We start from the raw sequence: 71,170 nt of genomic DNA on the forward strand, positions 1-71,170 counted from the left end.
CTAACTTTTAAAAAAGAAAAAACAGAAATCTCAGAAAACTAAGTAGCAATTGCCCTTTTGTGAAAGACATTTACAACAGAGAACTCTACATATTTAAGGGCTATTCGTCTTTGCACCAGAAGCAGATGACGAGTAACTCTCAAGTAATTCTTATCAGTGGAGAGGTCCTGACTTAAATCTGCAACAATCATACATTTCTTTACTATGTTTGCATGATAACCTGTCATAACAGGCTTCCCCCTTTCCCCAAGGTCTTCTATTTTTCTCTGAAGATCGTACTTGAGGTGATGGCTTTGGACATTTCAGGGAGTGACTCAGGTTTCCTGGATAGTTCCCCTATATACAGGAGGTATACAAGTTATTAAATGTCTTCTTTTCTCCTGGTGATGTCTCAAACTCCCTGCTTTTATACAGGAACTGGAGAATGAGGCTGGGCTCCTGAAGGCCATTCCTTCTCATTAAGTTGCTTCTATCAGTGTTGCAGTGAAAAGGAAAAGAGAGAAATGATTTTCTTTTCTTTCTTGAGAACAAAGAAGATAAAGAGCACAGTGAGCAGGCCGGGTCCCCCCAGGTCTCCCTTTCCTGCCCCTGCTCTGCGCTCTGTGACCAAGTCTGCTTTCCTGCTCCTGCTCTGCGCTCTGTGACAGAGTCTGCTTTCCTGCTCCTGCCCCTACTCTGCGCTCTGTGACCAAGTCTCCTTTCCTGTCCCTACTCTGCGCTCTGTGACCAAGTCTGCTTTCCTGTCCCTACTCTGCGCTCTGTGACCAAGTCTGCTTTCCTGCCCCTACTCTGCGCTCTGTGACCAAGTCTGCTTTCCTGCCCCTACTCTGCGCTCTGTGACCGAGTCTGCTTTCCTGCCCCTACTCTGCGCTCTGTGACCGAGTCTGCTTTCCTGTTCCTACTCTGCGCTCTGTGACCAAGTCTGCTTTCCTGCTCCTGCCCCTACTCTGCGCTCTGTGACCAAGTCTGCTTTCCTGCCCCTGCTCTTCGCTCTGTGGCCAAGTCTGCTTTCCTGCCCCTACTCTGCGCTCTGTGAGCAAGTCTGCTTTCCTGCCCCTACTCTGCGCTCTGTGAGCAAGTCTGCTTTCCTGCTCCTGCCCCTACTCTGCGCTCTGTGACCAAGTCTGCTTTCCTGCTCCTAACTCTGCTTGAGCTGCATCCTGCACCTATTCTCCTTCAACCCCATGCTACTTACTCCCTGGAGCTTGCCTTTACCACAGACCACCCCTTGTAGTTCTCCTTCTTTCTGCATTTCAGAAAGAAAGCAGCAGTGCAGTGAACCAGAGACAAACAGACCTAATTACCGGGCTACCTGATACCAGCTCTGATTTTTCTGGGGGTTTATTTCTGTTATTATTTTATAATTTTATTTATTTATTGTCTATTTTTGGCTGTACTGGGTCTTTGCTGCTGTGTGGACTTTCCTCTAGTTGAAGAGAGTGTAGGCTCCTCCTTGTTGCGTGTGAGGGCTTCACATTCAACTATTGAGCCTGTGCGCGAGAGTCTGGGAGCCACAACTGCTGAGCCCATGAGCTGCAACTACAGAAGCCCACACACCTCGGAGCCTGTGCTCCACAACCAGAGAAGACACTGCAGTGAGAAGCCCTCACATCACAAGGAAGAGTAGCCCCCACTCACTGAAACTAGAGAAAACCCACGCACAGCAACAAAGACAGTACAGCCAAAAATAGATAAATGAAATAAGTAAAATCAACATTTTAAAAAATTAAGGTAAAATAGATAATCAACAAGGACCTATTGTATAACACAGGCAACTAAACTCAACATTTTGTAATAACTTATAAGGGGAAAGATGGCAGAGTAGAAGGACATGTGGTCATCTTCTCCTGCGAGAACTCAAAAATTGCGACTCTCTGTGACACAACCATCAACAGGAGAATGTTGGATCCCACCAAAAAAAGATACCCCACATCCAAGGGCAAAGGAGATGCCCCAGTAAGATGGTAGGAGGGGCAAAATAGCATTTAGAATCAAACCCCATACCCGCCAGATACACTTGGAGGGCTCAAACAAAACCTTGTGTGCACCAAGACCCAGGGGCCCCACAGAGACTAACCAGACATGCCTTTGAGTGTTTGAGTGTCTCCTGCGGAGGCAAGGGTCAGGAGTGGGCTGCTGCATGGACAGGGGCTCTGGCTGCAGCAGACCTGGGTCCAGCAGCATGTGGCATAAGCCCTCTTGGAGGAAGTTGCCATTAGACCCATCACAGAGACACTGAGCAGATGATCTACAAACTGCAGAACAATTATACCAAAGAAATTCTCACACTGTTAGGTAAGTTCTAGGACCCACAACAGATTTCCCAACCTGGAAATCTGGCAAAGGGGCTGAGAACCTCTAGGGAATTAGACATTGGAGGCCAGTGGGATTTGATTACAGAACTTCCACAGGACTGGGAAACGGGCCCTTGGAGGGCACAAACAAAACCTTGTGTGCACCAGGAGGAAGGAGCAGGGTCCCCGCAAGTGACGGAGTCAGACTTCCCTGTGAGAGTCCAGGAGTCTCTGGTGGAAGCGTGGGTCAACACTGTGGCCTCAGGCCAAACAACAGGGAGGGAACACAGCCCCACTCATCAACAGAAAGTTGGATTAAAGATTACTGAGCATGGCCCCACCCATCAGAACAAGACCCAGTTTCCCCCACAGTTGTTGTCTCCCATCAGGAAGCTTCCCTAACTCTCTTATCCTTATTCATAAGAGGGCAGACAGAATGAAAACCACAATCACAGAAAACTAACCAAACTGATCACATGGACTACAGCCTTGTTGAACTCAATGAAACAATGAGCCATGCTGTGTAGGGCCTCCCAAGACGATCGGGTCATGGTGGAGAGTTCCAACATAACATGGTCCACTGAAGAAGGGACCACTTCAGTATTGGCAAACCACTTCAGTATTCTTGCCTTGAGAACCCCATAAACAGTATGAAAAGGCAAAAAGATATGACACTGAGAGATGAACTCCCCAGGTCAGTCAGTGCCCAATATGCTACTGGAGAAGCATGGAGAAATAACTCCAGAAAGAATGAAGAGACGGAGCAAAAGTGAAAATAGTGCCCAGATGTGTATGTGACTGGTGATGGAAGTAAAGTCCGATGCTGTAAAGAACAATATTGCATAGGAACCTGGAATGTTAGGTCCGTGATTACAGGATAATGGATGTGGTCAAATAGGAGATGGCAAGAGTGAACATTGACATTTTAGGAATCAGTGTACTAAAATGGACTGGAGTGGGCGAATTTAATTGAGATGATCATTACATCTACTGCTATGGACAAGAATCCCTTAGAAAAAATGGAGCAGCCCTCATAGTCAACAAGAGTCCAAAATGCAGTATTTGGGTGCAGTCTCAAAAATGACAGAATGATCTCTGTTCATCTCCAAGGCAAACCATTCAATATCACAGTAATCCAAGTCTACGCCCCAACCACTAATCCCAAAGAAGCTGAAGTTGAATGGTTCTATGAGGACCTACAAGACCTTCTAGAATTAATGCCAAAAAAAGATGTGCTTTTCATCATAGGGGACTGGAATGCAAAAGTAGGAAGTCAATCAGACTATACTACAAAGCTACAGTCATCAGGACAGTATGGTACTGGCCCAAAGACAGAAATATAGATCAACAGAACAAAATAGAAAGCTCAGAGATGAATCCACGCACCTATGGACACTATATCTTTGACAAAGGAGGCAAAAATACACAGTGGAGAAAAGACAATATCTCTTTAACAAGTGGTGCTGGGAAAACTGGTCAACTACCTGTAAAAGAATGAAACTAGAACACTTTCTAAGACCATACACAAAAGTAAACTCAAAATGGATTAAAGATCTAAATTTAAGACCAGAAACTCTAAAACTCCTAGAGGAAAACATAGGCAGAACACTCTCCGACATAAATCACAGCAAGATCCTCTATGACACACCTCCCAGAGTAATGGAAATAAAAGCAAAAATAAACAAACAGGACCTAATTAAATTTAAAAGCCTTTGCACAACGAAGGAAACTATAAGCAAGGTGAAAAGACAGAATGGGAGAAAATAATAGCAAATGAAACAACTGACAAAGAATCGATCTCCAAAATATACAAGCAGCTCATGCAGCTCAATACCAGAAAAATAAACGACCCAATCAAAAAATGGGCCAAAGAACTAAACAGACATTTCTCCAAAGAAGACATACAGATGGCTAACAAACACATGAAAAGGTGCTCAACATCACTCATTATCAGAGCAAGGCAAATCAAAACCACAATGAGGTACCATCTCATGCCAGTCAGAATTGTTGCCATCTAAAAGTCTACAAACAATAAATGCTGGATATGATGTGAAGTAAAGGGAACCTTCTTACACTGTTGATGGAAATGCAAACTAGTACAGCCACTATGGAGAACAGTGTGGAGATTCCTTAATAAACTAGAAATAGAACAGCCATATGACCCATCAATCCCACTGCTGGGCATACACACCAAGGAAACCAGAATTGAAAGAGACACCTGTACCCAATGTTCATTGCAACACTGTTTACAATAGCTAGGACATGGAAGCAACCTAGATGTCCATAGGCAGATGAATGGATAAGAAAGTTGTAGTACATATACACAATGGAATATTACTCAGCTATGAAAAAGACCACATTTGAGTCAGTTCCAATGAAGTGGATGAAACTGGAGCCTGTTGTGAAGTAAGTCAGAAAGAAAAACACCAATACAGTATATTAATGCACATATATGCAATTTAGAAAGATGGTAACGATGACCCTACACACAAGAGCAAAAGAGACACAGATGTAAAGAACAGACTTTTGGACTCTGTGGGAGAAGACGAGGGTGGAATGATATGACACAATAGCATTGAAACATGTGTATTACCATATGTGAAATAGATGACCAGTCCAAGCTCGATGCATGAAACAGGGCACTCAGAGCTGGTGTCCTGGGACAACCCAGAGGGGTGGGATGGGGAGGGAAGTGGGAGGGGTTTTGGGACAGGGGGACACAAGTACACGGTGTACACCCGTGGCTGACTCATGTCAGCATATGGCAAAAACCACCACAATATTTTAAAGTAATCCACCTCCAGTTACAATAAATTAATTATTTTTTTTAAAAAGTAGGAAGTCAAGAGATACGTGGAGTAACAGGCAAGTTTGGCCTTGGAGTACAAAATGAAGCAGGGCAAAGGTTAACAGAGTTTTGCAAAGAGAATGCACTGGTCATAGCAAACACCATTTTCCAACAACCCAAAAGAAGACTCTACACACGGACATCAAAAGATGGTCAATACCAAAATCAGACTGATTATGTTCTTTGTAGCCAAAGATAGAGAAGCTCTATACAGTCAGCAGAAACAAGACCAGGAGCTGACTGTGGCTCATATCGTGACATCCTTATTGCAAAGTTCAGACTTCAATTGCAGAAAGTAGGGAAATCCCCTAGGCCATTCAGGTATGACCTAAATCAAATCCCTTATGATTATACAGTGGAAGTGACAAATAGATTCAAGGGATTAGATCTGATAAACAGAGTCTCTGAAAAACTATGGACAGAGGTTCCTAACACTGTACAGGAGGCCATGATCAAAACCATTCACCAAAATGAAATGCAGAAAGGCAAAAAGGTTGTCTGAGGAGGCCTTACAAATAGCTGAGAAAAGAAAGGAAGCTAAAGGCAAAGGAGAAAAGGAAAAAGATATACCCATCTGAAAGAAAGGTTCCAAAGAATAGCAAAGAGATATAAGAAAAACCTCTTAAGTGAACAATGCAAAAAAAAAAAAAAAAAAGAAACAATAGAATGGGAATGAATAGAGATCTCTTTAAGAAAATTAGAGATACCAAGGGAATATTTCATGCAAAGATGGGCACAGTAAAGGACAGAAAAGGTATGGACCACTTCTGAAGCAATAGATATTAAGAAGAGGTGGCAAGAATACACAGAACTGTACAAAAGAGATCTTAATGACCCAGATAACCACGATGGTGTTATCACTCACCTAGAGCCAGACATCCTGGGATGTGATGTCAAATGGGCCTTAGGAAACATCACTACGAACAAAGCAAGTGGAGGTGATGGAATTCCAACTGAGCTATTTCAAGTCCTAAAGGATGATGCTCTTAAAATGCTGCACTCAATATGCTAGCAAATTTGGAAAACTCAGCAGTGGCCACAAGGACTGGAAAAGGTCAATTTTCATTCCAATCCCAAAGAAAGGCACTGCCAAAGAATGTTCAAACTATTGCACAATTGCGCTCATCTCACATGCTAGCAAAGTAATGCTCAAAATTCTCCAAGTGAGGTTTCAACATACATGAACCAAGAACTTCCAGATGTTCAAGCTGGATTTAGAAAAGGCAGAGGAACCAGAGATCAAATTGCCAACATCCACTGGATCATAGAAAAAGTAAGAGAGTCGAGAAAAACACCGACTTCAGCTTTATTGACCATGCCAAAGCCTTTGACTGTGTGGATCACAACAAACTGTTGGAAAATTCCCAAAAGATGGGAATACCAGACCACCTTACCTGCCTCCTGAGAAATCTGTATGAAGGTCAAGAAGCAACAGTTATAACCAGACATGGAACAACGGACTGGTTCTAAATTGAGAAAGGAGTACGTCAAGGCTATATATCATTGCCGTGTTTACATAACTTATGTGCAGAGTACATCATGCGAAATGCCAGGCTGAATGAAGCACAAACTGGAATCAAGATTGCCGGGAGAAAGATCAATAACCTCAGATTTGCAGATGACACCACCCTTATGGAAGAAAGTGAAGCAGAACTAAAGAGCCTCTTGATGAAAGTGAAAGAGGAGAGTTAAAAAGCCGACTTAAATCTCAACATTCAGAAAACGAAGATCATGGCATTCAATTCCATCACTTCATGGCAAATAGATGGGGAAACAATTGAAACAGTAACAGACTTTATTTTCTTGGGCTCCAAAATCACTGCACATGGTGACTGAAGCCATGAAATTCAAAGACTCTTGCTCCTTGAAAGAAAAGCTATGACCAACCTAGGCAGCATATTAAAAAGCAGGGACATTACTTTGCCAACGAAGGTCCATCTAGTCAAAGCTATGGTTTTTCCAGTAGTCATGTATGGGTGTGAGAGTTGGGCCATAAAGAAAGATGAGTGGCAAAGAATTGATGCTTTTGAACTGTGGTGTTGGAGAAGACTCTTGAGAGTCCCTTGGACCGCAAAGAGATCCAACCAGTCAATCCTAGAGGAAATCAGTCCTGAATATTCATTGGAAGGACTGATGCTGAAGCTGAAGCTCCAATACTTTGACCACCTGATGTGAAGAACTGACTTATTTGAAAAGACCCTTGATGCTGGGAAAGATTGAAGGTGGGAGGAGAAGAGGATGACAGAGGATGAGATGGTTGGATGGCATCACCGATTCAATGGACATGAGTAAGCTCTGGGAGTTAGTGATGAACAGGGAAGCCTGGGGTATTGCAGTCCATGGGATCACAAAGAGTCAGACACAACTGAGCGACTGAATTGAACTGATTAGTGGAAAGAATATGAAGAAGAATAGCTATCTATATCTATATCAAGAATAGATATCTATATCTATACCAGACCAGCTGGAATGTAAGGGATGCTGATGGTGACTAGTTCTAACTGTCAAGACTTCAATCAACTGAAGCCTGGAGTCTGCCACAGCCCAAGACCCTTAGTGAACACGCCTGTCAAGTTAACATGTTAGTCACTTACTCGTGTCTGACTCTTTGCAACCCCATGGACTACCAGGCTCCTCTGTCCATGGGATTCTCCAGGCAAGAATACTGGAGTGGACTGCCATGCCCTCCTCTGGCGATCTACCCCACTTAGGGATTGAACCCAGGTCTTCTGCTATGGGCAGATTGTTTACCGTCTGAGCCACCATGAAAGCCTGAACATGCCTGTACCCATAGATTAAAGCTTCCTCAAGTTTGCAGTTTAGAGAGACACTGCTCTGAAAAGATCCATGGTGTTCTCCATAGTTCTGCAAGTAATACACTTTTCCTTCCCATGAGCTTTGGCTGGGTTGTATCTTCTGGCTCAACACCCACCAAGAGGTAAACTCACTTTCCTGGTAACATTTCTCTGTCCAGACTCCAAACCACCACTTGATACTAATTCTACAGTCAGCTGTCTTGTTTCCAATACATGGAAATCACGTTGTTTTTCTGTGAGCAAAACTAGCTAAGGGCCAGAAACAGCGTCCCTGTTTTATCTTGTGAAGCCAGTAGGTGTCAAGCAAACTCAGCTCTATGGATCCTTTGTCCTCCAGTTCGATGCCCCGTTTTACAGAAAACACTTGCAAAGCTTTGAGTTTTTATTTATACCTCATTTCTGAAGGCTTTTAATATCTACATTAAATATACAGATGACTCATCAGTGCCACTTCTACTTTGAGGTTTAAAATCCTCCAAGTTTTTTCTAGCATACTTATTCCATGCCTTGCGTTTAAATCTTTGACCATATGTTGTTTATCCTGTGTCTCATCAGAATTTAGTTAATTGCACCCTTTTCCCCTGAATAATGCTGTACTCATCACATGGAGTTCTTGCCAAAACTGGATTTGACAAGGTAGGGCACAAGTGGGCCTAGAAGAAAGTCCGGGAGCATGACTACAGTCTGGGGGAGCCGAGATTCCAGTTGAGGGCACTGGAAGGAAACATCAAGCCTGAGGACAACCCGCCCACTTGAGGATCCAGGCGTAAGAGGCCTTGCCTGAAAACAAGCAAAGAAAACGACCAAGATGCGCCTGCGCGCTGGAGGCTTCTTGACAGACACGCCCCCAGAGTAGCCAATCCCCGAGCAGTTGGGTGGGGCCTCCATCGCGCTCCGCACCCTCCCGGCGCCTATTGGCCAGACTGCCTTGGTCGCAACGCAGATTGGTCGCTCGTGCCTGACAGGGTACAGGCCGGCTGCTCGCCCTTCACTTCGCCTCAGCGCGGGAGGACTGGACGTCGCCGAGCTACTAGCGCGCCCCAGTCCGGGTTGGGCAGCGCCTCAGGACAGCTGGTAGACTGTCGGGAACACACCCTGAACAAACCTCATAAACCTTTAGCCTGACGGCTTCAAATTCCAGGGTGGAAGGCCCCAAATCCCGTCAGCTTTGAGGAATTTGAGTCCTAATCTGAAGGAAGCTTGCATCTCATCAGGTTCAGGGACTACAAGTCCCTTCACCCGCAGAAACACCGAATCCCCTAGTGCTGCGACCCTCAAATACCTAGAGTAACCCCAGTTCCCCTCAGCCTGAGGCACCCTAAAAATAGCACTGCAGAGAGACCAAATTTCCTTAACCTCAGAGACCCTGAATACCTCAGCCTGGGAGCTCTTAAAACTCGTCCTCCTCAAGACCCCAACTGTCATGCCTGTTGGAGACCTAAAGTACCTTAATAAGAAACCCCCGATTTCCTCAGCCTCAGAGATCCCAAGTTCTCTCACCCTGCGCATTCTACATCAGCCAAAAGATCCCCAGTCCCCTCTGTCTGAAGAGCCCAGTTCCTTCAGCCCGTGTGACCCAGCTCTCCTCAAGCCAAGTAACCTGTCCCTTAGACGTAGAACCCACGTTATGCCCAGATTTTTCTGAGTCCCCAGGCGGAGGTCCTCAAAACCCTTCTTGGAGAAATATTCCCTCTCCTGCACTGAAACAGAGCCCTGATTTCAGCCTGACCCCAGTCCAGCAGTTAGGGGCTTCCAGGTCTCCTCAGGACCTCCTCCGTCACCCACAGACACGTCCCTCCCAGAGCCTTTCCTCGGAGGGGCTGAACTGTAGCAGAACCAAAGAAACCAAATCTAGTTCACATCAGGCTGGTCTGTCATAGCTGGTCAGGGTCCGTCCATCCCACCAATACCCTCACCCCGACTCTCCCCTCACCTTCCTGCCCTGGACACTCCACTCAAGGAAGACAGACCAGGCTCTGGACAGTGGTCTGGGCTATCTCAGCACCTTCTTCTTCCACAGGCACCTTGGCCTTGAGCACTCCAATGGCCATGAGGCCAAACAGGTCTCCAGAGGAGAGCACTGAGGGAGATGCCGGGAGAACAGAGTGGAAGCCCACGGTGAGAGGCGGAGGCGGCAAAGCTGGGCTCTAAGCCAGCTCTATAGGAAGGACACGGCGCTGGTCCCTGAAGGACCACAGACTGCTTGCCTGGGCAGCTGAGTGAACTTCTCTGTGACCATACACAGGATGGGAATGCCTGGTCTTGTCTGCGATGGTGGGGTGGAGTGGGACAAAACAGGACACTAGCATCATCAACTGCTCTGTGTCCAGGGAGAGTTAGGAAAACGCTCAGTGTTTGTTCAGTTAAGCAGGACACAGTTGGGAAGGAAAATCTTCATCCCTGCCTCACAGAGACCATCCAGTAGCTTCAGGCTACTCCCTGCACAAAAGGTGGAGGAAAAGGCCCAGCTCTAAGTTCTGACTTATATTAGTAAATTACTGATGAAATCTATTATTTTCCTTAGGCCAAAGATGCTTTCAAAGACATCTCTGTATACTTCTCCAAGGAAGAATGGGAAGAGATGGGAGAATGGGAAAAAATCTGATATATGAATGTGAAAAGGAACTACGAAGCACTGATTGCTATAGGTAACAGGAAGTGCTGGGTGCCTGTAAGCCTGGGAAACATGAAACAGGTCTTCACCCTCAGTGTTCACTTGGCCCTCTCTTAGGTGGCTTCATTTGCTCACAGTTGCCTTTTGTGTGGAGACTAACCTGGAGGAAATTTTTATTGTTCTGTACCAAAGGGAGGTTGACCCTGCAGCACAGAGCTCACCTCTTGCCTTGTTCTAGATTCTCCCAGCCCATCCTACTGATTTCCCTGACTTTGTGACACTTTCCATTGCTTCTGTGCTTTGTTCCTCCTTCTTAGAACAAATATTTTGCTTCTTTCCAGGTTTCAGAGCCACTCGACCAGCTTTCATGCATCACCGCAGGAAGGTCATGACACTGCCCCAGGTAGATGACACTGAGGATTCTGATGAAGAATGGACACCAAGGAAGCAAGGTGAGGGGCCAGGAGGATTTAGAGGTGTCTTCCTGAAAACTACATCTCAGCCGCTAGCACAGAAAACATAATTTTCAGCATTCCATAGTGGTTGTGGCTGAATATTGACATAAGCCTGAATGAAGATGAATGTATAGGTTTTCCAGTATAATTCTCAAAAGTTTTGTTTAAAATTTATCATCCTTTTTAAAAAGAATTGTTTTTGCTAAACATTCTTAATGAATGACAGTTAAAGAAACCTTAGAAATAAATTCACCAAAGAGATTTAATATTAACCTCATAATTGGTTATTGAATTAAATCTCTTAGAAGAGGAAATGATTAACATATTATGTCAAGATACATTATTTATGTATGTATATAACACAACACATGATCTTCTTAGCCTAAGGTGAAACTAATTCTTTGTTTTAATTCTGGGAAAGGGTTTGAGAGAACTATTTATTCTCCCTGATCTTTCCCACATTTCACTGACCAGAGACAGCATCAGGTAAATAAAATGAAGTGCACTCATTATACAATAGAAGTGAGCAGCTCACTTCCTCTTCTGATGCTCAGTTTAGAAGAGTTAATCTTGCTAGACTGGAGAAAACAATTTAGATAGTTCTATAATTCTCCATCTATGAATTTCTGTTCTCCCAGATTTTTAAAAATTATTTATTTAGTTTTGGCTGCACTGGATCTTCGTGGCTGTGCACGGGCTTTCTCTGGTTGCGGTGAGTGGCTTCTCATTGCAGAGCACATGCAGGATCAGTAGTTTGTGACACTGTGCCCTCTGCATCGGCAGGCAGATTCTCATCCACTGTGTCACCCGGGAAGTCCCTCTGTTCCCTTAGGTTATTAAAACTAGTGGAAGGGATATGAAAAACAAACATTTGGTTGTCTGCAAAGGTTTTGACATGAAGAGAGATTCTTCATAGGGAATACATATGCCCCGGTTCACCATACCTCTGCACATCTTTATTTACCTTCTTAACAATTTCTGAGTGTATGGTACACTCTTGCTAATTATGTACACATTAGTGTTAGTGGCCATAGTGTTAATCACTCCGTCGTGTCCAACTCTTTGCGTACCCATGGACTGTAGCCCGCTAGGCTCCTCTGTCCATGGGATTCTCCAGGCAAGAATACTGGAATGGGTTGCCATTTCCTACTCCGGGTGATCTTCCCAACCCAGGGATCGAACCGCGTCTGTTGCATCTCCTGCATTGCAGGCGGATTCTTTACCGCTGAGCCACCGGGGATATATATACACATTGCTACACAACAAATCTGTAGAACTTTTCCATCTTATGTGACTGAAGCCCTAACCCACTGAGGAACAATTCTCCAATCCTTCCTCCTCATAGCCCTTGGCAACCATGATTATATTTTCTGTTTCCATGGATTTGATTAATTTAGATACCTCATAGAAGTGGAATCAGGCAATATTTGTCTTTTTTGGATTGATTCATTTTACTTAGGATATCATCAAGACCCATCCCTGATGTAGCATATGACAGAATTCTTTTTTAAGGCTTAAAAACATCCCATTGTGTGCATGTGTATATAACAGATATAAGATATATCTTATATATAATCTTTGTTTATCCACCGGTGAACATTTAGATTGCTTCCACATCTCACCAACTGGGAATAATGCTGCAAAGACCATAGATGTGCACACTATTTATTGAAGATCTTGTTTTCAATTTTTTATGGAAATATACTCGAGTTCGAGTGCTAGATCATACAGCAGTTCTACTTTTCTGAGGAAACTCCATACTGTTTTCTATGAAGGTTGCAACATTTTACATTTCCAACAATAGTGTATAAGGGTTATAATTTCTCCATATCCTTACCAAACTTGCTATTGTCTTCTTATTCATATTGCCCATCACAGAAGGTTTCAATTTGTATTTCCCTATTGATTAGTAATATTGAGCATCTTTTCATATGTTTGTTGGCCATTTGTGTATCTTCTTTGAAGAAATGTCTATTTAATTCCATCTCCCACTGTATTAGTCAGCTCAGACTGCCATAACAAAACAGACTGCATGCCTTAAACAACAGAAATTTGTTTTCTTACAATGCTGGAGCATGGAAGTTTGATATCGGGGTTCCATCGTGGTCAATCAGGTTCTCTTTCTGACTTATAGGAAGGCTTCATATTGGTGTATGCTTATTAACCCCTTATCAGATACATATTTTACAAATATTTTCTACCATCCTGTAGGTGGCCTTTTCACTCTGTTCACTGTGTCCTTTGCTGCACAGAGGTTTTAAGATTAATGTAATCTCCTTTGTCTATTTTTACTTCATTACTAATACTTGTGCACTTGGTACCATATCTAAGAAATCATTGCTGATTCAGTGTCATGAAGCTTCACCCTTGTTTTCCTCTAAGAGTCTTATCAAGTCTTGCATTTAGGTCTTTAATCCATTCTGAGTTGATTTTTCTTCATGATGTAAGATCTTCGTTATTTTGCGTATGGATATTTTGTTTCCCCAGCACCATTCGTTATAGGGATTAAACTTTCCCCATTGTCTTGACACCCTTGATGAAGATCGTTAGACCATGTATCCAAGAGTGTCAGTCAGTTCAGTCTCTCAGTCATGTCCAACTCTTTGCGACCCCATGAATCACAGCACCCCAGGCCTCCCTGTCCATTACCAACTCCCGGAGTTTATCCAAACCCATGTCCTTCGAGTCGGTGATGCCATCCAACCATCTCATCCTCTGTCGTCCCCTTCTCCTCCTACCCTCAATCCTTCCCAGCATTAGGGTCTTTTCCAATGAGTCAACTCTTTGCATGAGGTGGCCAAAGTATTGGAGTTTCAGCTTCAACATCAGTCCTTCCAATGAACACCCAGGACTGATCTCCTTTAGGATGGACTGGTTGGATCTCCTTGCAGTCCAAGGGACTCTCAAGAGTCTTCTCCAACACCACAGTTCAAAAGCATCAATTCTGCGGTGCTCGGCTTTCTTTATAGTCCAACTCTCACATCCATACATGACCACTGGAAAAACCATAACCTTGACTAGACGGACCTTTGTTGGCAAAGTAATGTCTCTGCTTTTAAATATGCTATCTAGGTTGGTCATAACCTTCCTTCCAAGGAGTAAGCGTCTTTTAATTTCATGGCTGCAGTTACCATCAGCAGTGATTTTGGAGCCCCCCAAAATAAAGTCTGACACTGTTTCTACTGTTTCCTCATCTATTTCCCATGAAGTGATGGGACCAGATGCCATGATCTTAGTTTTCTGAACGTTGAGCTTTAAGCCAACTGTTTTACTCTCCTCTTTCACTTTCACCAAGAGGCTCTTTAGTTCTTCTTCGCTTTCTGCCATAAGGGTGGTGTCATCTGCATATCTGAGGTTATTGATATTTCTCCCAGCAATCTTGATTCCAGCTTGTTTTTCTTCCAGCCCAGCGTTTCTCATGATGTACTCTGCATATAAATTAAATAAGCACGGTGACAATATACAGCCTTGGCATACTCCTTTTCCTATTTGGAACCAGTCTGTTGTTCCATGTCCAGTTCTAACTGTTGCTTCCTGACCTGCATACAGGTTTCTCAAGAGGCAGGTCAGATATCTGGTATTCCCATCTCTTTCAGAATTTTCCACAGTTTATTGTGATCCACAGAGTCAAAAGCTTTGGCATAGTCAATAAAGCAGAAATAGAAGTTTTTCTGGAACTCTCTCGCTTTTTCAATGATCCAGCGGATGTTGGCAATTTGATCTCTGGTTCCTCTGCCTTTTCTAAATTAAAAGCTTTTGCACAACAAAGGAAACTATAAGCAAGGTGAAAAGACAGCCTTCAGAATGGGAGAAAATAATAGCAAATGAAGCAACAGACAAACAATTAATCTCAAAAATATACAAGCAACTTCTGCAGCTGAATTCCAGAAAAATAAACGACCCAATCAAAAAATGGGCCAAAGAGCTAAACAGACATTTCTCCAAAGAAGAAATACAGATGGCTAACAAACACATGAAAAGATGCTCAACATCACTCATTATTAGAGAAATGCAAATCAAAACCACAATGAGGTATCATTTCACACCAGTCAGAATGGCTGCTATCCAAAAGTCTACAAGCAATAAATGCTGGAGAGGGTGTGGAGAAAAGGGAACCCTCTTACACTGTTGGTAGGAATGCAAACTAGTACAGCCACTATGGAGAACAGTGTGGAGATTCCTTAAAAAACTGGGAATAAAAAAAAAAAAAAAAAAAAAAAAAAAAAAAAAAAAAAAAAAACTGGGAATAGAACTGCCATATGACCCAGCAATCCCACTGCTGGGCATATACACCGAGGAAACCAGAATTGAAAGAGACGCGTGTACCCCAATGTTCATCGCAGCACTGTTTACAATAGCCAGGACATGGAAGCAACCTAGATGTCCATCAGCAGACGAATGGATAAGGAAGCTGTGGTACATATACACAATGGAATATTACTCAGCCATTAAAAAAAAATACATTTGAATCGGTTCTACTGAGATGGATGAAACTGGAGCCCATTATACAGAGTGAAGTAAGCCAGAAAGAAAAACAACAATACAGTATACTAATGCATATATATGGAATTTGAAAGATGGTAACGATAACCCTATATGCGAGACAGAATAAGAGACACAGATGCATAGAACAATTTTATGGACTCTGAGGGAGAAGGTCAGGGTGGGACGTTCTGGGAGAATAGCATTGAAACATGTATATTATCATATGTGAAACAGAACACCATTCCATGTTCAATGCATGAGACAAGGGCTCAGGGCGGGGGCAATGGGATGACCCAGAGGGATGGGATGGGGAGGGAGGTGGGTGGGGGGTCCAGGAAGGGGAACACATGTAAACCCATGGCTGATTCATGTCAATGTATGGCAAAAACTATTACAATATTGTAAAGTAATTAGCCCCCAACTAAAATAAATAAATTTATAAAAAAAATAAAATAAAATAAAAAATAAATAAAACCAGCTTGAACATCTGGAAGTTCACGGTTCACGTATTGTTGAAGCCTGGCTTGATTTCTGTTTATTTCTGGCTGTCTATTCTGTTCCACTGATTGACATGTCTGTCTTTATGCCAACGGGCTTCCTCAGTGGCTCAGCAGGTGAAGAATCTGCCTTCAATGCAGGAGACACAGGAGATGCAGGTTCAATCCATGGGTTAAGAAGAGCCCCTGGAGACGGAAATGGCAACCCCGTCCAGTATTCTTGCCTGAGAAATCCCCTGGACAGAGGAGCCTGGTGGACTACAGTCCAAAAGGTCACAAAGAGTCACCATGACTGAGTGACTAAGCACACACTTTATGCCAAAACTACACTCTTTTGGTTCCTGTGCTTTTGTAATATGTTCTGAAATCAGAGACCTCCAGCTTTGCTGTTCTTTCTAAGATTGTTTTGCCTATTTGGGGTCCTCTGAGATTCGGTATTAACTGTAGGATAGATTTTCTGTATCAGAAAAAAATTCCATTGGGATTTTAATAGGAATTGCATTGAATCTTTAAATTGCTTTGGGTGGTATGAACAGCTTAATAATATTAAGTCTCCAAATCCATAAACATGAGATGCCTTTCTATTTACTTGTGTCAGATTCCTTTCAGCAATACTTTTGTAGTTTTCAATGTATAAGTCTCTCATCCCCTTAAGTTTACTCCCAATTATTTCATTCTTTTTGATGCTATTATAAATAAGATTATTGGAACTTCTCTGGTGGTCCAGAGGCTAAGACTCCACACTCCCAATGCAGAGAACTTGGGTTCAGTCCCTGGTCAGGGAACTAGATCCCACATGCTGCACGAAGACCTGGCACAAATAAATAAATAAAAATAAATATTTTTAAAAATTTAAACTTAGATCTTGAATATAGTTTTAAAAAAATAAAAAATAAATAGGATTGTTTTCTTATTTTCCTTTTTGGAATGGTCATTGTTCATGCATGGAAAGATATTTGAATGTTGATTTTGTACCGTGCAACTTTCTCTGCAGGTTTTTTTTGTGTGTGGAATTTTAAAGATTTTTCTATACATAAAATCATGTCCTCTGTGAACAGACATAATTTTACTTCTTTCTTTCCAAATTGAACCCTTTGGTTTCCTTTTCTAACCTAATGCCCTGGCTAGAACTTCTAACATTATGGTGAATAGAAATGCTGAAAATGGGCATCCTTGCCTTTTTTTCTGGATCTTAGAGAAGTTTTCAGCTTTTCACTGATGACTATGATGTTAGAGGTAGACTTTTCATATATGACCTTTATATTCCAGTCACTTCCTTCTATTTCTACTTTGTTGAGTATTTTTGTCATGAAAGGCTAGTAAATTTATTAGATACTTTATGGACATCAGATGAGGCACAATGAAGTTTCACATATTTTTTTTAATTTTAAGAAAATTATGTAATGCTCCCAGTGGAAGCATAGGAGTTGATGATACAGAAATCATTTTCCATTCCTCCTTTGGTAATCCTTGTCCTTGTCACTCTCTGGCTCAGAATTATGTGTCCTCAATTAGAATGCCCAGAGTTTGGAAATATTTACCAACCAAAACACTGATTCTCATCATTTTTTAGGTAAACCTTCTAGGATGGCCTTCAGAGTGGGGCACAGTAAACTCCAGAAGGTGAGTATTTCCCAAATCCTGTTGCCAAAATATCCTCCTCATGGATCCAGTCACAGGTGAGGACAGGAGAGAACACAGAGATCCTGGAACCTGCTGCCTTTCTGTCCTGAGTCTTTAGCACCGTGTCTGATATCATCACCATCTTTACAGTTAGTAAGAACAGCAACAATAGTAGGCTGTCCTATTGTTTCATTATGTTCACAATATTTAAGACTTTCAGCATTTTATGTGAATAAACTTACTTAAACCTTAAAACAATCCTACAGTACCTATAAGTAGGTATATAGCTATCACCATTATCGATCACAAAACTGAGGTAAAAAAAATGATTTATTATATGCCTGAGATCACAGTATCACTGGTAGTGCAATCTAATCCAAAGCACTTTTTCTAAACTCCTTACAAAATGATTAAAACTTACATAGTTTTATGAAGTTTATTCATACATCTTTATATCATTCATCTGAGAGATGTTTTCAACCTCAGTTCTTTTGTGCTGTGCTAGGGAGGGATATGCTAAGACATCTGACTAAGGGAAGCTTAAGGACATGCTGGGCAGCTTGTAGAGTGGACAGTCCAGGATGATGAAGGCGACAGGATCCCTACCTCAGAGCCTCCCACTCCAATAAGAGGAAACAACTCGCAACCCTGACAAGCCTCAGGTTTATGACTGAAAAGCAACAAATAAGAAAATAACTGAAGGACTTTCACATAGGTTACCCACTTTTGAGTAGAAACTCATCATCTGGGCATCACTTTAAATGCTCGTTCTTGCAGGAGGAAGTCACAAGTCCTGCCCCTGAGCTCTGATTAGGCAACTCTCTTGTTTGGGATCATTTGTTTAGCCTGCCCAGTGTTGTGAGCTGTGAGAGCCTGGCCCATACCCATTAATTCTCAGAAGACCAGGCCCAGCTCAAAGCCTCCAAGGGCCCCCTGAATGTTTTGTGAATGAGTGACTCCACATTTAAACATTCACCTACCAGTGAGAAGGTCAAAGAATGCTAAACATAGTATCTGTGAGCTAGACTTCAAATATAGAGGCAGTTGAAGGGATAAATTGATGGCAGGGATGTACGCTCACATTCATACTGTACTAAATAGCTCACACAACGATTTGTTGAAATGTTATTAAATTTCATGTCCACTGTAACATTAAGAATTAGCATGTATACCAATTTATGGATCAGGAAACTGAGGAGAACCAGCTAGTCATACAGCCTTGTTCAAGCAGAATTGATAAGGCCAGCTACTTTAATTCCAAACGTTGTCTCTAGGACATGGCAACCTGCAACTTTCAGCTCATTTTCTTTATTGTCTAAATGTGTTTCTGCCGATCATCTTTTCTCTTCTCAATCTCACTCCTTTGTCACCTTATTTTCCAGATGTGTTTTGTCCCCTCTGTAATTTTCCATACTTCCTCATCCATCAAAGGTCCACTAATTAATAGAAAACCCCTCGGATTTCTCTATGAGCACTTACCCTCTTCTTTCCCTGACCTCCAACTATTCTCCCTGCCTTGCTCTCACTTTTATGCAGAAAGTTGAAGGGAAAGAACCTTAAGATATGAATTCTAGTTTTGTTTCACTACCCACTTAGGTCCTTATTTTACACTCCTGTGTTCAGAAGCCCCCCTCCACCATGTATTTCCAAGAATTGTCAAAGTATTAACTAAAGTCATGCATGTGAAAGCACTTCATAAAGTCCTAAAGAACTAAAGAAATGCATGTTATCTTTTACTCAAGTGGAAGGGAATGTCCAAGGCACCATTAAGTAAGAAATCTAGTTTGAAGGAATTGCTGGGAGCAGCAAAATTGCTGAAGACAAGTGGCTCCAAGCAGGCTCAGAAACCTGTGCCCCCTCCCAGAAAAACAAGGACAGCTGGACAGCACCCCAGACAAAAAGTCGGTAAGAGAAAATTTGGGGAGTTTCTCTAATTAATTCCTCTAATCCCTGTAGAAAAGCTAATAAGTATGGCCTAGGTGTGTGGCGTGGACTTTGGGTAGGCTTGGGTTTAAGCTGGACTGATCTGAGACACGAAGTTAGCAATGGGGCCTTGGGAAAATCTTGTACAGTTTCTGAGGTCCTGATTGCTCCTCTGTAAAGTGAAGATAAGGATACATAACTCATACAGTGTTTGAAAGCATTACATTAAATGCAAAAGTGCTGACACTTTTTTGAACTAAAAGTAGTTCAGGAAATCCAGCTGTGATGATAGGGACCATGCTTTGTTAGTGTTTATGCCCAGACCTCTGCTCAATGCCTTACGTGTCATGTCAACGCCGTAACATATATTTTCTGAGTAGATGTGTCAGTGAACTATTTCCTAAGTAAGAAGGTTGGGAAGTTAAACCTACTAACGGGAAGTTCAGGAAGCTTACAGTGAACTGGGCCTCTGTGGTCAGTGTGGAGCCTCAGTCTCCTGAACCAGTAGTTAAAGGGAGAAGAAACAAAGTATGGAGAAGAGACTTCCTGGCGGTTAAGGGGTTCAGACTCCACGCTGCCACTGCAGGAGGCGGGGGTTCCGTTCCTGGTCGGGGAACTAAGATCCCACAAACCATGCAGCATGGCCAATAAATACATAATGTAACCTTAAAACATAAAATTACAAAAGTAAAAGTTTGAAAAATACATGTAAACAAGTTTTAACAAAGTATATAGATGGACAGGTAGGAGATCTCACACTTTCTGATAAAACAGGGACTAACTCTCCAGACTCCATCAGCCTTTCTTAGCTTCTGTTCTCCATCTTAGAACTCAGAAGAAAGGAGACTGGAGATTTACTCACACCTGCTCTAACCACCCCCTGTGCTGACTCCCATATGCAGAGGGCTCCAGGCCAGGCACCCCTTACTTAACAGACCCTTTCCCCTCACAGGGAGCTGCTCAGGAGATTCCACTTAAGTCATCAGTCTTATCTCTCAGTAGGGTAAAGTACCTGTGGCCACTGTAACATGACTTTTCAGATACTTACACGCAGGGAAATGTCCCTGCAGATCCACCTCTCTCAGGAGAGACGCTGCTTCTGATGCTGCTGGAAGGTCCCTAGTCTGGGTGATATGTAGAAAAGGCCCCTGACACAAGCTTCCTGGATTTCTCTAGATGTAGAGAATAAGAATGGAATGGAAAAGTGGACTGTAAAGACACACTTGATGGGAGACAAATCGTGCGCTGTCAACACTTAGATGATTAGTGGGCAGGCCTTACCATGGCAAACCAGCTACCTGACCAAAAGCTTCCTCTTTCAGGAGAACCGAAGCCCAAGATCCACCCACGTGCCTCCTGCTCTCTGGCCTTCTCCAGTCAGAAATTCCTCAGCCAACACGTCCAACGCAATCACTCCTCTCAGACACTCCTGAGACCATCTGCAAGAGACCACCTCCAAGGGAATTATGACACTGGTAGTCACAGGGATGGAGTTTGAAGGATCATACACTAAGGCAGAGGTAGAACATGGTGTATGAGGTAAGCTAAAAAAAAGATGTACGAGTCAACAAATTTCCAATTCTGAAAGAGACTCTGAGAATTCAAATCAAACAAGGGGTTCCAGAAAAAAATTGAAGTGAAGGGATGGGATGCATTAGGAGGTCCATACCTAAATTGACAAGAAATCAATATACGTAACAAGTAACCCACAAGGAAAATCCTCTGCCTTCCTTCCTTCATTCCTTCCTTCGACGTATGCACAGAAATCTTTGTCTCTAAGAGACAATCCATAAAATTTATCTCCTATCTTCCTGCTTATATTCACAGAAAAGTGTATCTGATATAAATAACTCACATGGACCTGATGCTCACCACTCTGCTCTACCTTCTAAGGCATAAAGTTGAGGGGGGGGGGGAAAGTAGAGATTTCATAGAAAACTTGCATTCCAGTCCCTATGATGAAAAGGACATCTTTTTTTGGTGTTAGTTCTGGGAGGTCTTGTAGGTCTTCATAGACTCGGTATTTCAGCTTCTTCAGTATTAGAGGTTGGGGCATAGACTTGGTTTACTTTGATATTGAATGAATTGCCTTGGAAATGAACAGAGATCATTCTGTTGTTTTTGAGACTGTAGCCAAGTACTGCATTTCACATTCTTTTGTTGACTATCAGGGCTACTCCATTTCTTCTAAGGGATTCTTGCCCACGGTAGTGGATATAATGGTCATCTTAATTAAATTCACTCATTCCCATCCATCTTAGTTCACTTATTCCTCAAATGTTAATGTTCACTCTTGCCATCTCTTTCTTGACCACATCTAATTTACCTGGATTCATACACCTAACATTCCAGGTTCCTATGCAATATTGCTCTTTACAGCATCAGACTTAACTTCCACCCCCAGACACACCCACAACTGTTTCTGTTTTGACTTAGCCTTTTCATTCCTTCTGGATTTATTTATTCACTCTTCTCCAGTAGCATATTGGGCACCTACCAACTAGGGGAGTTCATTTTTCAGTGTCATATCTTTTTGTCTTTTCATACTGTGCAGCTGAATATTAAATGCCAGCTGAATTGCTAAGCAGTTAATATTCAGGAAGATCCAGGTTTTTGTAGTTGTTCAGTTGCTAAGTCACGTCTGACTCTTTGTGACCCCGTGGACTGCAGCATGCTAGGCTTCCCTGTCCCTCACTGTCCCTGGGAGTTTGCTCAAACTCATGTCTGTCGAGTGGGTAAGGCCATCCAACCATCTCATCCTCTGCTGCCCCTTCTCCTCCCATCCTCAATCTTCTCTAGCATCAGGGTCTTTTCCAATGAGTCGACTCTTTGCCTCAGGTGGCCAAAAGATTGGAGCTTCGGCTTCAGTCCTTCCACTTCCAATGAATATTCAGGGTTGATTCCACAAGAACTTTCTCTCCAACACATACAAATTATTAGTACACCTCAGCTAAAGAAAAAAAAAAACTCAACAAAAATATCAGCCAAAGGTCTCAATGAATGTTTCTCTAAAGAAGTCATAGAGACGGTCATAAAGCACATGAAAAGATGCTCAGCATCACTAGTTCTTTGAGAAAGGCAAATCAAATGTAGAATGAGGCATCACCTCACATTGGTCAGAATAGCCACATCAAAGACCTACAACAATAATTTCTGCAGAGGGTGTGGAGAGAAAGAAACCCTTCTACACTGTTGATGGGAATGTAAATCGGTACACCAATTAGGGAGAACATTATGGCAGTTCTTTTAAAAAATAAACACAGAAGTACCCAGTGACCCAGAAATACAACATCTAGAAGGAGATCCAGAAAAAAAAAAGCAAAATTTTAAAAGACACCTGCACTCCACAGATCACGGCAGCGCCGGGTACCACAGTCAAGACAAGGGAGCGACTTCAGTGAGCAAGGACAGACAGACGCACACAGAGAATGAGGCACATATACACAATGCAATATTGCTCAGACATAAAGAAGGGTGAAATAATGCCATTTCAAGTTACAGGGAAGAAACTAGAGGAGATCAAACTAAGTGAAATAACTGAGAAAGGGAAAGTCAGATAATAGAGAGTATCACTTCTGTGGAATCTATAAATGGATACAAATGAACGTCATTACAAAAGGCAAACAGTTTCACAGACTCAGAAACGTATGGAAAGGTGGCCAAATGGAAAGGTGGCAGGGGGTGGGGGCGTAATTAACTGGTACAGACCAAGATTTACATGTCAAAACTGGTGCAGCTGTTGTTGTTTAGTTGCTCAGTCGTGTCCGACTCTTTGCAACCCCATGGACTGTAGCCGGCCAGGCTCCTTTGTCCATGGGAGTCTCTAGGCAAGAATACTGGAGTGGTTTGCCATTTTCTTCTCCAGGGGATCTTCCCAACCCAGGGATTGAGCGCAGGCCTCCTGAAAGTCTCCTGCATTGCAGGTGGATTCTTTTACCACTGAGCGAGCAGACAAGCCATAAAACAGGTGCTGAAGGGCTCTAAATAGTCACAAACTTGACAGGGCTTTATATGACATCTGCCCTCAAGAAATGTCCCAGGTATTTCATCAGAAAAGAATTCCAAAAGAAGCCATTTTCAAGAGGTAAATTGTACTCACAAAGTATAAAATAATAAAAGCACATGGAAGGATACTCCACACCAATCATTATTAAATCAATGCCAATCAAAACTACCATAAGGTATCACCTCACGCTGGTCACAGTGGCTATCATCAAAATGATCTACAAAAAATAAAGATAAAATAAATAAATAAAATAAAAGATCTGCAAAGAATATACAGAAAATGAAATCCTCCTACAAGCTTTTTGAGAATGTAAATGGTGAAGCCACTATGGAAAACAGTATGGAGCTTCCAAGAAACACAAGACATAGAGGTATCATATGACCCTGCAATCCCACTCGTGGGCTTAAGTCCAGAGAAAGTGAAGGGAAATTAGCTCCGTCGTGTCTGACCTTTTGCAACCCCATGGACTATACAGTCCATGGAATTCACTAGGCCAGAACACTGGAGTGGGCAGCCTTTCTCTTCTCCAGGGGATCTTCCGAACCCAGGGGTCAAACCCAAGTCTCCCTCACTGCAGGCGGATTCTTTACCAGCTGAGCCACAAGGGAAGCACAGATCCACAGAAAATCACCATCCAAAATGACACACGTCCCTTGATTTTCAGGGCAGCACTATTTCAATAGGCAAGACATGGAATCCACCAAAAGGTCCACTGACAGAATAATGAAGACTAGGGGGTACATCTATACCCTGGAATACTACTCAACAATAAAATAGAATGAAATAAGGATGCTGTCAGCAGCATGGATGGACTAAGAAATCATCACAGTAAGTGAGGGAACTCAGAGAGAAAGATAAATATGTGAGATATCACTTACAGGTGCAATCTATAAATTCATACCAATGACTTAATATACAAAACAGACTTCACAGCCTGAGAAAATCAAACTTGATTATCAAAAGAAAGTTAGAAAGAAGGGATAATTAAGAGTTTAGGATTAACTATACACACTAATATCTAACAAATTAATAATCAAATAGGACCTAGGGAATAGAACAGGGAACTCTATTGAACAGACTGTAATCATCTATAATACGAGGGAAAAAAATGGAAAAAGAATAGATATCCTTCTATGTAAAATCCAATTAAGCTCCTATACCGCTAAAACTAACAAAACAATGGAAGTCAACTTGACTCCAATAGAAAATAAAAATTAAATTACCTGAAATCCATCTGGGGAACCCCAGACAGTGGTGACCCTATAGATTAGATATGCGATATGCTATGACATTAATATGACACCACCAAAGGTTTTCACTCAGCAGAACACAGAGCAGCAACCCATTCAAAGGTTCCTGACCTCATGTGAATGTCCCAAGATGAAGAGAAGAAAAAGGACCACAGGTTAATCAGGGCAACACCCTCAATTCAGATGTTGGGAATCTCCGAGGGGCAGGAGCAGACACAGGGTCTCCAAGTACGGGATTCGGACCTACGGGGATGGGGTGAGACCCACACAATCCCCAGCCCCTGCATCTGGGGTCGCATGACTCTTGGTTAGGACACCAGGTCTCTGCTGGCTGGGCCCCTAAGGCGGAAACGAGTGGGTTCCTGGAACCTCCTGGGATGGTAGAAAGAAGCGTAGGGTCTCCTCTCCCCACACTTGTCCCAGGGAAGTCCTCCTCTCCCGCCCTTCTGTTTTGTCTGATACTGTTTTTACAGCTGTCACGATAATGTTGAACACACTACCTTGGTTCCAGCAGGCTCGGTCCTTCGTTTTCCCACTGAGGTGTTGAGAAAACACACCAGGCACGGGGCTAGGAGACGAGGGGCAGGACTGGTCTCTGCTGAGCAAGGACGGCCAACAGGAAGGCGATCACTGGAGGAACCTCACCTGCTGCCCGTTGGTTTTCTGCCTCATCCCAGTACCCTGGAATCAATTTACCAGGTGAACCTGCCTTCCTACTCAAACTGAATGTGCTGGAAAATGGGACTAATTACCAGGTAGCCCACCTGAGGTGTCTCCGTGAGCCCCAGGGCAGGGGAACCTGGCAGGAGGAAAGACTAAGAGCTCTACTGCAGCCCTGACCCCTGCGAGGGCCACGGAACCCCACTCAGAGGAGGGCACGTTACCCAGAGGAGCCCACCTCAGCTCCAGACCCCAGGCCTCTGAGCACTGACATTCAGACACAGGCACGGAGTTTTCCAGGACAGAGGTCAGGCCCAGTCTGCACCCAGGTCTCCACACCCTAGTGCACACAGAACACGGTCGGTGTCAATATTCTCACACTATTCCAACAGGCAAGACATGGAATCATTGTAGAAAGCACACAGTCTTGTCTAAACATAATCAGTGCAGACGGGATTGAAAAGTCAAGGTGTTCGTCATTCAGACATGTCTGACTGTTTGTGACCACATGGACGGTAGCCCTCCAGCCTCCTCTGTCCATGGGATTCTCCAGGCAAGAATACTGGAGTCGGTTGCCATTCCCTTCTCCAAGGGATCTTCCCGATCCAGAGATCAAACCCAGGTCTCCTGCACTGCATGCAGATTCTTTACTATCTCAGCCACCAGGGAAGCCCCTAGACAAGACTTAGGGAGGTCTAAATCTACCATGTAGACAGAACGTGGTCAGGTTTAAACTAGCATAAGGTTGCTCTCCCTGGAGGCAAAGATCACACACATGCAGGGTCTCTCATCGTTGGACAGGGGCCTCACCCTCATGTGGGAATTAGCAAGTAAGTTTCTTAAAGAAAAAACCATCACTGGGCTCCACATGTCACCCACATTAGGAAACTGAAAGAACCTTTGTCATTAAACACTTCAACAGGCAAAACCAAACCGTTACCAGTGTCTTTGGGCAAGTGGTGGTCAGGATCCAGGGGAGATCCAGGGATTTCTTAGAGTTGAGCCCAGGGTCCTGTACAGACAGACAGAAAGTGCCCTGATTCCATCACCCAAGGCTTCCAGGAGGAGGTAGCCACACTGGAAGCCTTCTAGAAAAGGGTATTCTTTATCAGAATAAAAATTGTTGAAATTGAAAGCATATTAGTTAGTATTTGCCAACCTAAAATATTCTTAAAAGCCTGGCCCCCAGATCTTTGCGGTTCCCACTGGTTCCTTTGTGTTCAGATTGTCAGGGTAGAAACAATCCATCCTTTCAAATTAGTTTCTTCTAATTCTGTTTATTTGTTATTATATGAAGGAAAGGTCACACTTGAAAAACTACATCAGAAAATTCCTGCAAAAAGATTGAGTCGAGGAGCCCATAAGCTGCATGAACCCTGCCTTCTAACAGTTTCCTTTTGAAAGACTGAGGGTGGAAGAAGAGGGGACGACAGAGGACGAGATGGTTGGATGGCATCACCGACCTAATGGACATGAGTTTGAGCAAACTCGGGGAGATGGTGAAGGACAGGGAAGCCCAGCGTGCTGAAATCTATGGGGTCGCAAAGAGTTGGACACGACTGAGTGACTGAACAGCAACAAGCTTCCATTTTCTGCCTGGAGAAATCTGATAAAATAGGCATCCTGATTTTGTCACTTCTCTGTTCAAAGGCTGCTAAAATGAAATTGATCTTCATATCAACATGTAAGAATTTCTGGGTTTGGAGATGTCACACCAAGGTAAGAGGTGCTGGTGAAAATAGAACGCTACTAGTAGGCAAAACATTCTTAAAGCTTTGTTTCAAATTGGATTTAAATACAACACTACATGGTTACATGAAGTATGAACCGAGAGTCTAAACATAGCAGGCAATATGTGAAAGCAAATTTGATGTCCCATATGTGAGAGTAAAAGCTGCTGGGTTTTGCAGGAGTCATGTACGGATGTGAGAGTTGGACCACAAAGAAGGCAGAGCACCGAAGAACTGATGCTTTCGAACTGTGGTGCTGGAGAAGACTCTTGAGAGTCCCTTGAACTGCAAGGAGATCAAACCAGTCCATCCTAAAGGAAATCAGTCCTGAATATTCATAGGAAGGACTGATGCTGAAACCACAGCTCCCATCCTTTGGCCACCTGATGTGCAAAGCCAACCCACTGGAAAAGACCATGATGCTGGGAAAGACTGAAGGCAAATGGAGAAGGGGATGACAGAGGAAGAGATGGTTCGATGGCATCACCAATTCAATGGACAGCAGTTTGAGCAATCTCCAGGAGATGGTGAAGGACCGGGATTCCTGGCGTGCTGCAGTCCATGGGGTCACAAAGAGTCAGACACAGCTTAGCAACTGAACAGCAACAACCACGTGAGAGTAACTGTTTCTTGTCAGATCTGCAGCTGGTATACACAAACTGGAGAGCACTCTCCAACACAGATTGTCTCTAAGTCTGATTAAGTGTGTCACAAGGGCCTGAATCAAAAGGTGATGTATTCATTCCAGGATGGAATAGAATGTTACTTTGAACAGCCTGTAAAACTTACACAGAGTCTGTAATCCACTCAAGATGTCAAATAATAAAACAGTTACATGAAATTTAAAGCCTCTTGGAAAGTTGTGTTCTAAACATTTCATAGATTTCTTTTTATAATCATTTTTCACAGTGATAACACTTTAACTCCTCAGTTGCTGATGTTATTACCAACATAAACTTGTCCTCATGAGTGTGGGAGATAAAGTTGATCCATTGTGATTGTTCTCTGGTCAAATGACTCCTGCAATTTCTAATTATGTTCTACATTCACAATAATTTTTTTCTATCCATCCAAATCTACTTCTCAGATCTTCATGTATACCAAATAATAGATACCTGGTGAGTTCAGATTATATTAAACACTCTTTCCATAGCTTTTCCCATGTCAACTGAATCAGAACAAGGTGAAGCTGGAAGAAGAGTTGAAATTTTCAATGATTCCTAAGGCCTCTAAAAAAACATTAGACAGAAATCCTAGCCTTTACTGGTCTATACGAAAGAATTACAATGTGCCTTTTTCGTGAAATTGCAACAATTGACTAGCTAGAGTTGCAATAAGTTGGAATTATGCTTGAAATGATTTGAGATGAAACAGTTTGGATGTGGGCATGTGAGGATATATATAGCATGATACATACTTAAGGAGGTATCAACAGGTATGAATCCATAAATTGATGAGGTATACTTTGTAAACAAAGATGACCCATTGAACTTGTTTTCACTATCTGACCCTTCCAGAATTTGCCATCATCTACTGACTCCCCTGTGGACTTGGTTTATTGCCACCAGATTAAAACTAGTTACAGGAAGCTTTGTTCTCTTTGTTTGAAATTGTTTATGTTTCTCTCTCCTAGGATGCTCTTATAAATGCCACTATCTGTATCACTTATTTTGTCTATAAGGTTGTCTCTTGCATTTTCCACTGTGTAACCATCTTCCATGTATACAGATATTTATATGTCTATGTATATAAATATCTATATGTATCTATAATAATTTATATCTGTATGTACATAGAGATTTATGTCTATGTATATAGATATTTATGTCTCTGTGTATCAAGGTATTTATATATCTATATATCTATGCATATAGACATTTATATATCTATGTGCCTAGACATTTATAATTATGTACACTTATGTACACACAACTAGATGTTTTACCAGTGTAACAGGGCCTGGCGAAAAGGGAACACTCCTACAAAAAGAGTCAGACATGACTTGGCGACTGAACAACAAAATAGAAAATGCACTCGGTTCACCTGCCACCAACAACACATAGTATATCAGTGTTACTACAATATAAAATAAAGGTTCATTTAAAAAAAGAATGCCCAGGGGGACTTCCTTGCAGTTTACTGGTTAAGATTCTGTTTACCAATGCAGAGGGCGAAGGTTCGATTCTTCGGCGGGGAACTAAAGATCCCACAAGCCGCATGGCATGGCCAATAAATAAAATTATTAAAATAAATAAATAAGAATGTTCAGGAAGAACACACAGGCTTTTGGGTGTTTCTTCAGGTACGTTCCGTATTAAATTACAGTCCTGAGTTAAAACTCGAAAGCTTTCATTTCCATGGAATCACAACAGGGCATGAAAGAATCCTGCCGCCTTGTGGCCATTCCCTGCAATAGCAACCTTAAGAGTTTTGCTTATGAGTACCTCTTTGTTCTTCAGTCCCCAGGTCGTGACCCACACTTTCCTCTCTAGGACGTGACGCCGCCTCTCACTGCTCCCTGACGTCTTTCCTCTCTAGGAAGTCACGCCGCCTCTCACTGGTCGGTGACGTCTTTCCTCTCTAGGACCTGACGCCGCCTCTCACTGATCCCTGAGGTCGTCCTCTCTAGGACCTCAAGCCACCTCTCACTGATCCGTGACGCCTTTCCTCTCTAGGACCTGACGCCGTCTCTCAATGATCCATGACGTCTTTTTGTGACGCCTTTCCTCTCTAGGACGTGACGCCGCCTCTCACTGATCCGTGACGCCTTTCCTCTCTAGGACCTGACGCCGTCTCTCAATGATCCATGACGTCTTTCTGCGACGTGTTTCCTCTCTAGGACGTGACGTCTTTCGTCTCTAGGACTGTACGTCACCTCTCACTGATCCCTCAGGTCGTCCTCTCTAGGACCTGATTGGGGGGGGGGGGGTTCTCTCACTGATCCCTGAGGTCGTCCTCTCTAGGACGTCACTCCACTTCTCACTTGTCCGTGACGTGTTTCCTCTCAAGGACCTGACGCCGCCTCTCTCTGGTCTCTGAGGTGTCCTCTCTAGGACTTGATTGGGGGGGGGGGTTCTCTCACTGATCCCTGACGTCTTTCCTCTCTAGGAAGTCACGCCACTTCTCACTGGTCCGTGACGTCTTTCCTCTCTAGGAGCTGACGCCACCTCGCACAGCTCCCTGACGTTTTTCCTCTCTAGGTGCTCACGCCACTTCACACTGGTCCGTGACGGCTTTCCTCTCTAGGACCTGACGCCTCCTCTCACTGGTCTCTGAGGTCGTCCTCTCTAGGACCTGATTGGGGGGCGGGGTTCTCTCACTGATCCCTGAGGTCATCCTCTCTAGGACATGACACCACCTCTCACTGATCCCTGACGTCTTTCCTCTCTAGGACGTCACGCCACTTCTCACTGGTCCGTGACGTCTTTCCTCTCTAGGACCTGACGCCGTCTCTCAATGATCTGTGACGTGTTTCCTCTCTAGGACGTGACGTCCTTCCTCTCTAGAACCGGACGACGCTTCTCACTGATCTCTGAGGTCGTCCTCTCTAGGACGTGACACGGCCTCTAACGGCTCCGTGATGTCTTTCCTCTCTAGGACCAGACGCCGCCTCTCACTGATCCCTGAGGTCGTCCTCTCTAGGAAGTGACACCGCCACTCACTGATCCCTGACGTCGTTCCTCTCTAGGACCTGACGCCACCTCTCACTGGTCCGTGACGCCTTTCCTCTCTAGGACGGGACGCCGCCTCTCACTGATCCCTGAGGTCTTTCCTCTCTAGGATCTGACGCCGCCTCTCACTGCTCCGTGACGTCTTTCCTCTCTAGGACGTGACGCCACTTCTCACGGCTCCGTGACGTCTTTCCTCTCTAGGACCAGACGCCGCCTCTCACTGATCCCTGAGGTCGTCCTCTCTAGGACCAGACGCCGCCTCTCACTGATCTCTGAGATCGTCCTCTCTAGGACCGGACGCTGCCTCTCACTGCTCCGTGATGTCTTTCCTCCCTAGGACCGGACGCCGCCTCTCACTGATCCCTGAGGTCCTCCTCTCTAGGACCGGACGACGCCTCTCACTGATCCCTGCGGTCTTTCTCTCTAGGACGTGACGCTGCCTCTCACTGATCCCTGACGTCTTTCCTCTCTAGGACCTGACGCTGCCTGTGACCGGCCGTGACTTCTTTCCTTTTTCTATGCCCTTTGACAGCCCCCTTAAGGTCCTCTCCGCAGACCCCGTGCACCGCCGCTCGTCCACTTACGACTCCCCACTCCAGGTCCGCTTGACTGCTCCCCTCAGGGTCCTCTCCGCGTACCACCCCCACCCCGCGCCCAGGTTCTCTCCGTGGGTCCCTCCAGGTCCTCTCATCGGCCAGAATCGGGTCGCCAGTTTCTCTCGACGGCCCGCCGCTGGTCCCCTCTCGTCGCCTGCCAATGGTCCTCTCATTGGCCCACTTCTGGTTCTCACTACTCCCTGACATCGGTCCTCACTATTTCACGTCTCTGGACCTCACTACGACCTGACTCTGGTCCTCGCTATGCCCTTACTCTGGACCTGACTACACTTTCAACCCTGTCTCTGGTCCTCACTTGGGCCTGACTCTAAAAGAACTGTTAAAATATGCCATACAATACCTACATAAACAGAGTGAAGTTATTTCAAACACAGATACAGATCACTTCAAAGCAAAGGAACTCAGAAGCACCTTCCAGATGAGATTTCCTGTAATGAACAAACACCAAAATGAGAGCCAAGATTATCCTAAGTCTACATAACCACAGAGTGCATGCCAGCGAGTTATCACACAGTCTGAGTTCTTGAAACACCCCGAGTGCTACTTTCCTAGTTTCCCAGATTAATTCCTTGGAGTAGGACATTTGGAACAGTCCAGACAGGATGGAGAGAGGATTGTCCTCAAGGCAGAGTTGGTCTTGGCAGCGGCTAAGGCAGTCCCTCTTCACTGTCTGCTCCTGCCCTGGAGTTCCAATTCCGAGATGGGGTATGACTCAGTCTCAGCCTTTCCAGTCAAGAATGCCAGGTGATCTGCCCTCTAATGGAATTCTCCAACCTTCCACTCTTGAAAGAGGCTGGCATGGAGAAAATCTTGGAGCATCTGATCAAGTCAGAGGACCCACAGGGGCCATCCCCAAGTCAGCCCGACAGTGAGCACCAAATCTGATCCCAAAACGCACCTCTGTACACCTGTGCTAAACCGAATCTCAGAGATAGTTCCAGGTGAAGTAGAAAAGCATAGCTATACTGCTTTGCTAGCAAAGAGGGACACAGAAAACTCATGCCCTCAAACACTGCCCCAAGGCAGGAGGACTTGCTTAGGAGTTTTATAGCTATGGGCTTCCCTGGTAGCTTAGCTGGTAAATAATCTGTGTGTAACGCAGGAGACCCTGGTGCAATTCTTGGGTTGGGAAGACTCCCTGGAGAAGGGATAGGCTACCCACTTTATTATTCTTGGGCTTCCCTGGTGGCTCAGCTGGTGCAGAATCCACCTGCAATGCGGGAGACCTGGATTTGATCTCTGGGTTGGGAAGATGCCCTGAAGAAGGGAACGGCTACCCACTCCACTATTCTGGTCTGGAGAATTCCATGGATTGTATAGTCCATGGGATCACAAAGAGTCAGACTGAGTGACTTTCACTTTATAGCAATGGTTGAAGGGCAGAGTTGTTGTAAGGATTAGGGTGTGTACAGGGCCTGAACTCCCTTCACCTGACCTCAGGTGGTCTCTTGGTGAGCTTCTCTGGAATGAAGAATGCTACAGTTTTCCATTTTGCTGGAGAGGATGTTTCAGCTCAGTTCAGTCGCTTAGCCGTGTCCGAGTCTTTGCGACCCCATGAATTGCAGCACGCCAGGCCTCTCTGTCCTGAGAGGATGTTTAGTTGGGTAAAAAGTTTAGAGATATTTTTGCGTGTATCCCTTTTGACAGAAACAGGACCCTGACCCAAGACAGAATACTCTTTCTTGAGTGCTCTTTCGTTCTCTCTGCATCCCCTCCCTTCCCTGATTAGCACCTCTTCCAGTCTGCCCTTTGGAGCTCAGGGTAGGTCATGGAGCCGGGAGTCTATTCCCAACAAAGAAACAGGGGACATGGGAAAGGCTTCTGGGCCCAGGAGCCCCACAGGGTCCTGCTCGATTTCACTCCCAGGCCCTGGCCCTACACTAACTATGGCCCTGAGCTGTCCATGATGGCCTGAGCTTTCCCAAACTGTCCTCTGAACTCTCTTCCTAACTAAGGCCCTGATGCTGGTTTTAACGAACACCCTGACAATATCCCTGGGACAAATGGTCTAAGGTGTCTTTTACTAAGGTCTTCAGTTTTCTCTGAGGCCCTGACACGCTCCCTAATTAAGCCCTTAACACTGTATTTAAGTGACGGCCTGATGCACTCCCTCCCTCAGGCACTGAAGATGCGCCCCTGATGCTCTCCCTCACTTCAGGGCACTAAGGCCTTGAAGGAGTCTCTACCTGAGGGGCTGGTACTGTCTGTAACCAATCTTCTGACTCTTTCGCTAACTAACATCCTCATTTTGCCTCTAAATAACACCCTCAGACTCATCCTAATGCCCTGATGGTGTCCCTAATAGCCTTCAGTATCCCTACTTTTGCCATGATCCTGTCCGTAACTAAGGCCCTGAATGTGTACTGAAGTAGGTCTCTGATGCTGTCCCTAACTAACACCCTGACACTGGTCACAACTATGAACCTGACGCTGGCCCTATTAAGGTCCTGAGGTGCTGCTAACTAACAGCCTGAACTTCTTTAAGGCCCTCAAGTTCTCTCTAACTGAAGCCTTGAAACTGTCTTTAAGCCCCAGACACTGTCCCTAGCTAAGGCCCGAACTATACTTTATGAAGGCCCTAAGCCTGTCCCTAACTCTGACACTGCCCCTAATTGAGGCCATGATACTGCCCCTTATAGCCTAAGCTGTCACAAAATAACACCCTGATCCTATTACTAAGGCCCTGACTATGTCCCTAAGAAAGTCACTGAAGTGCATCTAACAGCCTGAACTATCTCTTACTCAGGCCATGAAGTTATCTCTGAGGTCCTAACAAGGTCCCTAATTAAGGCCCTGTTGCTGGCCCTAACTAATGTCCTGCTGCTGAATCTGAGTCCCTGCTGCTCCACCTGTTATCCTTTGCCCTGCCAACAGAGTTTTGCCAAGAGAACACACTGGTCATAGCAAACACCCTCTTCCAACAACACAAGAGAAGACTCTATGGTCAATACTGAAATCAGATTGATTATATCCTTTGCAGCCAAAGATGGAGAAGCTCTATACAGTCAGCAAAAACAAGATTGGGAGCTCAGATCATAAACTGAGCCATAAAACTGTGGCTCAGATCATCAACTCCTTATTGCCAAATTCAGACTTAAATTTAAGAAAGTAAGGAAAACCACTAGACATTTAGGTCAGCAGTGACCACAGGACTAGGAAATGCCAAAGACTGTTCAAGTTCAGTTCAGTTCAGTTCAGTCGCTCAGTCATGTCTGACTCTTTGCGGTAGTTTGAGCATTCTTTGGCATTGCCTTTCTCTGTGATTGGAATGAAAACTGACCTTTTCCAGTCCTGTGGCCACTGTTGAGTTTTCCAAATTTGCTGACATATTGAGTGTAGCACTTTCACAGCATCATCTTTTAGGATTTGAAATAGCTCAAGTGGAATTCTATCACAATTGCACTCATCTCACATGCTAGCAAAGTAATGCTCAAAATTCTCTAAGCCAGGCTTCAACAGTACGTGAACCATGAATGTCCAGATGTTCAAGCAGAATTTGGAAAAGGTAGGGAACCAGAGACCAAATTGCCAACATCTGTTGGATCATCAAAAAAGCAAGAGAGTTCCAGAAAAATATCTACTTCTGCTTTATTGACTACATCAAAGCCTTTGACTGTGTGGATCCCAACAAACTGTGGGAAATTCTTAAACAGATGGGAATACCAGACCACCTGACCTGCCTCCTGAGAAGTCTGTATGCAGGTCAAGAATCAACAGTTAGAACTGCACATGGAACAACAGACTGGTTCCAAATCAGGAAAGAAGTATGTCAAGGCTGTATATCGTTACCCTTCTTATAACTTCTATGCAGAGTACATCATGCAAAATGCCAGGCCAGATAAAGCACAACCTGGAATCAAGATTGCTGGGAGAAATAACAATAACCTCAGATATACAACGACACCAGCCTTATGGCAGAAAGCAAAGAAGAACTAAAGAGCCTCTTGATGAATGTGAAAGAGGAGAGTGAAAAAATTGGCTTAAAACTCAACATTCAGAAAAATAAGATCATGGCATCGGATACCATCACTTCATGGCAAATAGGTGGGGAAACAATGTAAACAGTGACAGACTTTATTTTGGGGGGCTCCAAAATCACTGCACATGGTGACTGCAGCCATGAAATTCAAATACACTTGCTCCTTGGAAGAAAAGTTATGACCAACCTAGACAGCATATTAAAAAGTAGAGACGTTACTTTGCCAACAAAGGTCCGTCTAGTCAAAGCTACGGTTTTTCCAGTTTTAATGTATGGATGTGTAAGTTGGACCATAAAGAAAGCTGAGCACTGAAAAATTGATGCTTTTGAACTACAGTGTTAGAGAAGACTCTTGAAAGTCCCTTGGACTGCAAGGAGATCCAATCAGTCCATCCTAAAGGAAACCAGTCCTGAGTATTCATTGGAAGGGCAGATGCTAAAGCTGAAACTCCAACACATTAGCCACCGGATGCAAAGAACTGACTCATTTGAAAAAAAAACCCTGATGCTGGGAAAGATTGAAGGCAGGAGAAGGGGACGAGATGATAGAGGATGAGATGGTTGGATGGCATCACTGACTCGATGGACGTTAGTTTGAGCCAGCTCTGGGAGTTGGTGATGGACAGGGAAGCCTGGTGTGCTGCAGTCCATGGGGTTGTAAACAGTTGGTCCCGACTGAGTGATTGAACTGAACTGAACTTGCACCATTTCAGGAGGTGACTCAGTTTTCCCAGGTATCTTTCAATTACACACGAATGCATGGCATATCTTAAACCTCCGATTGTTTTTCTCCAATTGTTCATCTCCCTTTCATTATGAGGATCTCAATGAAGAACATCAAAGGATAGATATAATGCAACACAATAGTATTCAGAGATACAAAGGAATGAACTACCAACCCATTTATTAAAAAGGCATGAATCTAACACTTACATTACTAAGTGAAGGAATCCGGCCTCAAGTGCTACACACTGTACAAACTTATAAGACATTCTAGAAAAGGCAAAACAGACATGATAAAAAGTTTATGGAATATGTGGTTGAAATATTTCATACGGTATTGTCGTGATGAATACCTGCCACTACGCATTTGTCTAAGCACATATATTTTTGTTTTTATAACCCAACAAGTAAATTATTGCCTATTGAAATTTATTTATTTATGCTATGGGAGTGTCAAAGACTGGAATGCAGAATTTAACAAAGAATCTAACTGATTGAGAAATGTATGAAAAACTTCAGGACTTCCCTGGTGGTCCAGTGGTTAAGACTCCATGTTGCCAATGTAGGAAAGGTGGGTTCAATACCTGGTCAGGGAACTAAAATCCCACATGCCATATAGCACAGCCAAGAGAATTTTTTTAAAAAAAGAAGAAAAAGAAAAAGCCCACTCTTAGTGGTAGGACAAAATGAGCTGACCTAAGTTCACTGTGGAAATGAATGGAATCTGCAGGCCAAAGGCAAAATGTACCATGCACAAACAATGGACTCTGTAAGTTCTTTCCTATGGGAGGTTGTAGCTAACAGGACTGGAACTACTGTATCAGTCATCGAATGCAACAAGCACTGGACTTGATAAATGACAAGTAGTGGAAGCCAGGTTTCTTAATCCCTGGAGTGGGAAGTTACAGGAAGACAAAGGGAGACAGTTACAATACCTGTGTCATAACAGATCAGGAGACATAATTATAAACTATCTTTAGCCTAATACAGAAACACATAGCTCCCTGTGAAAATCTTCATAACTGTGTGTATGCACAGTCTGGGATACATGCATATGTATTTTCATGCATTGTCTGCTGAGAATAGTAAGTTCCCACATGCAAGTTTTTATTACCATTCTCTAAGAAAAAGGAATAAGGGTTCTTTAAATATGTGGCTGATACTAGGACTGAGACAGTAAATATGTAAAGCAAGATAATCTTAAAATATGAGAAAGAAGTACCAAAAAAATCCCATGAAAGCTGAATTATGTAAAATAAAAACAGGAGAGCATGGAAAAAGCTCTCAATAGCCAAAGCAAGAATAAACTAAGCAGTCTAATAACATAATGCTGGATTATAACCAAAAATTTAAAATAATTTTCATGTCTCCAAACTTGTTTAAAATAAAAGTTACATAGGTTTTATGAGTAGTGTTGAATAAAAATCTCTATGCAGAAAGATTCTAAACAATTGATACCGACACTCAGCTGTCCATCAAGTATGTGAAGCTAACTCCCCTCTCCTCAAGTGCAGGTCCTGCATTCTGACTTCCTCTGTAATAAGGCGCACAGGACGGACATGGGGAAAACCGACAATAAAGACAAATAACAAATGTTGACCAAAATGTACAGAAATTGGAACTCCAACTTTACTTGTGGAGATGTAAAATGGTACAATCAATGTGTGTAAAACTTCAGCATTTTCTCAAAAATATAGAAATGTAATTATCATATGTTTTGGAAGCTCCACTCCTACACATACATACAAATAATTTAAAATAGGTGTTCAAATATAAAGTTGTACACCAATATTCATAGCAGCACTGTTCTCAACATCCCAAGGTGAAAACAACGAAAATGTCCACCAACAGGTGAATGAATAGGCACAATAAGGTAGCTCCATCCATAGATGCATTCCTCTGCCATATAAAGGAATATAGTAAAATAGAGCCGCAGCTGCAGAAAACAGTAGGGGGCTCCTCAAAAACAAACACAGAGTTAACATAGAATCCATCAATTCCGGTCCAGGGAATACACCCATAATATTTAAAACCAAGAACTGGAACAGTATCCTATCCCATATTCATAGAAGCGTTATTCACAGTAGCCAAAAGGTGGAAGCAACACGAGTGTTCAACAGATGAATGGATAAGCACAGTGTAGTATATACACAATGGAACATGATTCAACCTTTAAAAACAAGACAACTCTCACACATGCTCTAATGTGAATGAACCTTCAAGTCATCATGTGAAGTTGAAACAAGGCCGACACAAAAGGAAAGATGTTCTATGATTCCACCAGTACGAGATATCCATATAGGACAAATTCCAAGTAGAATAAGGTAGCCAGGGATTGAGGGTGGTGAGTGTTTAATGGTCACAGTGTCACTTCGGGGAAAGGAAAAGATTCTGGAGATAAATGGTGAGGATATTTTTACAACGTGAGTGCAGTTAATGCTAGAGAAGTGCATACTTAACATGACTCAGATGATAAATATTATATGTTTGTAATCACAATTAAAAAATGATACAGGTTACAACATGGAAAAGCACTGAAAACATCTTCAGTGAAAGAAGCCATGCAGAAAAAGCCACGCAGATCATAGTCATCTTGTCACTTTAAATCCACGAAAGTTTTTAACATGAGGGAAAGCCCCAGTGGTGGTCCCAGAAAAAGAAAACTGCGTTAGAATGGAGAAAGACATTTGCACAAAGTCTGGTCAGCTGATGCAAGTTGAAGCGGTCCTATGGATAGGATTGTAATGTGGACACCGTAACTATCCCCCATTTGGGAGTTATGGGCTGGTTCCCTGGGAAAGTGACCCTATTTGGGGTAAAACACATTGCATTTTTCGGTGTAAATATAGAAAACCACTATTTAAACTTGACACTTTTGAAATTTTACTAGAAAGTAAATTGCTTTTCAGTACAACCATGTAAGTCACATGCCAGAAAATCAGAGATGGCATCAAACATTGCAATAGAGTCCAAGACTTAACCAGACCAGATTCAACTAAACTAGTGATGCTAACTGCCTTGTAGTAGTCCACATGGTATTAAAAGTCACCGTAGGAGGAGTAGCCACCATGCCTTGGGTACTGTGGATGGCCCTGATGGAACTGAAACTATGAGATGTCTGAATTCTAGTTTTCCATGTAACACCACACCAAAGCAACTGTCAGAACTATAAAGTGAATTCAGGGACTTCCCTGGCAGTCCAGTGGTGAAGATTCTGCGTATCCACTGCAGGGGATACGGGTTTGATCCTTGGTCAGAGAACTAAGATCCAACATGCTGAGTTGCATGGCCAAAAAATAAATCAGTAGAACTGCAAGATCATGTGTGATTCTCTACACTAATAGTGAACTATCAGAAAGAGAAATCAAGAAAATAATCCCCTGTACCATTGCATCCCCCCAAAACTAGAAATTTAATGAAGGACTTGAAAGAGCTGCAAGCTAAAAACTGCCAGACATAGTGCTCAATTAAACTGAGCAGATATGAAAAGATATCCCATGCTCATGGGTGACAATGCTGTTAAAATCTCCATTCTAACTAAAGTAACGTACACATTCCTGCAATCACTACCAACATCTCATTGGCATTTTTCACAGAAATAAAAACAATGTTAACATCCGTGTGGAACCACAAAGGACCCAGAAGAGCCAAAGTGACCGTGAGAAAGGAGAACAGGCTGGCAGCACCTCCATCCCTGACTTCAATCTACATTAAGCACCTAAAGGCACCACAAGACGTGTGGAACTGTATCAGAAACAGGCACAGATACCAGAGAGCCCAGCAATAAATCTACAGGTTCATGGTAATCAATTTACAAGAAAGGAGCTAAGAACACACACCCAGGAAAGGAGAGTCCCCTCAATAAACTATGCTGGGAAAAATGGACACCGCACACCAAGGAACAACACTGGACACCATTCTATACCACAGACAAAAACTGACTAAAAACCCACAACTTTCCACATCAAGCCCTAACTCTCCTGGGTCCTCTGAAGACAGACACTCAGCAACAGTCACACAGAGAAAGTTTCTTCCCAATTTTCCTCACCTTCTCCTTCAGCAGCACCACCTCCCTGCAGGTTCTGAGGAAACCAGACTCCTGTCAGACTCGACTGAACCCCACAATGTACCAAAGATGAAGCCCCAGCAGGTCCTGAGGAAACCAGGCTCCCGTCAGCCTGAACTGAACCCCACAATGTCCCAAAGCCAAAGCCCTAATGGGTCCTGAGGGGCCAGACACCCATCACCCTGGATTGAACCCCAAAATGTATCAAAGCTCAAAACCCAGTGGGTTCTGAGAAGACCAGGCTCCCGTCAGCTTAAGCTGAACCCCACAACATCCCAAAGCCAAAGCCCTAGTGGGTCCTCAGTGGCCAGACCCCTGTCTCCCTGAACTAAACCCCACAATGTCCCAAAGCTGAAATCCCAGTGGGTCCTGAAAAGACCAGACTCCTGTCAGCCTGAACTGAACCCCACAAAGTCCCAGAGCTGAAGCACAAGCAGGTCCTGAGGAGACCAGACTTGCATCAGCCTGAACTAACCCCACAATGTCCCAAAGCCAAAGCCATAATGGGTCCTGAGGGGCCAGACTCCCATCACCCTGGATTGAACCCCAAAATGTATCAAAGCTGAAGCCCCAGTGGGTGCTGAGGAGACCAGACTCCCATCAGCTTGCACTGAACACCACAATGTCCCAAAGCTGACGCCCCAGTGGGTGCTGAGGAGACCCATCTCCTGTCAGCCTGAAGTGAACCCCACAATGTCCCAAAGCCAAAACTTGAGCAGGTCCTGAGGAGACCAGAATCCCTTCAGCCTGAACTGAACCCCACAAGGTCCCAAAGCTGAAACTCCAATGGGTCCTGAGGAGACCAGACTCCTGTCAGCAGCCACAGGCAGCCAGGTGCTCAGTCACAGCGGGAATTTCGCTTGCGGTGGGAGTGGGTCAGGGAGGCGGGCTCCTCGCTCCCTGCCAGCCAATGAGAATGCAGATCAAGCCTCCCTCACTCGCGCAGGCTCAGCTAAGTGGAGACTCCGCCCCTCAGGGCAGTTCCACTAGGTCCATTAAACTATGGAAATTCAAACCGAAATATTGCCAATATCCAAAACTTCTCCAAAATAGTTAAAGAATAATTAACTTGACACCATAGAATGAAATGTAGTCACCAAATTCACTCAAATTTATTAACAGACAGACATTTAAATTTTGAAACTGTCAAAACTGTGGACGTAAACATAGAAAATCTACATGCCCCTGGGTTTGGCCTGTGTATCATGAGCTTTGAGTTTTAACACACAAGCTGTCAGTCCACAGAAGAAAAATATTGTGGACTTTATAGAAATAAAGATGTCTATTCTGAAAGACCTCATTCGGAAAATCAAAATACAAGCGGCAAACTGGGAGAAAAATATTTGCAAAATTCATATCTGATACAGGATTTGAACACAAAATAGACAAAGACCTCTTGAACAACCCTATAAACAATAAGTAAAGATCTGAACAGACACCCAGGCAAAAAAACTTATACAGACACTCAACATCATACAACATCATACACCATTAGGGAATTACAAATTAAAGTCACAAGCTATCACACTACACATATTAGGACTGCTAAACTCTAAATATATGACAATACCAACTGCTGGAGGCTGAGGAATAGCAGGAATGCTCCCTCACTGCTGGTGGGATGCATGCACAGCCACCTTGTTACACAGTTGGGCAGTTTTCTCCAAAGCTAAACAAACCTCACCTTGGGATCCAACAATCGTACTTCCAGTATTTAGGAAACTGCTTTGAAAAATCCATGCCCAAATGCAAACAAAGATGAATTTAGGCACAGCAGCACTATCCAAAATAGTTAAAACTTGAAGTAATCAGGGTATCCTTCAATAGATGAATGTATAATCAAATTTGGTATATCGATGTCAAAGCAAGCAGAACATGCCACCCCAAAGTATGCCTCTCTGCTGTGAGGTTTGCTTAAGTCCACTTCCATGAAAAAAAAAAAAGAGGAATCTCAAGAAAATATATAGCAATTGCTGTTTTGTGATGCATATTTACAACAGAAAAATCTCTGCATGTAAGTGTTGTCCCTGTTTGCACCAGAAATAAAAGGATCATTAAAACTCAAATAACTTATCAATGGAGAGGTCCCGACTTAAATCTATAAACAATCATACCCTTCTTTACTGTGTTTTGTATAATTACCTTCCATAACGGGCTTCTCCCATTCTTCAGGGTCTTCTGTTTTTAGCTGAAGATGGTATTTAATGTGATGACTTTGGACATTTCAGGGAGTGACTCAGGTTTCTTTGGTAGCTCCCCTGTATACAGAAGCTATTTGTTGTTTTAGTCACTAAGTCGTGTTCGCCTCTTTGCGACCCCACGGACTGTAGCCCGCCAGGCTCCTCTGTCCATGGGATTTCCCAGGCAAGAATACTGGAGTAGGTTGCCATTTCCTTCTCCAGGGGATCTTCCCAACACAGGGGTCAAACCCAAGTCTCCTGTATTACAGGCAGATTCTTTACCACTAAGCCACCAGGGAAGCATAGAGGAGGTATGCTTCTGTTTTTTCTCCTGGTAATTTGTCTTTTATTACAGAAGGGCAGAGTGACAATTGTTTTTCCTCCCATACACATGCAGTGGAGTATTACTCATCAGTAGTAAGGAATGAACCACCAAACCTTGAAAAGCATGGTTAAATCTCATGTGCATATCACTCGGTGAAAGAATACAGTCTGGAGAGACAGCACATAGTATGACCTCATTTATGACACTCTAGGAAAAGCAAAGCTACATAGATGATAAGCAGATCATCTGCTGAAGGGGGTTGAAGTATTCCCTGTGATGCTTTAGAATGGACACCTGTCACTATGCATTTGTCTACGCTCTTCGATTTGTATAGCCCAAGGGATCAAACAATCTATTCAAGTATAGTTATTTAAAGTGTAGGAGAGTCGCAGGACAGAATACACAATGCAACAATACTTAACCACATTAGAAATGCATGAAAAATGTATCTCACTGTAGGAGATGGGGAAAAATGTGACTTTGGAAATGAATGAAATTGATACACAAAAGGCAAAATGACCTGCACATAAACACTGGGCTTCATTTTATAGAGATCTTTCCAGAGTGCAGTAGCTAGCAATTCTGAGACCACTGTACATGTAATCTGAAGAGGAGAAAAGAACTGACAGATGCAGATGGTGGGGGCCAGTCTCCTCGCTGCAGGAGTGGGAAGTTACATATAAGCAAAGAACAAGAGGATGAAGCTGAGCCCCTGACCACCACTCCTTATGGCTCTGAGTTGTGTCCAACAGGACCACCATCACCTGCATGTAGGGGCTATAACCCACCTGCCCCCTCCTGGCCTTTCCCCTTTCTCTCTGCGATGATTCCAGTGACATTTCCAGCCTGTACCTCTCTCCCAGGCCAGGTGCATCTGTCCGTCCACGGCCTCCCCATCTCATCCTGGGGGCTAACAGGCCCCTCAAGGACTGCGATCCTGCTGCTGCCCACAGCCAGGAGGCAGCCCCAACTTTTCCAGCTGCTGAGCCCAGACACCTGGTGTAACCAAGCAGGAGCCTATGGGGCCCTCCCAGGACAGACCCCGTCCCGTATCCTCTGCTGCAGCTCCTCTCTGAAGTATGGAGATAACAGTATCTGAGGCACACTCAGGGAGTTGTTTTACAGCTGCTAAAAGCCCCACTGAGTGGAAGAACTTGATGAGCATGAACGCATCACCCCCAGAGTGTCCAGCGCCTGAGGATTTGTGAGGTGAGCTGCCTGTTACCTCACCAACCAGAGAACCGTGCACCAGCGAATCACATACTCTGTGACCCCCCTCCCTCATGTGGCCTGTAAAACTGCTTTCCTGAAACCCTTCAGGGATTTCAGGGTTTAGAGCACAAGTTACCTGTCTCACGGACACGACTGAGCAACTTCAATTTCACTCTTCCCTTTCATGCACCGGAGAAGGAAATGGCAACCCACTCCAGTATTCTTGCCTGGATGATCCCAGGGATGGCGGAGCCTGGTGGGCTGCGGTCTATGGGGTCGCACAGAGTCGGACACGACTGAAGCGACTTAGCAGCAGCTTAGCAGTACCTGTCTCCAGGTATTGGTGCCTTTACAATTAATGCTGCACTTCCTTTACTGCAAATGGTGTCAGGCAACTGGCTTTACTGCACTCGGGTGTGTGGACTCCAGTTTGGTTCAGAAACATGGAGGCCTCCTGGGTTCCCAGTTCCTTGTGCCCCAGGGACTGTCAGCTCCTTCTCCAGGGCGTACGGCCAACCCTCACACTAATTCCCCTCTACACCCTCAGCCTTGGCCCAAGCCGAATCCCTCCATCAGGCCCTGACAAAGCTCCCTGCCCTCACAGTGCGTCTCACATCCCACCCAACACGGTCTTTTGAAGCCTGAACAAGACCGTGCCCCCTCCTCCCTGTGATTCCCCTCACCTGATGAAGCCAGGCCTTGATCCGTTCCAGGTGACTCCAGGATCCTCATTCTCTCCAGACCCCACCTGTGTGGCCGCTGTCTGTGCCCGTCTATATGGGCCTGTGGTGATCTCCTAAAATAAGGGTTATTTTATATACAGATAATGGGGTGAATAGTGGCCCCAAAAGATGTGTCCCCCCCAGAACACGGGAACAGGGCCATACCTGGGAAAAGAGTCTTTGTAGATGTAGTTAAGGATCTCAGGGTAAGGTCATCTAAGGTTAGGGTGACCTTCGATCCAACTGACAGAGTCCTTATAAGAGATGAAAGAGGACACAGACGAGAAGCCTCATGAAGATGGAGGCAGAGATGGGAGGGAGGGGGCCACAAGCCCCGGGACCCCTGGAGCCCCAAAGCTGGAAAAGGCAGGAAGGACCCTATCCTGCAGCCTCTGGAGGGACCTCAGCCCTGCGCCACCTTGATCTCAGGTGTCTGGCCTCCAGGACTGGGGGAGGATGAACTCCTCCTGTTTTAAATCACCCAACATGTGGTCGTCTGTTAGAGAAGCCACAGAGAACTCACACAGGCCCTGCTCTGTGGGATCCTAGAAGTGTGGGTCTCACTAAAGGAAGATGGAGGCTGGATGACAGAACCCTTAGAGGCAGCACTGGGCCCTCAGAAATGCTAAAGCAGTGGCTGGACCCCAAAATGTTGAGGGGTCAAGTCTGAACCCTGTCCCTAGGGGTACTGGCTGCACATGCCTCCCCAGGTTCTTACACCTGTATGTGGCGTAGTAAGTATCTAGTCCTGACTGAGGACATTAAATGTCACTGTTCACATTGCTCATTAAGAACCCACCAGATACACAGGTGAAAACCCAATTAGAACACTTGTTACACCAATGAGCAATGCTGAAGATGGTCGGGGGTGGGGACTTACATGCAGACAGCAGCCCTTCCACTCTCCCACCCCTCCTCCACACTCCCGACCCCCTCTTCCACACTTCTGACCCCCTCCTCTACCCTCCTAACCCCCCACCCCCACTCCCACAGGGAGGGTCCTCGGTGGGAAGCTGCGGGACCACGCAGAGGCATCTTGAAGTAAATGCTGCCTGATCCCTAGGCTAGCTGCTCCTGAACATTCTCCACCCATCCCAGTTAAAATACTCGAATATGTGCAAACAAAATTAGAGATACCAAGTGAACATTTCATGCAAAGATGGGCTCCATAAATGACACAAATGGTATGGGCCTAACGGAAGCAGAGGATATTAAGAAGAGGCAGCAAGAATACACAGAACTATACAAGAAAGATCTTAATGACCCAGATAACCATGATGATTTGATCACTCACCTAGAGCCAGACATCCTAGAGTGTGAAGTCAACTGGGCCTTAGGAAGCATCGCTATGAACAAAGCTAGTGAAGGAGATGGAATTCCAGCTGAGCTATTTGAAATCCTAAAAGATGATGCTGTTAAAGTGCTGCACTCAATATGCCAGGAAATTTGGAAAACTCAGCAGTGCCCATAGGACTGGAAAAGGTCAGTTTTCATTCCAATCCCAGAAAAGGGCAATGCCAAAGAATGTTCAAACTACCACACAGCTGCACTGATTTCACATGCTAGCAAAGTAATGCTCAAAATTCTCCAAGCCAGGCTTCAACAGTCCATGAACCAAGAACTTCCAGATGTTCAAGGTGGATTTAGAAAAGCCAGAGGTGCCAGAGATCAAATTGCCAACATCTGCTGGATCACAAAAAAGCAAGAGAATTCCAGGAAAAAAAAAAACCTATTTCTGCTTCATTGACTATGATAAAGCCTTTGACTATGTGAATCACAACAAACTGTGGAAAATTCTTAAGCAGATGGGAATATGAGACCACCTTATCTGCCTCCTGCAAAACTTTATCCCGGTCAAGAAGCAACAGTTAGAACCGGACATGGATCACTGGACTGATTCTCAATTGGGAAAGAAGTATGTCAAGACTGTATATTGCCACCCTGCTTATTTAACTTACATGCAGAGTACATCCTGAGAAACACTGGGCTGGATGAAGCACAAGCTGGAATCAAGATTGCTGGCAGAAATATCAATAACCTCAGATATACAAATGACACCACCCTTATGGCAGAAAGGGAAGAAGAACTAAAGAGGCTCTTGATGAAAGCAGCTGAATCCATGCAGGCTGAAGAGCACCAATGACAGCATAGAGAAATAGTTCTTCTATTGCCTCCTACCAAAAAATAAATAAATAAATAAAAGAGAGAAGAAAGATTGTAACTCTTTTTCTGACACTCAGATCACCAAAGGGAGAAACTGCTATGAGTATGTGGATAGAAAGGACACGTCTTTGGCCAACTGGATGAGGTGAGTGCAGTGAGTCTGCAGTTTGTAGACGTTGCTCTTCCCTCAAGCCCACACCCCTTTCCTTCTCAACCTGTCTCCCTCAATAGCTTTCACATCTTATTTCCTCTTTTCCCTCCATATCATGCTTTTTCATTTCAAAAGACATTAGAAAGAACGAAATAAAAATATAGCATGTGCCCTCAAAATACAAGTCTATATGCTGAACAAAACTGGGGGACTTGAAAACAACTTGAGGAATCTAGATTCACCAGGGACACTTTAACTCACTTAATTGACACTTACCAAGCACTTAATGTTTCAGTTTAGTCAGCGAACTTCATTACTGAAGTAGATCACACAAACCATGTCCTTTTGGAGAACATACTGCAGACAGACATTAGCCAATTGATTTTAGGAACAGTAACCTTGATTTTTCTATCTTTGAGTAGCTGCACAGCGCCAGGATAACCTAACACAGGAGACCTTGAGTCCATGTGGGCAACAACTTCCCCAGGCTTGGTTCCAGTGAGAAGTGAGCCCTGAGGTGTGGGAAGGAATAGGGGGCAGGATGGCTGTGAGCATGGCCATTCTCTGAGGGCCTCTCCTTTCATCAGGGCAGGCAGAAAGTGAATAAACTATTACTGTTCTGGGTCTCAAGCTATCTCAGAGCACGCTCCAAGTTTCCATGGGATGGGGTGGGCAAGTGAGTAGGACCCTGGATACACGTGGGGAGATTGAAGAAAAGCCTCGGGAGAGAAGGCAGGCTGGGGTGAGCGCTGAGGGCTGTGTGTTAGCCTAGAAGCACCAAGTCCTGTGGAATGAAAGAGAACTTAATTTAGAGTTTAGGGGAGCTGGAGGTCACCAGCCTCGTGGACAGTCCAGGTGGAGATGAGTCTAGAACTGGGCTCTGGAAAATGAGTAATTAAGTAAGGAGAGAAAAACATTCGAGCCAGGAAGAGGACTGGAAACAGGATCTGGAAATAACAGTTCACACGGCCTGGTCGAAGGTGTGAACAGAAGGTCCCCATGAGGGGTGGTGGGAACCACGGCAGCCTCAGAGCCTGAAGGCAAGGAGCTGGGCATGGTCCGACCCTGGAGGGCACTCATCACCTGAGGTTTCTTTCCCTCTCCTGGACTCGACCCCAGGTATGTGAACTGTGCCCGGGACGACTAGGAGCAGAACCTGGTGCCCTTCCAGTATCACGGGCAGATCTTCTACCGAACCTGCCAGGTGGTCAGGCTGGGCTGGGAGCTGCTGGTCTGGTACAGGGACGAGTATGGCCAGGACCTGGGCATCAAGCGGGACAGCAGGGGGAAGAGAGAGCTCGCGGCCGGGAGAGGTGAGCGCCACCACTCTTCCAGCGCCCCAGCCCATCCTGGGGAGCCTCCCTGGTCCGATTCCGAAGCAGAGTACAGTCCAGTCTAAAGTCAGTCAAGTCGTCATTAAAATGCCTCAGAATTTGATTCATTTCATATGACTGTTAGGAAAGATTTTTATATTAAAAATGTTACTTCAAATTTTCAAAATTTTGTGCAAAAACTATGCCACATCACCTTCTGCTGAAAGGCTCAGAGGCAAACAGCAAGTTTCCCAGCACCGACCCGCCCTCTCACCTCTCCCTGTTTCTCCCTCATTTCCTCCCATTTGTAAGCGACACGTGTACAGTGATTTGCATTCAGCCACTGTTTCAGTTTGTTGTCATGTGAGCTCATACTCTGCGCCAGACAGGGCTCCACCCACCGAAACAGACAGAACCACTGCCCTGGGGCAGCACAGGCTTCATACCAGACAGGGGCTGGTGCTCTGAGGAAAACAGCGCAGGAAAAGTGCCTCAGATCAGCCTGAGCAGAGGGTGGGATGTGGCGCAGGATGGTGGGGCAGGGTCTCTGCAGAGATAACACCCCTGGGAAAGGATTCCAGGCAGGGGAGCAGCCAGTGCCACAGCCCCAGGGCCGGGACGAGAGGCTATGCCAGTGGTCGCAGGAGGAAGCACAGAGGGCGAGGAAGGAGGCTGGACCGGAAGCCTCAGGGCCCGTGTCCACGTGCAGGCCCCGGGGGTCTTCCTGGGTGACACAGAACAACCGTGAGGCTTTCAGCTGCAAGCGGCATGTTCCCTGTTCTGTGACGATGCTTTGGTTCATTTTGGGGAAGAGACAGCAGCGGGGAGTCCCCTCAGAGGTCAGTTCATTGCCAGACATGAGGGGAGAGTGGGCTGGCTGAAGATGCACGGGAGTGAGGGTGTGAGGAGTCTGGCTGGAGATGTATTCTTAAACAGGACTTCCTAGTGCATGCTAAATGGACTAAGACTGAAGGAAATAAATGAGGTATGAATACTGGTGAGGCTTGAGAAAGGACATGCCTTTATTTTCTGATTTATGGAAAACTGAGAGAGGAGCAATTTGTGAACCAGTTGGGGCAGCAGGAGCCAGAGACCTGTAGTCAGTGGGACCTGGGCCACTCGGTTTCATCCAGTCTGAAACCCACTTCCTGCAGAGATCGGCACAAAGGCTGCTTTTGAACCAGGAGCCACAAAGTCAGCTTTACTCACACCTGCTCTAACTACCCCCTGTGCTGCCTCCCATATGCAGAGAGTTGCAGGCCAGGCGCCCCTAACTTAATAGACCCTTTCCCCTCACAGGGAGCTGCTCAGGAAGATTCCACCTAAGTCATCAAGAGTCTTATCTCTCAGTAGGGTAAAATACCTGTGACCACGGTGACATGACTTTTCAGATACTTACACGCAGGGAAAGGTCCCTGCAGATCCACCTCTATCAGGAGAGACGCTGCCTCTGATGCTGCTGGAAGGTCCCTAGTCTGGGTGATGTGTAGAAAAGGCCCTTGACACAGGCTTCCTGGATTTCTGTAGATGTAGTGAATAAGAATGGAATGGAAAAGTGGACTGTAAAGACACACTTGATGGGAGACAAATTGTGTGCTGTCAACACTTAGATGATTAGTGGGCAGGCCTTACCATGGCAAACCAGCTACCTGACCAAAGCTTTCTCTTTCAGCAGAACTGAAGCCCAAGATCCACCCATGTGCCTCCTGCTCTCTGGCCTTCTCTAGTCAGAAATTCCTCAGCCAACATGTCCAACGCAATCACCCCTCTCAAACCCTCCTGAGACCATCTAAAAGAGACCACCTCCAAGCAGAGGATCCCTGCCCAGGCAATCAAAATCAGCAGCAGTGATATTCCGATCCACACAGCCCGAGTGACAAACCTGAGGGTCACGAGGCTAAGGAAAGGCCCCAACCTTTGCTGGAAAGCGTAAGGCTGAAGAGGATTTCAAGGGCCTCTTCCTACTCATCCAGAGGGCAAATGGGGGGTTCTGGGGTGCATGAGAGAATGACAGAAGAGCCCAGCACAAGCCAGAAACTGAATCCAGAGGACACAGGCAAATCATTCATGGGGGCAGGGGTCTCAGGGATTATGAGAGACAAGTACAGAGAGTGTGGGCAAGTCTCCAAGGATAGGTCAAGTCTCATCACAAACCAGAGGACACACATAAGGGAGAAGCCCTATGTTTTCGGTGAGTGTGGGCGAAGCTTCAGTCGGAAGTCAAATCTCATCTCACACCAGAGGACACACACAGGGGAGAAGCCCTATGTGTGCAGGGAGTGTGATTGAGTCATGACCAACAAACCACATCTTAGGATTACTGCAGCGACCCCATGCCTGAGCTCTAAGGGGGCCTCAGAGGAGGTCTATGACCCGTTACTGTCCCCAAGAGTATGAGGAGAGACTTCCCAGGTGGTCTAGTGGCCAAGACTCCAATGCAGAGACCCATGTTCAATACCTGATTGGGGAACTGGCTCCCACATGCTGCAACTAAGACACAGTGCAGCCGGATAAATAAATACATAAATAAATATTTTAAAGAAAGAGTGTGATAAACACAGAATTAATTGATTAAATAGACCTTCCACTTTCATGACAGGAGAGGAGATAGATAAACAGCAGAGGGTTTCTTAAGTGTTCCGGAGATGTTCATGCCAATTGCCTTCGTGGTTTTTTGTACTCCTAATAAATTTTGTCTCCAAACAAATCTGAAGCCCAGACTATGTACTTATTCCCCACTTATTACTGAGAGCGGTGGGATCCAGTGGTAGCTGAACCCCTGGGAAGGCATAATTCTGGAGCCAACTCAGTTAGGTCATGGGACAGTCGGTTCCTGGGTCCAGGGAGAGGAATCTAGGGTTTGAGACAGACAGGCAAATCTAGGCTTTGCCCTCTGGTTTCCTCTGACCTCTGTGGCCTCAAAGGTGAAGGCCTCGTGCACATATGTGTGTGCGTGTGTGTGTGCCTCACTCAGTCTGGGCCATCTGGTCTTTGCCGCTCCCTCAGGGTCATCACAGCATCTGGACTCCAGATTAGACCACAGGGGTCCAGTTCTCAGCCCTGCCCTCAACAGCTGTGCGACCTGGGGCAAGATGCTCAGCCTCTCTGTGTCTCTGTTCTCGTCTGTGACACACGGTGGAGGCAGCAGCATTTTGGTCTGATGCATGAGCACAGGGAGAATCTGGCAGAGGCTGGCTGAGAAGGCAAGCCCCACCTTTGCTGTTCTTTGTGGTTTTTTCTTTAAACTTTTCTTATTTTTTAATTGAAGGATAATTGCTTTACAGAATTTTGTTTTCTGCATGTCCTTCAGCCCCTACACCTTTCAGGTCTTCAGAGCTAGACGAGGAAGGGGCCGTTTAGGCACTTGGCTGCCCTGAGGAGTGGGTGTGAGGTCAGGGGTGCTAAGGGAGGGCGCCCTCCGTTCCCACCACTGCCGTTCCTGCTGAGCGGGGCAGCCCCAGAGCCCCTCCACGGACAGGCAGTGCCGACAGTCGTCCGCCTGCCGAGAACAGAGCCTGGAGCCGCGTGTGCAGGAAGTCCCTGTCCAGCCCGCATCCCACACCGACACGGAGGGTCCTCGAAGCCCACACAGGAGCTTCTCTACGCACAGCCTTCGTACCTGTGTCCACGTGCTCTGGTCAATACTGTCACGACCTTGAAATTCTTAACTATGGAATAGTTCATCCTTACACGTCCCTTTTATGAGTGAAGTCGGATGGACCCCAGGGTGTGCTGTGAGCAGAGCAGATACGCACACACGGGTCCCAGGGGTGACCAGGCTGCACGAGGGGACAAGGTGGGCACAAAGACCCCCCAGTGAGTGAAGGTGGTGACCGCATCAGGAAGCCACGCTTGCTTTGACCCAGAACTGAGCTCCAACACAGAGTGGAGGCAATGGCGTGCTAAAGAGTCGACCACACCCTCCCCTCTGTGAATGACCTCTGCCCCGGCCTGATCCTTCCAGGATGGGTTCAGGAGGCTGAAGTTCGGCCGGTCACCAGAAGACACCAAGGGGAGAGTGGGCCGTGGGACGGGGGGCGGAGGGTGCAAACTCCAGGACTGGGGGCAACGGCCCTCAGTTCCCTCCCTGTGCCAGGCTTCTGAAGCGTCTACATGAACTGTGTCAGTAATAACCCGCACTAGTATTTTCTCGTTTCTTTCATGCTTTCTTAAAGGAACACGTTTGTCTGTGGCTTGGTTTCCCTACAGGAAGGGAAGTCGTATAGACTCCCCATCTTCTGTGGCTTTAGGCAGGGGCCGCGGGAGGGAGAGTTAGGGGTGGTGCAGGCAGAGGGGCTTCAACTGAAATACGGTGGGGACCGAGCAACTTGCAGGGGCTTCTCACCTGCACCTCCCACCGGAGCTGGGCCTGGAATCCCCTGCAGGCCTGAGCAATTCAAAGCTTCTCCCTCCCCTCTGCTCCCCTCTCTTCCCCTCAAAAAGCTGACTCCTGGACCAGCCCACAACACCCCCAAATCCCCCATCACCCACAGCCCCACACAGGCCCTCCCTCACAGAAGTGGGACGACCTGCATGGTGGCAGGGATGGTGTGCTACCCCAGAGCTTGGGGTCTCAGCTGACCATGAGCAATGGGGCTGGTGCGTTACACAGCCTCCCAGCCCAGGGAGCTGACAGCAGCCACAAGCCACGACCTGACGCGGGGGTGGGGTGGGGTGGGGATGTGAGCTGTCTGAGGTCCCATCCTGTCCCCACGACAGCGGCCAGGCCTCACCTGACACCGTGACTGCCCTGCACGGACACACAGGACAGCAGCAGTCACGGGGACAGGACAGCCAGCTGCCTCCGCCGCAGGCTCCACTCTGAATGCAGCGGTCCCATAGCTGTACCAGCCCCGCCTGCGTGCCGCTCTGCTTGGCTACCAGGGCTCAGGGACCCTGCGTGAGTCGGTGAAGGCAGAGCTCCAGAGGCCAAGCCTGTCTTCAGCCGCCAGACCCACCCTGGTTGCCAGATTCATGAGCACAACTGGTATCTGAAGCCTTTGGGAGAATGACACCACAGACTCTGACCTCAGAGCTCAGACTCCTGAAAACTTACTAAACAGGTTGCTTTTAGTCTTTTTTTAAGTAGGAGGTTGGCAGGAAGGAGGGAGTGGAATGACTTCCGTGGTGGTGCAGTGGTTAAAATCCACCTACCAACGCAGGAGACATGGGTTCAATCCCTGATCTGGGAAGATCCAGCCTGCCATGGAGCAACTAAGCCCATGCACAACTACTGCAGCCATGAAATTAAGACACTTTCTCCTTAGAAGAAAAGTTATGACCAACCTAGACAGCATATTAAAAAGCAGAGACGTTACTTCACCAACAAAGGTCCATCTAGTCAAGGCTATGGTTTTTACAGTAGTCATGTATGGATGTGAGAGTTGGACTATAAAGAAAGCTGAGGGCCGAAGATTTGATGCTTTTGAACTGTGGTGTTGAAGAAGACTCTTGAGAGTCCTGTGGCCTTCAAGGCGATCGAACCAGTCCATCTGAAAGGAAATCACTCCTGAATATTTATTGGAAGGACTGATGCTGAAGCTGAAACTCCAACACTTTGGCCACCTGATGCAAAGAGGTGACTCCTTTGAAAAGACCCTGATGCTAGGAAAGATTGGAGGCAGGAGGAGAAGGGGATGACAGAGGATGAGATGGTTGGATGGCATCACTGACTCAATGGACATGAGTTTGAGTAAACTCCGGGAGTTGGTGATGGACAGGAAGGCCTGGTGTGCTGCAGTCCATGGGGTCGCAAAGAGTCTGACATGACTGAGTAACTGAACTGAACTGATTCTTAAAGGTCTTATTCAGAAAATCAAAAGACAAGACACAATCTGGGAGACAAGTATTTGCAAAACTCACATGTGATGAAGGATTTGGACTCAAAATAGACAAAGACCTCTTGAACAACCCCATAAAAAATGAGTAAGGATCTGAACAGACAACCAGCCAAAAAAAGATATACAGATAGTCAAAAACAAAAACATGTTCAACATCATACACCATTAGGGAATTACAAATTAAAATCATGAGATATCACATCACATATTATTAGGACTGCTAAATTCTAAATATATGACAATACCAATTACTGGAGGCTGAGGAACAAAAGGAAAGTCCCCTCACTGCTGATGGGACGCATGCACAGCCACTTTGTAAAACAGTTGGGCAGTTTTCTCCGAAGCTAAACAAACCTCACCTTGGGATCCAACAATCGCTATCTCCAGTATTTAAGAAACTGCTTTGAAAAATCCATGCCCAAATGCAAACAAAGATGAACTTCTGCACAGCAGCACTATTCATAATAGTTAAAAACTTGAAGGCAAGTAGAGCTGGCCACCCCAAAATAAGCCTCTCTGGTGTGAGGATTATTCACGTCGAATTCAAGGGGGAAAAAAAAGAGGACTCTCAGTCAACTAAGTAGCAATTGCCTTTTGTGAAGGACATTTACAACAGAGAAATCTCTGCATTTAAGGGTTGCCCCTGTTTGCACCAGAAATAGAAGGATAATTAACTCAAGTAACTTATCAATGGAAAGGTCCCACCTTAAATCTACCAACAATCATCCTTCTTTATTGTGTCTTGCATGATAACCTTCCATAACCAGCTTCTCCCATTCCCCAAGGTCTTACTTCTGTCTTCAGCTGAAGATGGTATTTAAGGTGATGGCTTAGGACATTTCAGGGAGTGACTCACTTTTCTTTGGTAGCTCCCCTGTATACAGTAGGCATTTGTTGTTTTAGTCACTAAGTCATGTTCAACTCTGGGATCCCATGGACTGTAGCCCCGCAGGCTCCTCTGTCTATGGGATTCCCCAGGCAAGAATACTGGAGTGGGTTGCCAACTCCTTCTCCAGGGGATCTTCACAACCCAGGGATCAAACCCGTCTCTCCTGTTTTGCAGGTGGATTCTTTACCACTAAGCCACCAGGGAAGCAGAGAGGAGGTATGCTTCTGTTTTTTCTCCTGGTGATTTGTCTTTTATTGTGGAAGGGCAGAATGAAAATTGTTGTTCCTCCCATACACATGCGATGGAGTATTACTCAGCAGTAGAAAGACATGTACCACCAACCCTCAAAAGGCATGGTTAAATCTCACGTGCATATTACTCAGTGAAAGAACGCAGTCTGAAGAGACAGCGGGCAGCCTGACCTCATTGATGAGGGATGGGCTCGGTTTGGTAGGTCCTCCTGTTTCCTGGATCTCAGAGGGAGCAGGCTCCAGGGGGCCGTGGAGCAGATATGTGGAGTTCTGCTGCAGATAAGAAATTCAAACTGAAATAGAGATGAATATCTTATGACTTCTCCAAAATAGTTACAGAACAATCAACTGGAAACCATATGAAATGAAATGACTGTAAACACAAACTGTCAAACTTACACAAAATTCACTCAGATTTATTAACAGACATTTAAAATGCAAAACAATCAAAATTACATGTATATATAAGAAAATATACATGACCTTGGCTTTGGTCTGCAGATCATGAGCTTTGAGTTTTAACACAGAAAACGTCAATATACAAAAGAAAAAAATATGTGGACTTTATAAAATTAAAGTTTTCTCCCCTGAAAGACCTTATTCAGAAAGTCTAAAGACAAGCCACAAACTGGGAGAAAAATATTTGCAAACACATATCTAATAAAGGATTTGGACCTACAATAGACAAAGGCCTCTAAAACAGCCCCAGTTTAAAAAAAAAAAATGGGTAAGGATCTAACCAGAAACACCTGGCCAAACGGGATATGCAGATGCTAAATATCATACAAAAATTATACAAAAGTATCATACTACTAGGGAATAACATTTAAAATCATGAGTTAACACACCGCACCTATTAGCACCGCTGTGCTCCGAATATATGACAGTAGCGATTGCTGGAGGATGAGGAACAACAGAAGCTCTCCTTCACTGCTGGTGGTGTTGCAGGAAGGGGGACCCCTTCCAGGCCCCAAAACTGGGCTCTTGTCTAACACTCGGAAATGAATTGTCCGAGGAGACACACGTGCTGACAAAGAAAGAGACTTTATTGGGAAGGGCGCCCGGATGGAGAGCAGTAGGGGAAGGGAACCCAGGTTTTATGGTGATGGGATTAGTTTCCGGGTTGTCTTTAGCCAATCATTCTGACTCAGAGTCCTGCCTGGTGGTGCTGAAGGAGGAAAGTAGGCCGAACAGATTCCGTCTTGAAAATCAGTCTCTGTCTTGAAACCCCTGTGAACTTTGGACTATATGCTTGGGTGCTCACCCGATGGACACTAAATTATGTGCCCAGTATCCATGGAGATGACGTATCAATTGGAAAAGTGACCCCCGGATAAAAGGCCTTCAGGACTCGTACCAAGACATCCTGTCACCAAGGGAGTGTACTAATTTACCCCAAAGCAAAACAAATTATCTGTACAATATCTATTGATATATGTTACCCTGTTTATCCAACTAAGACTTACTGCATATACATCATAGCTACCCTTGATTATATCTCTCCTTTACACTATCCAGACTAGTTTCAAGGAATCTGGGGATGTGAGTTTGGGCACGTACACTTATGGTATATAAGGTTGTCACAAAAACTGGTCGGGGTCCTTGGCTAAGAGGAGACTCTGCCTTGGACCCACCCATGTAATAAATTGCTCTTCAGTATTTGCGTTGTCCTTCTGAAAGAGTTTGCTTCCCGGAGAGCGTGGCTACAACAGTGCACACCCTGTTCAGCCAAGATGGATGCCAGAGAGGATTCTGGGAGGTGGTTGGACATATGGTGTCTCCTTTTGACCTTTCCCAAACTCTTTCAGTTGGTGGTGGCTCATGAGTTCTGTGTTCCTTACCAGGACCTCCTGTCGTAAAACAACTCATGCAAATGGTTACCATGGTGCCTGGGCAGGGTGGGCGGTCTCAGTCAGTGTGCTTCCCCTAACGGTGGGATGCCTGTACAGCCACTTTGTAAGACAGCTGGGCAGTTTTTTCCACAGCTAAACAAGTCTCACCTTGGGATGCTCAGTATTTAGTCAACTGCTTTGAAAACCTATCTCCAAATTCAAACAAGGATGAAATTATGCACAGCAGCACTATTCATAATAGCTACAAACTTGAACAAATAAGGATATCCTTCAATAGATGAATGCACAAGCAAAGTGGGAAACATCCATGTCAAGGCAAACAGAATATGCCGCCCCAAGATATGCCTTTCCGGCATAAGGAATATTTCAGTCTTATTAAAAAAAAAGAAAAGAAAAAAAAACAGGAATCTCAGAAAACTGTATGGAGATGAAGGACATTTACCATAGAAAAATTTCCATATTTAATGGCTATCCCTCTTTGCACCAGAAATAGAAGGATGATTAAATCTCAAGTAGCTCTTTTCAATGGTGGAGCCCTGACTTAAATCTGCAAATAATCATACATTTCTTTACTGTGTTTCGCATGATAACCTCCCCCAAGGACTTTCTCCTATTGTTTTTATCTGAAGATAGTATTTTAAATAATGGCCTTGGACGTTACAGGGAGTACCTCACTTTTTCTGGGTAGCTCTTGTATATACAGGAGGTATGTGCTTAGTCGCTCAGTCATGTCCGACTCTTTGCAACTCCGTGGACTGTAACCCGCCAGGCTCCTCTCCTCCGTCCAGGGGGGCTCTCCAGGCAAGAATACTGGAGTGCGTTGCTGTGCCCTCCTCCAGGGGATCTTCCCAACCCAGGGATCAAACTCAGGTCTCCCGCATTGCAGGTGGATTCTTTACCATCGGAGCCGCCAGGAAAACACATATAGGAGATATACAGGTTATTAAACTTCTGTTTTTCTCCTGGTAATCTGTTTCTTCTTTTTTACAGGGAAAGTCTCTACCAAGAATCTGGAAGGGTAGAAGGAAAATTGTTTTTCTTTACAAGCATATGCAATGGAACACTGCTTAGCAATACAAAGGAATAAACCATCAACTCATACACTGTTAGTGAAAGAATCCAGTGTAAAGAAGCTGCACACACTATTGAACTCAACGAGGCAGCAGTTGTAACCAGGGAGGGTTAATTTTAAATTTACACTGGATCTGCTTCTATGACTTTAACCCTTTTTTATTATAATAAATATACATAATGGCCTGCCTCTGGGAGATAATCTGAGCCCCCTATGAAGGACTGTAAGGAAGTGAGACTAACACATCCCCCTGCCTGAGGCTTGCCATTCTAGGAGACATCTGCAAGGATTGAAAAGTCTTCTTGCTTTGTTTCCTCACCTCCCTCCATTTCTGATCCATAAAAAAGCATGGCCACCAGGCCCTGACAAGACGGATATTTTGAGGCACTAGCCTGCGGTCTTCTCAGTCAGCTGGCTCCCCAATTAAAGTCTCTTCATTGCCTCAACACCTAGTCTCTTGGATTCATTGGCCTGTTGTGCGACGAGCAGAGTGAGCTTGGACTTGGTAAGACAGTGAGCAGGGCATGAAGCGGGATCTTAATTCCCTGCCCAAGAACTGAACCTGGCCAGCCTGGATGAAAGCCAGGGATCCTAGACACCAGAGCAGCAAGGGCTACGGGCTAGAAGATATTTTCCCTTGAGTCTTTGTCCCAGAGAAAAAATGCATTTATCCCGGAGGCAGAGACTGTAAATGCAAGTATAAAATTCATTATTATAGACATAGCATAACAACAAGTGGGAGAGCACAGAGAGAAACCATTTGTTTAGTTGAGACAGAAGCAAGGCAGAGACGCACATCCGGAGAGAAAGTGTGTGGGCAGCCCCCCTGGTGAGGAGGAGCGCAGTAAAGAGGCGGTTAAGTCATTCATACAGGTCGGATCTTCCGGGTCTTTGTCTTCCTTCAGACAGTTACCTGGTTTCTTTTTCAACCTGATCTACGCTGGGACCCTCCCCTTGGTGTGCACACACCCCTCGGCCAAAATGGACCTCAAAGTGAAGGGAGGCGCCAGACTCATTCTGACCTGGCACTGTCCCCAGACTTTCAACCCACAAAGAGCCTTCCTGTGCATGTGGAGTGTCTCCTTTGTCCCGAAGGAGGGGGAACAGCGATTCCTGACTCCTTTTCTCACACAGGGTTTTGCCCCTCTTTGTCCTTGCCTTGACTATTACCTTGACTATTGCCATGACTGTTACTTTAAGGTGTTTCCAAGAGACAAACCCTGGCTATTTACCCTGTTTCTGTTGTTACTGCCATTTCAGAGGGCAAACAGGAGGTTGATTGTAAATGCCGTAACCGGGGTCCAGCTGTCCCTTGTCTCAGGAAATGCTAACTGTTGTGAGTATCCAGCTGAAGCCCACTTCCTCATCCCCCGTGAAATGCAAACAGGAGGCCAGTTGCTAGTGTCTAACCTGGAGCCCAGCTATCTCCTACATCAGTGTGACCCCATTTATGACATCCTGGATGAGGCAAAGCTACACAGATAATAAGTAGAGCATGGGGTGGGGGTTTAAAGGATTCCATGTGATACTTTAGAATGGATACCTGTCACTATGCATTTGTCTGAGCCTGCAGATGTGTATAGCCCAAGGGGTTGATTATAATCTATTTGACTTTAGTTATTTTGGGTGTAGGAGTGGAACACACAATGGGACACCGCATCTGACTGTAGTAGAACTACATAGAAAAACCTCACTGTGCGGGATGAGGCAAAAGGCGCTGACAACTGTGGGAAAGAGCAGAATCTGTAGACTAAAGGCAAAACGGAGCTTTCATAAACAGTGGGCTTGATTTTACAGAGGTCTCTCCAGGGTGTGGCAGCTGAGAATGCTCAAACCTCTGAACATGCCATCTGGAAAGGAGCAGCACACAGAGAAACGGCGGAGGGTGGGCACCGGGTTCCTCACTGTAGGACTGACAGCTACACATAAAGGGAGAGAGGGCCTCTGCCCTGGTGACCCTGGGTCTGGGCTTCCTGGGAGGATGACGTGGGGAGCTGACTGGCCGGGGAAACGCACAGACCTCTGCACTGGGAATGCCCTGCACACGTAGGAACCTCACGCCCCGTGTTTCCCCCATACTCGCTGGAAACACTGAGCCCTCCATGATCTGCGAGGTGCCGATTTTAAGACATTTTGACCCCAGGCAAGTATAGGAGTGTGAGGGTCTTCCTTACCCCTAAGCTGTCCCAGAAGCCAGGCCCTGGAGCCTGGAGCCAGGATGGGGATGCCTGGGCCTCTAACCAGCAGCTGGTTGGGAGGAGGAGCCAGTCCTGAGGGCAAGAGCTCCCTGTCGTCTGTGAGGCCCGGGGCCCTGATGGGACTCATCCCCAGTGCGGACACGGGGGGCCGGCAGTGGTTCTATTTTCCCAGGGACCTTTTGATGAAAAGGCTTCCTGGGTGGCTCAGTGGTAAAGAACCCATCTGCCAATGCAGGAGACACAGGAGAAGGGGATTTGATCCCTGAGTTGGGAAGATTCTCTGGAGGAGGAAATGGCAGCCCGCTCCAGTATTCTTGCCTGAAAAATTCCAAGGGCAGAGGAGCCTGGCGGGCTACAATCCCCAGGGTCAGACATGACTGAGCATGGTCACATGCCCTTTGATGAAACCATGCAACACTGGTCTCAGAAGTCTCCTGACAGGGTTTCAGACTGACATGGGGGTTTTATAGGAACAGAGAAAGAAGCTGAGCTCCTGACAGGCAGCCCTTTCTGGCACTGAGTTGACTCTACCAGGACTGCACCACAGTCACCCGCGTGGAGTCTGCTATGACCCACATGCCCCGGCCCAGCCTCTCCTTTTCCTGCAACGATTCCAGTGACATTTCCAGCCTAGACCCTCTCCCAGACCAGGTGCATCTGTCCAGCCACCGCATCCACGTCTCACCTTGAGGGCCAAGAGGCCTCACAGAGGACTGTGATCCCGCTGCTCCCACACCCAGGAGGCAGCCCGACCTCCCCTGGTTGCTGAGCCCAGACGCCCAGGGCCTCCCAGTCTCCCACTTGCTTGTGTCCCAGTGACTGCCAGTTCCCCCTCCAGAGCCTATGGCCAGTCCCCACACTGATTTCCCTCTAGGGCCACAACCTTGGCTCAAGCCTGATCCCTCCCTCAGGCCCTAACAAAGCTCCCTGCCCCCACGGTGAATCTTACACCCCATCTCAACATGGTCCTTCTGAAGCATAAACTGTGGAACCACGTGCTGCGGTCATAGGGCAATATTTCCAGAATTAGCGAAGCTCCATGGCAACCACCGTCATGGGCCATTCTGTTTGTCATTCGTCATTCTGTCCCTTGGACTTCCCTGGTGGCTCAGACGGTAAACTGTCTGCTTACAATGCAGGAGACCCAGGTTCAATCCCTGGGTCAGGAAGATCTCCTGGAGAAGGAAATGGCAACCCACTCCAGTATTCTCGCCTGGAAAATTCCATGGACAGAGGAGCCTGGTAGGCTACAGTCTATGGGGTCGCGAAGAGTCGGACACAACTGAGCGACTTCACTTCACTTTTCACTTTACATGCTGTCCCTAAACAGCAAGTTCCAACCTCCATATTAGGCAAGGTGGGCAATCAAAAGACCCCCAACCAATGAGAACACCATCCCATCTCATAGGAACTTTCTTTGTCCTGAGACTATAACAATTGCCTCAAGCCCATGAAAGAGATCAGCTCTTCTGGTCGGTCAGGAAGTCTGCCCACTGTCTCATCAGCGGCCCTCCCTACCTCAGTCCTCTGTTCTCAGCAAATTCTCTCTAAAAGACTGTCTGCTCTGCCTGTGTGTCTCTCTGTCTCTCTCCCTGCCATGTAAGGACACAGTGTTGTACATATTATCCTTTGTTTATCCTCACAACACTCCCTTCCCCTTGTAGTTACATATCAGAAAGGCCACAGAGTCACTGAACTGCTAGACTCAATTACTGGGCTATTGACACCAGCCTAAGACTGTTTTTGACAAGATCCTAACACCTCTGTTCCTCATCACTAAGTCCTGACTGCAAGTCCTTGTCTTATATAAGCCCCTGGACTCCTCATAGGAGGGGGCGCAGTTCTCGAAGCATGGTCCTACGGGGTTCCCCTCTCCACTGGCTGGAAATTTCTTTTAGGAAGTTCTATGTTCTGTAACTTCAGAGTTAAATTATTATGCCTTAAAAGATTGTATAAGACATTCACCACAGACCTTTTTCAATTTATAAATCGAGCCAAAGCAAAATTTCTATTTTTAAATAAGAGGTTCTGGGATCGCCAGAGTAGGGTAAAGCTGAGGAAGTCAGGCCCTTTTTGCCTCAGTTCAGTTCAGTTCAGTTCAGTCACTCAGTCAGGTCTGACTCTTTACAACCCCATGGACTGCAGCACACCAGGCCTCCCTGTCCATCACCAACTCCTGGAGCTTACTCAAACTCAAGTCCATTGAGTCTGTGATGCCATCCAACCATCTCATCCTCTGTCATCCCCTTCTCCTCCTGCCTTCAATCCTTCCCAGCATCAGGGTCTTTCTCAGTGAGTCAGTATTCCCATCAGGTGGCCAAAGTATTGGAGCTTCAACTTCAGCATCAGTCCTTCCAATGAATATTCAGAGCTGATTTCCTTTAGGACGGACTGGTTAGATCTCCTTGCAGTCCAAAGGACTCTCAAGAGTCTTGTCCAACACCACAGTTCAAAAGCATCAATTCCACAGCGCTCAGTTTTTTTATGGTCCAACTCTCACGTCCATACATGACTACTGGAAAAACCATAGCTTTGACTAGACAGACCTTTGTCGGCAAAGTATGTCTCTTCTTTTTAATGTGCTGTCTATGTTGGTCATAGCTTTTCTTCCAAGGAGGAAGCGTCTTTTAATTTCATGGCTGCAGTGACCAACTGCAGTGATTTTGGAGTTCAACGAAGAAAAAAAAACACTCTCACTGTTTCCATTGATTCCTCATCTATTTGCCAGGAAGTGATGGGACGGAATGCCAAGATCTTTGTTTTTTGAATGTTGAGTTTTAAGCTAGCTTTTTCATTCTCCTCTTTCACTTTCATCAAGACGCTATTTAGTTCTTCGCTTTCTGCCATAAGGGTTCTGTCATCGGCGTAACTGAGGTTATTCAGGCGGCCTCTCCCTCCCCCGGTGCTGGGAAGCCCAGGTCCAGCCTCCTGCCTGAGGATGCAGCCTTCTAGCGCCTAAGAACCCCCAGCAGTGCACTGTGGACCCTGAAGGGACCCGTCTGGAAGGGCCGTTTGTGAGATGCTGTAGGGGGAAAGGAGTGAGACTCAGGCCCTATCTTTTTTGCTCAGGCACATCCCACTCATTTATTGCTCAGCCCAGGAAGCCAGCTGGCCCTAAGGCTCCGCTTGCCCCCAGGATCCAAAGGTGGGCATGGGAAAGTGCTGCCACCTTGTGGCCATTTTCTGTAATTACAACACGACCACAGGCACCTCAGCTCAATCCACAAGGCCTGGGCTTCCCTTCCAGCCAGCTGCCCCCAAGGAATGGCAGCTGACGTTCAGGAAGCCAACTGCCAAAGGAAAATCGCCCTCACACCCTTAAAGGAGAAGAAAGAAAAAAAAAAAACAGAAAGCACAGACGCACTCAACATCCCCCACCAAACAAGGCGCTCAGCATCCCTGATTACTGCAGGAATGCCAATCGAAAGGACAATGGGAAGTCACATTGCAACACTCACAAATGCCAACATGGCAAGGCTATAGGCAATCAACAAGGCAGAGAGTCTGGAGGAAGAAGGACCGCCCTGGACTGTGGCTGGGAGTGCCCATTGACAGCAGCCGCTAGAAGGGAGACAGCAGACTCTGAACGCCTGAACGAAACACTCTCAAGCCAGGCCTTATGTCATTCCTGCACCTTGGCCTGTATCCTGAGAGCTCCATCGATCAAAAGGCACATGCACCCCAACAGACCGCCAGCACTGCTTCCTTCAGGAGCCTAGATGTGCAACCTGCAAAATCCCCAACGAGAGACTGAAGCTTAAAGAAAACGTACACAGATCTGGTAGACGGTTTCTCCCTCACAGAAAAAAAAGATATGCAAAGTAGGGAACTCCAACCCTGGGAGACACAGATGGATGGCCCAGGAAGGATCAGAGGCTAAGAGTAGTCAGTCAGGCAGAGGAAGAACTGGGTATATGAGGTCTAGTCTAGGCCAAGTGAGGACAGACAGAGAAGGCGACAAACTGACATCCCAGAAAGAGACCCTGAGAATTCAAAGTCAAAAAAAGGATTTTGGAAAGAAAGAAACAGCACGGCCTGGAACAAATTAGTGGGTAAGTACCCAAAGCGAAAGCAGATCTGTACCTGTAATGAATCACCCACGTGGGCTGTACCCTTTCCTCCACCCTTCCATCCAGACATACAACTCTGTAGCTCTAAGAGATGATCCGTACCAGTTATCTGTTATCTTCCTGCTTTCCATTGAAAATAAGGGTACCTGAGGTAGAAAAAGCATGAAGACCTGATGCTCACCACTCTGCTCGACCTCCTAAGGCAGATAGTCCCACCAAAACCATAGAGAAAACCCATAGATGACTTCATACCTGAATCAGGTGACTGTGCAGTGACAATCGTCACAGCAGGTCAATTGGACTATACCGCGGGTAGTATTGGTATGATGTTAAAGAAAAGGGAAGCAAAGCAGTGTCTACTGTATGACGTTCGACCTCCCTAACTTGGGACGTTACCGCATCACTGGAGGCCGAGCAGGCTTGAGTCCCATTGCTGAACTGGGGTGGGGTCAAAACAGTCTGGCAGAGAACAATTTTTAAGGTTTAGTGTGTGCTGTGTCAGGCTGGGACAAGATTACATTGTGGGATCGAGGCCGCTAGAAATTTCAAGGCAAAATTAAGCCAGTCTTCACCTCTGCTTGTCCTGGGGATCTTAGCTCAAGCCTCCTTCCTGACAACGCTGCCTCCTGGCATAGAAGCACCCTCAGTAGTGTACTGTGGACCCTAAAATGATGAGTCTGGATTGGGTGTTTGTGTGATGCTTTATGGGGAAATAGTAGTGAGACTCAAGGCCTTTTCTGTTTGTTCAGGTAGAATCCAGATAGATAGTTCAGGTAGAATCCAAAACACAGAAAACTAATTAAACTGATCACAACAACCACAGCCTTGTCTAACTCAAAGAAACTATGAGCCATGCCATGTAGGGCCACCCGAGACAGATGGGTCATGGTGGAGAGTTCTGACAAAATGTAGTCCACTGGAGAAGGGAATGGCAAACCACTTCAGTATTCTTGCCTTGAGAATCCCATGAACGGTACAAAAAGGCAAAAAGATAGGACACTGAAAGATAAACTCCCCAGGTCAGTATGTGCCCAACATGCTACTGGAGAAGAGGAGAGAAATAGCTCCAGGAAGAATGAAGAGATGGAGCCAAAGTGAAAACAATGCCCAGTTGTGGATGTGACTGGTAATGGAAGTAAAGTCCCATGCTATAAAGAGCAATACTGAATAGGAAGCTGGAATGTTGGGTCCATGAATCAAGGTAAATTAGAAGTGGTCAAACAGGGGATGGCAAGAGTGAACATCAACATTTTAGGAATCAGTGAACTAAAATGGATTGTAATGGGCGAATTTCACTCAGATGACCATTATATCTACTACTGTGGGCAAGAATCCCTTAGAAGAAATGAAGTAGCCCTCATAGTCGACAGAAGAGTTGGAAATGCAGTACTTGGGTGCAGTCTCAAAAATGACAGAATGATTTCTGTTCGTTTCCAAGACAAACCATTCAATATCACAGTTCCAAGTCTAGGCCCCAACCAGTAATGCTGAAGAAGCTGAAATTGAATTATTCTGTGAAGACCAACAAGATGTTCTAGAACTCACACCCAAAAAAGATGTCCTTTTCATAATACGGGACTGGAATGCAAAAGTAGGAAGTCAAGAGATACCTAGAGGAACAGGCAAAATTGGCCTGGGAGTACAAAATGAAAAGGGCAAAGGCTAACAGAGTTCTGCCAAGAGACCGCACTGGTCATAGCAAATACCCTCTTCCAACAACACAAGAGAAGACTCTACACACGGACATCACCAGATGGTCAATACCGAAATCTGAATATATTCTTTGAGTCAAAGATGGAGAAGCTCTATACAGTCAGCAAAAAACAAGACTGGGAGCTGACTGTGGCTCCTATCATGAACTCCTTATTGCCAAATTCAGACTTAAATGGAAGAAAGTAGGGAAAATCATTAGACCATTCAGGTATGACCTAAATCAAATCCCTTACAATTCTACAGTGGAAGTGAGAAATAGATTCAAGGGATTAGATCTGATAGACAGAGTGTCTGAAGAACTATGGATGGAGGTTTGTGACATTGTACAGGAGACAGGGATCAAGATCTTTCCCAAGAAAAAGAAATACAAAAAGGCAAAATGGTTGTCTGAGGAGGCCTTACAAATAGCTGTGAAAAGAAGAGAAGTGAAAGGAAAAGGAGAAAAGGAAAGATATACCCATTTGAATGCAGAGTTCCAAAGAAGAGCAAGCAGATAAGAAAGCCTTCCTCAGGGATCAATGCAAAGAAGTAGAAGAAAACAATAGAATGGGAAAGACTAGAGATCTCTTCAAGAAAATTAGAGACACCAAGGGAACATTTCATGCAAAGATGGGCTCAATAAAGGACAGAAATTGTATGGACCTCACAGAAGCAGAAGATATTAAGAAGAGGTGGCAAGAATACACAGAAGAATTATACAAAAAAGATCTCCATGACCCAGAAAACCACGACGGTGTGATCACTCACCTAGAGCCAGACATCCTGGAATGTGAAGTCAAGTGGGCCTTAGGAAGCATTGCTACAAAAAGCTAGTGGAGGTGATAGAATTCCAGTTGAGCTATTTCAAATCCTAAAAGATGATGCTTTGAAAGTGCTGCACTCCATATGCCAGCAAATTTGGAAAACTCAGCAGTGGCCACAAGACTGGAAAAGGTCAATTTTCATTCCAATCCCAAATAAGGACAATGCCAAAGAATGCTCAAGCTACCACACAATTGCACTCATCTCACATGCTAGCAAAGTAACGCTCAAAATTCTCCAAGCCAGGCTTCAACACTACATGAACCATGAACTTCCAGATGTTCAAGCTCAATTTAGAAAGGCAGAGGAATCAGAGATGAAATTGCCAACATCCATTGGATCATAGAAAAATCAAGAGAATTCCAGAAAAACATCTCCTTTATTGATTATGCCAAAGCCTTTGACTGTGCAGATCACACCAAACTGTGGAAAATTCTTCCAGAGATGGGAATCCCAGACCATCTGAACTGTCTCCTGAGAAATCTGTATGCAAGTCAAGAAGCAACAGTTAGAACCAGACATGGAACAATGGACTGGCTCCAAATGGGGAAAGGAGTACGTCAAGGCTGTACATTATCACCCTGCTTATTTAACTATATGCAGAGTACATCGTGTGAAATGCTGGGCTGGATGAAGCACAAGCTGGAATCAAGATTGCCAGGAGAAATATCAATAACCTCAGATATACAGATGACACCACCCTTTTGGTAGACAGTGAGGAGGAACTAAAGAGTCTCCTGATGAAAGTGAAAGAGGAGAGTGAAAAAGCTGTCTTAAAACTCAACATTCAATAAACAAAGATCATGGCATCTGGTCCCATCACTTCATGGCAAATAGATGGGCAAACAATGGAAAAATAACAGCCTTTATTTTGGGGGGCTCCAAAAATCACTGCAGATGGTGACTGCAACCATGAAATTATAAGATGCTTGATCCTTGAAAGAAAAGTTATGACCAACCTAGACAGCATATTAAAAAACAGAGACAATATTTTGCCGACAAAGTTCCGTCTAGTCAAATCTATAGTTTTTCCAGTAGTCATGTATAGATGTGCGAGTTGGACCATAAAGAAAGCTGAATGCCAAAGAATTGATGCTTTTCAACTGTGGTGTTGGAGAAGACTCTTGAGAGTCCCTTGGACTGCAAGGAGATCCAACCAGTCCATCCTAAAGGAAATCAGTCCTGAATATTCTTTAGAAGGACTGATACTGAAGCTGAAACTCCAATACTTTGGTAACATGATGCGAAGAAATGACTCATTGGGAAAGACCCTGATGCTGGGAGAGATTGAGGGCAGGAGGAGAAGGGAATGACAGAGGGTGAGATGGTTGGATGGCATCACCAACTCAATGGACATGAGTTTGAGCAAGCTCTGGGCATTGGTGATGGACAAGGAAGCCTGGCATGCTGCGGTCCATGGAGTCACAAAGAGTCGGACACGACTGAGCAACTGAATAAGAAGATGTGCTACATCTATACGGTAGACTATTTCTCACTCATATAAAACTGCTGCTGAAGTTAGAGAATTATAACACTGGTAGTCACAGGGATGGAGCTTGAAGGATCATACACTAAGGCGGAGGTAGAACATGGTGTATGAGGTATTGTCCAGGTAAACTAAAAAATAGATGTGCAAGTCAACAAATTTCCAATTCTGAAAGAGACTCTGAGAATTCAAATCAAACAAATGGTTCCACGAAAAAATTGAAGTGAAGGGAGGGATGCATTAGGAGGTCCATACCTAAATTGACAAGAAATCAATATATGTAACAAGTAATCCACAAGGAAAATCCTCTGCCTTCCTTCCTTCATTCCTTCCTTCAACATATACACAGAAATCTTTGTCTCTAAGAGATAATTCATAAAATTTATCCCCTATCCTCCTGTTCATATTCACAGAAAAGTGTATCTGATACAAATAACTCACAAGGACCTGATGCTCACCACTCTGCTCTACCTTCTAAGGCATAAAAAAGGGGTGGGGGAAGTAGAGATTTCATAGAAAACTTGCATTCCAGTCCCTATGATGAAAAGGACATCTTTTTTTGGTGTTAGTTCTGGGAGGTCTTGTAGGTCTTCATAGGCTCAGTATTTCAGCTTCTTCAGTATTAGAGGTTGGGGCATAGACTTGGATTACTTTGATATTGAATGAATTGCCTTGGAAATGAACAGAGATCATTCTGTTGTTTTTGAGACTGCAGCCAAGTACTGCATTTCACATTCTTTTGTTGACTATCAGGGCTACTCCATTTCTTCTAAGGGATTCTTGCCCACAGTAGTGGATACAATGGTCATCTGAATTAAATTCACTCATTCCCATCCATCTTAGTTCACTTATTCCTCAAATGTTAATGTTCACTCTTGCCATCTCCTTCTTGACCACATCTAATTTACCTGGATTTATAGACCTAACATTCCAGGTTCCTATGCAATATTGCTGTTTACAGCATTGGACTTTATTTCCACCCCCAGACACACCCACAACTGTTTCCGTTTTGACTTTAGCCTTTTCATTCCTTCTGGATTTATTTCTTCACTCTTCTCCAGTAGCACATTGGGCACCTACCAACTAGGGGAGTTCATTTTTCAGTGTCATATCTTTTTGTCTTTTCATATTGTGCAGCTGAATATTAAATGCCAGCTGAATTGCTAGGCAGTTAATATTCAGGAAGATCCAGGTTTTTGTAGTTGTTCAGTTGCTAAGTCACTCTGACTCTGTGACCCCATGGGCTGCAGCACGCTAGGCTTCCTTGTCCCTCACTGTCCCTGGGAGTTTGCTCAAACTCATGTCTGTCGAGTGGGTAAGGCCATCCAACCATCTCATCCTCTGCTGCCCCTTCTCCTCCCATCCTCAATCTTTTCTAGCATCAGGGTCTTTTCCAGTGAGTCGACTCTTCGCCTCAGGTGGCCAAAAGATTGGCGCTTCAGCTTCAGTCCTTCCACTTTCAATGAATATTCAGGGTTGATTTCACAAGAACTTTCTCTCCAACACATACAAATTATTAGTACACCTCAGCTAAAAAAAAAAAAAAAAAAAAAAACTCAACAAAAAAATCAGACAAAGGTCCAAATGCATGTTTCTCTAAAGAAGTCATAGAGACGGTCATAAAGCACATGAAAAGATGCTCAGCATCACTAGTTCTTTGAGAAAGGCAAATCAAATGTAGAATGAGGCATCACCTCACATTGGTCAGAATGGCCACATTAAAGACCTACAACAATAAATTCTGCAGAGGGTGTGGAGAGAAAGAAACCCTGCTACACTGTTGGTGGGAATGTAAATCGGTACACCAATTAGGGAGAACATTATGGCAGTTCTTTTAAAAAATAAACACAGAAGTACCCGGTGACCCAGAAATCCAACACCTAGGAGATCCAGAAAAAAATGCAAAATTTTAAAAGACACCTGCACTCCACAGATCACGGCAGCGCCGGGTACCACAGTCAAGACAAGGGAGCGACTTCAGTGAGCAAGGACAGACAGACGGACACAGAGAATGAGGCACATATACACAATGCAATATTGCTCAGACATAAAGAAGGGTGAAATAATGCCATTTCCAGTTACAGGGAAGAAACTAGAGGAGATCAAACTAAGTGAAATAACTGAGAAAGGGAAAGTCAGATAATAGAGGGTATCACTTCTGTGGAATCTAAAAATGGATACAAATGAACATCATTACAATAGGCAAACAGATTCACAGACTCAGAAACGTATGGAAAGGAGGCAGGGGGTGGGGGAGTAATTAGCTGGTACAGACCAAGATGTACATGTCAAAACTGGTGCAGTTGTTGTTGTTTAGTTGCTCAGTCGTGTCCGACTCTTTGCAACCCCATGGATTGTAGCCGGCCAGATTCCTTTGTCCATGGGAGTCTCTAGGCAAGAATACTGGAGTGGTTTGCCATTTTCTTCTCCAGGGGATCGAGCCCAGGTCTCCTGAAAGTCTCCTGCATTGCAGGTGGATTCTTTTACCACTAAGCGAGCAGGCAAGCCATAAAATAGGTGCTGAAGGGGTCTAAATAGTCACAAATTTGACAGGGCTTTAAATGACATCTGCCCTCAAGAAATGTCCCAGGGTATTTCATCAGAAAAGAATTCCAAACAGGGCCGAGATTCAAGAAGCCATTTTCAAGAGGTAAATTGTACTCACAAAGTATAA

General features: G+C 45.1%; 2 long non-coding RNA genes and 1 pseudogene across 2 annotated transcripts; 2 read left to right on the plus strand and 1 right to left on the minus strand.

The window, feature by feature from the left end:
- Nucleotides 1-8,856: 8,856 nt before the first annotated feature.
- LOC145520237 (uncharacterized) lies at nt 8,857-28,042 on the plus strand. The gene is made up of 9 exons (XR_014064333.1): nt 8,857-9,032; nt 9,979-10,076; nt 10,483-10,606; nt 10,914-11,024; nt 17,583-17,632; nt 19,375-19,537; nt 20,878-21,094; nt 25,326-25,510; nt 26,769-28,042. It is a non-coding gene; the product is annotated as an uncharacterized LOC145520237 (long non-coding RNA).
- A 1,320-nt stretch (nt 28,043-29,362) lies between these two features.
- Nucleotides 29,363-50,612, plus strand: LOC145520953 (histone-lysine N-methyltransferase PRDM9-like; annotated as a pseudogene).
- Nucleotides 50,613-55,704: 5,092 nt separating this feature from the next.
- Nucleotides 55,705-59,660, minus strand: LOC145520238 (uncharacterized). Its single transcript, XR_014064334.1, has 2 exons — nt 59,461-59,660; nt 55,705-58,166 (listed from the first exon to the last, which is right to left on the minus strand). It is a non-coding gene; the product is annotated as an uncharacterized LOC145520238 (long non-coding RNA).
- Nucleotides 59,661-71,170: the final 11,510 nt, after the last annotated feature.

Source organism: Giraffa tippelskirchi, chromosome 9 (genome assembly GCF_054371585.1).
Source record: "Giraffa tippelskirchi isolate mGirTip1 chromosome 9, T2T-mGirTip1v1.2.pri, whole genome shotgun sequence".
Classification (NCBI taxonomy): Eukaryota; Metazoa; Chordata; class Mammalia; order Artiodactyla; family Giraffidae; genus Giraffa; species Giraffa tippelskirchi.